The sequence below is a fragment of the Astatotilapia calliptera genome, chromosome 12, assembly GCF_900246225.1.
Source record: "Astatotilapia calliptera chromosome 12, fAstCal1.2, whole genome shotgun sequence".
Taxonomy (NCBI): Eukaryota; Metazoa; Chordata; class Actinopteri; order Cichliformes; family Cichlidae; genus Astatotilapia; species Astatotilapia calliptera.
The window spans coordinates 9,831,011-9,903,099 of record NC_039313.1 but is presented as its reverse complement, the minus strand read 5'-3'; the positions used below and the strand labels follow the sequence as shown (position 1 = coordinate 9,903,099).

General features: G+C 39.0%; 3 protein-coding genes across 16 annotated transcripts; all 3 read right to left on the bottom strand.

Moving 5' to 3' along the window:
* Window positions 1–15,283: 15,283 nt before the first annotated feature.
* cspg4ba (chondroitin sulfate proteoglycan 4ba) lies at window positions 15,284–42,753 on the bottom strand. The gene is made up of 10 exons (XM_026187388.1): window positions 42,413–42,753; window positions 38,704–38,867; window positions 31,434–35,003; window positions 30,682–31,155; window positions 30,016–30,192; window positions 24,209–24,407; window positions 22,869–23,000; window positions 20,224–20,396; window positions 19,624–19,807; window positions 15,284–19,161 (listed from the first exon to the last, which is right to left on the bottom strand). The coding sequence occupies exons 1-10, from the start codon at window positions 42,501–42,503 to the stop codon at window positions 17,120–17,122; spliced, it is 7,206 nt and encodes a 2,401-aa protein (XP_026043173.1). The 5' UTR covers window positions 42,504–42,753; the 3' UTR covers window positions 15,284–17,119.
* A 1,297-nt stretch (window positions 42,754–44,050) lies between these two features.
* On the bottom strand, window positions 44,051–49,616 carry LOC113033517 (probable isoprenylcysteine alpha-carbonyl methylesterase ICME). Of its 11 annotated transcripts, none has more exons than XM_026187390.1 (10): window positions 49,076–49,616; window positions 48,918–48,964; window positions 47,114–47,139; window positions 46,861–47,010; window positions 46,611–46,731; window positions 46,275–46,478; window positions 45,958–46,041; window positions 45,152–45,293; window positions 44,498–44,660; window positions 44,051–44,373 (listed from the first exon to the last, which is right to left on the bottom strand). In XM_026187390.1, coding segments are annotated over exons 3-10 (1,101 nt in total). In that variant the 5' UTR covers window positions 47,116–47,139; window positions 48,918–48,964; window positions 49,076–49,616; the 3' UTR covers window positions 44,051–44,138. The 11 variants fall into 11 exon arrangements, with proteins under 11 accessions (XP_026043175.1, XP_026043174.1, XP_026043179.1 ...); XM_026187389.1 differs by lacking the exon at window positions 48,918–48,964 and adding an exon at window positions 47,763–48,071; XM_026187394.1 differs by lacking the exon at window positions 48,918–48,964 and adding an exon at window positions 47,763–48,074 and having other exon boundaries at window positions 49,503–49,616.
* Window positions 49,617–52,755: 3,139 nt separating this feature from the next.
* Window positions 52,756–65,571, bottom strand: LOC113034281 (probable isoprenylcysteine alpha-carbonyl methylesterase ICME). 4 transcript variants are annotated; one of them, XM_026188706.1, is made up of 10 exons: window positions 59,462–59,888; window positions 59,207–59,288; window positions 57,224–57,253; window positions 56,986–57,135; window positions 56,752–56,872; window positions 56,451–56,663; window positions 56,275–56,358; window positions 54,521–54,662; window positions 54,159–54,321; window positions 52,757–54,029 (listed from the first exon to the last, which is right to left on the bottom strand). In XM_026188706.1, coding segments are annotated over exons 3-10 (1,149 nt in total). In that variant the 5' UTR covers window positions 57,226–57,253; window positions 59,207–59,288; window positions 59,462–59,888; the 3' UTR covers window positions 52,757–53,755. The 4 variants fall into 4 exon arrangements, with proteins under 4 accessions (XP_026044494.1, XP_026044491.1, XP_026044493.1 ...); XM_026188708.1 differs by lacking the exons at window positions 59,207–59,288; window positions 59,462–59,888 and adding an exon at window positions 65,554–65,571; XM_026188707.1 differs by having other exon boundaries at window positions 59,212–59,888.
* Between the last annotated feature and the right edge of the window lie 6,518 nt (window positions 65,572–72,089).

The window sequence follows — 72,089 nt, the reverse complement described above, 5'->3', positions numbered from 1 at the left end:
TAATATTTTCTGTATGACTTTATCAGTCTTTCACATCACTGTGGGGTATTTTTGACCCACTCAGCTTTACACTCTTCCTTCAGTTCATTTAGGTTTGTGATCAATTGTTTATGCACAGCTCTCTTAAGGTCCCACCACAGCATTTCAGTCAGGTTGAGGTCTGGATTCTGACTGGGCCATTTCAACACGTTGGCTGAAATGGAAAAGAATCATCCTGCCGGGCATTCCTCGGAGTGTTTGGGAAAATTGTCCTGTTGGACGACCCAATTTCAGCCAAGATTTAGCTGTCTGACAGATGGCCTCACTTTTGACTCGGGAATATTTTGGTATACAGAGTTCATGATCTACTAAATGGCTGCAAAAAACAAGCCTAAATATCACACGTTCACCGCCGTGTTTGACAGTTGGTTTGAGGTGTTTGTGCTGATATGCTGTGTTTGGTTTTAACTAAACATAGCACTGTCCATTATGGTCAAGCATCTAGACTTTGTTTCAGTCTGTCCAAAGGACATTTTTCCAGAGGTCTTGTGCTTTGTCCAGATGCAACTTTGCAAACCCAACAGTTCTGCCACACTCTTTTTAGAGAGGGTTTCTTCTGATAGCCCTTCTAAGCAAGCCATATGCGTTCAGTCTTTTGCTTTGCATGCTTTTACTGTCAAGGTCCTGGGTCATGTGACCCAGTATTCTGAGTTTCTTGAGGTTTTTGTTATTCTTTTCAGTCTAGTTTCATTTCAGTTTATCTAGTTACATTCTGTCATGCCTAGGTTACACTTTTAGTTCATGATTTATCAAGCTCCCCATTTGTCTCATCCCTGTGTGAAGCTTTCTGTGTCAGATTGTCATGTTAAGTCTTCGTGTGTCTATCTGTCATGTTTCATGTCCAAGTTTTCTTTGTTTGTCAAGTTCGAGTCATTTCTGGGTCTCGTTATGTTTCCCGTTTTATTTTGAAAGAGCCTTGTGTTTTTTGTTTATTGTATTTAGTTTCACGTCCCCTGTCCTGTCATTATGTTAATTGTTGTCAGCTGTTTTCCCCATGTGATTCCTCTTCCCTTGTTCATTCTTATGTGTATTTAGTCTGTGTGTTTCCGCTCAGTCAGTGTCAGATCGTCTGTTATCCTCACCGCAGATTTCATAGGTGTGCCTCATTGTTTCACTGTGTTTCCTAGTTTACTCAGTGTTCATAGTTTTTTCACTGGTTGTCACAGCCCTTTGTTAACACAGTGTTTATAGCAGGGCTGCCCAATCCCAGTCCTCGAGAGCTACTATCCTGCAGCTTTTAGATGCATCCCTACTCCAACACAGCTGAATCAAATGGTTTAATTACCTCTTCAGCATGCCATCATGTTTGGCAAAGGCCTGATAACAAGCCATTCATTTGATTCGGGTGTGTGGGAACAAGGATGCATCTAAAAGCTGCAGGACGGTAGCTCTCGAGGACCGGGATTGGGCACCCCTGGTTTATAGTCTCCTTAGTTTCCCTAGTTTCATGTTTCTTGTGCCATCAGCCACAATAAAGGTTCGCTTTATTTTTAAACTTCGTTTTGTCTCCACCGTGTCTGCATCTGGGTCTACCTCGTTGTCACACCGGCGCACCCTGCCGTGACATTTAGTTGTTGACACAGTTGGATCCTAACTCTTCAAGTTTATCACTACAAACACCTCATCAATAAGCAGTTCTAGCCACTAGCTTATGTGATTTTCCCAAAACGCCAAACTACTTTTCTTAATAGCCAGAGTAGAATTTATGTCATGAAAATGATATAAAAGATATCAATTCTCCAAGTCTGCATAGAGAAAGAAATACACATAGATAGAAAAGATCACTTCTGCACACTTCAGTGTTTCCTCAGGCTTGACTCTATCAGGTGTACTGCAGTCAATTCTACCTGCTTGAAAATGATGATCTCATTTCAGAAATTTCAGCTATGTAAATTTTATTGCTTATAAAATCGCGCGTCTGCATCACCCTGCAGCTTCTTTGCCTGCGTAGCTGAACATCTTTCTTTCTTGTAGAGTTCATGCTTTTGGAATGCGATGTGTTTGCTTGTACTCAGCATATTCTAGCTGGAGGTGGGGGGGATTCGAGCTGGATCTGTTTTCAGTTACTGGTCTTTGATCTGACACAGGGGAGAGATCCTGTCCTGACACAGCCGGCAGATTCAGGTGCAAAGGCGATATCGAGCACCGAATCTCGGGGATAAACCGATTCTCTTTCTCCAGGGAAAAACAGACAACCACTCCTCCCAGCACAGGATTCATATCGCAGTCTCAGTGGAACAATGTCTACATGAAAAAGTGTGAATGAAGATCAAAGAAGCATGTTTCATGTTCGCCTGGGAGTTCTTTTTTCTCTTTTAAACTGAACCCTAAGTGTACAGACTTCAACACCTCTGCTATTTCTCACAAAAATAAAATCAAAACCATCCACATTTGTTATTTTTATTCACTTACTGCATATTCAGTGGCAGTGGAAAATTACAATTACATTCTTTGCTGTCAGTGTCTCGTGAGACGTGGTGACATCACTCGGCTGGAAAGGTTGTTAAGTAGGGTTGTTCCCACAGCTTTAAATATCTGAAGGTAGATGGCAGGATGACGTATAACTTGTTCCCTTTCAACAAACACTACATCTGAATACCGTCCTGTTTTGTTAGCTCATCGTGCAACGTGCCTGGAATATTTACACCCTGTCGTATTTTTGAAAGAAAACGAAAGCACCTAATTTTTATGAAAACAGTTTGAGAGTACAGGATGAGCTATTGGTGTGAATGATTAATGAGGTGTTAATTAAGTCTATCAAGCGCTTGTGTTACTCCCAGGAGTCTGATTGTTTAGCCCACAGGGATACTGCTCACATACTTGAACTCAGAGAACATTGGCGGAATAAACCAAAGGAATTTTCTGATTTTAATTAAAGTCTTTATCTTCTCAACTTCTTCCCAATCAAGCTGACAGTAGAAAACTTTTCTCTTCTTTGTTTATCTATTACGGTTAACTCTACAAGTAGATCTGTTTGTGCTTAGAGATTTTCGTGGTTTAATGTTATTTTGCTCAAATCCAATGCAAGCAGTTCTTATTTGTGCAGGAAGTGTGATTAGACAAACATGCCAACAGCTCCCATGAGATCATCCACTGACCTCAGCAACAAGCAGCACCCTGCCCACTGCTAGGGCGAGGCTAGTCCTCCTGGAAAAGGCTCAGATTTGCTACACCCTGCTTATAAAACATTATTGTAGGCTAAAAATCGCATTTGCTGTTTCTAAATCTTTCACTGTTCCTAATCTGATTTGGAATGAACACAGTATAGTTTCTGTAGGTGGCTATGGTCTGAAATAGCACTAGAAGCACAACAAAATATTTCATTTTTGGGTTTGTTTAGTACTGGTATCATGAAATGAACATCCTGCCAGAGGCACACCCACTGGAAAATGTCCAAATACTACGTGCTAAAAAGACTTAAAGAGACCAGCTTGTGGAATTATTTTCTGAGGTGCTCTTTTTCTCTTTCTTAGGACAGAAAAAAGTTAGAAACTCTTGATATTGTTTGAAGAAACATGTTAAGTCACTCATGTAACACACAGCAGGACATGATGCAGTTTAGATCTGTTCTTGCTACTTAAAATACTGTGTTTGGTTTAAGCAATGGAGGCGCCTGTATAGTGCATGGAGGAGGCAGGAAGAAACCGAGCACCTCTTTGTAAGCCATTGGACAAAAACCTGCACTATCTTCATATGTGGACATCACTCAGATTTGTACTAGAGAGCTTGCAGGGTCGGAACTGTTATCCAAAAACGTTTAGAGCTGCCTTTCATCAGTCAGCAGCTTAATACAGAATCGCATTTTAAATTTCACCCCCATTTTGGCGACCCCTCTGACCTGTCCTCTATTGCTACCATCAGCCCACACAAATACTTGGGGACCTGATGATGAACATTTCCTATTTTGCTTCCTCATAGTTTACCTCTTGCATGAAAGCTTGAGTAAAACCGACACGAAAGACAACGCGTTTTCTGATGGGCTTGTTTAAACCACATGTAGCGCCACAAAAACAGAAAAAGAATCTTTTTCTTCTCTGCTGTGTGCAACATTTTCTTATTGCAGTCTCTAATGACTGTGACAACCTTCATGGACCACCAGCCGAGAGTTTAAGTTAAGCCCTGGATAAAAATATGTAGGGTTTTTTGTTTTTCCTTAGGGGTATACATGTGCGTGTATCCATACAAATGCAACATGGGAATTGTTTTATTTCTCAGCTGATACAAGGGAAGAGTGGAGGACATGCTGTATGTCCTGTACCTGGCAGAAGGTTCAGGAATGTGGGAGCACTCTGCATTCTTTAGCCCCGGTTTTGTTTTTATAGCCCTCACACAGGAAGCTCACTGCAGCAGGGCCTCATTCATGTTGTCTGAAAAACGCTGACTGCCATCCCACCCCCACCTCTCTGGCCGCTCTCCAAGACACACACACACACACACACACACACACGCATGCATGCACACACACACCAGACAACACACAACATGCATTTTTGTAGTTGTGGGCCACAGTGGATTCTCCCCTCCCCCACCCCCATCAGAGAGTTTCATTTATAGCTCTAATTACAATAAACAAGCAAGAAGAACTGGGGAAGAGGCAGCTTAAACAACGATTTTCTCAGTGATAGCAGTTAATCAAATACTAGCTCACAAGTTTTAATATGCATTTTTAATATTTCTTGTCTGCTCTGAATTAGGCGGGGTTTTTTCGGTTATGTTTCCTGTAGCAAACATAGGTTTTCAAGTTGCATTTGCCAGTTTTTACACAAGCTGGATTATAAAAACTAAAAACAAATTACATTTCCCTGCATACTTTTTGATAACGTCACAGGATTCAGGGCGGGGCGTGTCTGTCTTCACTGAGTTTGCACATTTCAAAAACTTCAAATGTAACTTTGAAGTAAAAACTGGAAAATCGTAGGTTATTTTTTTCCTTTCCACCCTCTTACTCTCACACAACAACCCCATCAGTTTGACCATCTTTGTCCACTGCTACCCACAGACCTCAGTTGACAGGAAACTGGCCTACCGAGTGACTACTGGTGGTCTGACTTAGCTTAAATTCAGCACGTACACTCCTCCCATTGTACGTGTTCACTGCTCAGAAATTAACTGATTGACAGTTGACCAAGATCAGCGCCTAAGCATACGTGTTAATGGGAGGAAAAAGTGAATGTGTGTGACCAGTGAATCAGTTTCAAGATGACTACAGATTTATCACATCCTCTCCATACTGTTCAAAAATGATTTAATGTCGAGAACATGCTCCTCGGGGTATTACAGAGAGAGAGAGCATTTGAGGCCAAACATCTGTTGCATGACATGTGATAATATCCCACTGTGGCTGAATCTACTGACAAGATTTGACAGGGAGTCGTCCTGTCAGTGGACAGTCGGACTCGTGGGAATTGTCCGCATGAGCGTGTGTTTGCATAGAGATACTGTTGTTGTTGTTGTTGGAATCCCAAAAAGTTTTAAAAGCTGATGATCCAAATCAGGTCATACTCGCAGGACCAAATCACTAAAATGTAGCCTTAAATTTGACACAGAAAAAAATGTTATTTAGATCATATTAAAAACAAAATGTCCTGCAGCTTAATCATCAACAATTCAAGCAGTTTTTGGTTAAATCTAATAAGTTAAAATCGGTGCTGGCTTATTTGGCAAAGAATGCAGCCATTCAATGACAAGTAAAAAGGAACGAAAATACACACATGCCCCAAAGTGCTCTCATATGCTATTTATTAAGCATAAGTGTTGACAAATTTATAGAAGAGCAACGCATGTATGTCCAAGAAAAATCACTACACATGTAGAGCCATCCTTACAGACACTCAGAGAAAAAAGGAACTTTTAACAGGATTTTATGAGGTGCTATGAAAAAAAGCAGCACACCCCATGAGTCAGTAGACTGCAGAATCACCTTTAGCTGCAATAACTTGTACGGTAGTAATCATTTCCTGAATGATTTATCAAATTTTCTGGATGACCTCTGCAGGTGTTTGTTAATAGACAGCTCTCTTAAGTTCCTGCCACCGCATTTCAATCAGATGAGGCACTCTGACAGGGTCATTGCAACACTTTGATTCTTTCTTTTTCAGCCATTCTGTTATGTTTGCTGTTCAGCTTGCTGGTGAGCTTGTTGCATGGCCCAGTTTTAGCCAGGCTTTATCTGTTGGACCGATAGCCTCACATTTGACTTCAGAATACTTTGGTATGCAGAAGAGTTCATCGATGACTCAGTGACTGCATGGTGCCCAAGTCACAGCCCAAATCATCATCCCCCCACCACCATGCTTAACGGTTGGCTTGAGGTGTTTGTGCTGATATGATGTTTGGTTTTCATGAAAGGTGGCCAAACATATCCATTTTTGTCTCATGCGTCCAAAGGCCATTGTGCTGCCATGTTCTTTTAAGAGAGAAGTGGTTTTCTCCTGGCAGCTGTTTTCTAAACTTTAAAATTTAACATGCTAACTGAGGCCTGAATATGTTGGGGCATTACAAGCCCATTATCATCAATGGAGCTCCAGTGGAGAGGGTGCAGTCCTTCAAGTATCTTGGTGTCCACATCTCCTCAGACCTGACATGGGCTGCCCACATTCAGGTCCAGACCAAAAAGGCTAGGCAGTGCCTGTATCACCTACGACAACTGAGGAAGTTCAGGGTCTCTCCAAAGATCCTCAGGATTTTCTATACAGGCGCTGTGGAGAGCATCCTCACACAGAACATGACATCGTGGTTCGGGAACAGCTGTGTGAAGGACCAAAAAGCTCTCCAGAGAGTGATCCGTACAGCAGAACGCTGCTGCAGGATTGCTCTCCCCCCGCTTCAGGACACCTACACCAGGAGATGCCGGACTAGAGCAGCGCAGATACTGAAGGACCCGTCCCATCCTGGCAACAAACTGTTCCAACTTCTGCAATCTGGTAGAAGGTTCCGCATCTTCCGGGCAAGGACAGAGAGACTCAAGAGGAGCTTCTATCCCCAAGCCATCCGTGCCCTAAACACACACACCCGCCCTCTCACATCATCTATAATTGACTGAGACAGGACTCTCTTCCAGACACTAAACCAAGGCACAATGTACATTTCAAATTCCTTTAATTTTAAATATGTTTATATTGTCTATCCTGTAAAATAGTCAGATGTCTGTTCATATTAATGTACAGAATTCACCTGCTTGCTGCTACTACTGCACATTCACCCAGTGTATATACTATATGTGTATATATATATATATAATGTTCTTCCTCTACACACCCCCCCAATTTTTGCACATGTCGAGGAGCGTGTCAGGCTACATTTCACTGTGTGTTATACTTGTATAACTATGCATGTGACAAATAATAAAGAACCAAGAACCTAGAACCATTTACTCCTGGGAATATTGGCAAGTGTCTTGAATATTTTCCACAATTAAAGACTTCAAATTGTTCATTTCTATGCCAGCAATACGGGTCTGCTAAGTGGTTCACACACACTTTATTTTTGACATCAATGTAAATTACACGATTACACAGTACAGTTTTCCTGGCCAGGGATTTCTTTTAAAGTGTGCATCTATTTGCTTTCAGTGCCACTTCAGATCACATCAGCCATGTGCAGAGAAGGGAGAAAAGCACCACTCAATGCCAAAACATAGGGGGGAAAAAGCCTGTCATGTCTGTGGATCAAGCAGCTAATCTCTTCCCCAGCAGAGGAGAAATGTATAAGCGCCCAGATTAAAAAAAGGGCGCCTGATACTCATCCCACATGGGTAAAGAACTCTGGGAAGGAAAAAATTAGATCACTTGCAGCGAGGCCTTTTTGTTTTACCCCATCATTTGCACAGCAGTGCTTTCTCCTAAAAGAAAACCATCTTGGCTTTCGGCACCAGCATGATAGATTCTGAAAGCTTTTGCAGTATTTTACATGCCTTGATTAGCTTTTACGAATACACTAAATGACACTTTGTGGCTTTTTCAAGGCAGCGACATTGTTACTCTAGAGAGAATATTCAGTCTTTTTCAAAACTGCAACACAGTCTTTGTAAAATCCAACTGTAAAGGGAAGAGACTCAATTAACCATCTGGGTTTGTCTATGTGGAACCTTATTAAGCCAAATGAGCCAAGACACCATTGTCTCTCTTAGTCTTGTCTTACAGGGTGCTATTGTTCTTTAACCTTCAGCCCCATAATTTCCAACCCTTAAATTACAATGATTACTCTGAGATCTAATATCAGAGGGCAAGAACCCATCATCTCAGAGTCTCAATCGCTCCATTTAGTTGCCCATAAGTACAAAGGGACAATATGTTATCGGCATTAGCTCACTTTTACTTCCCAGAGCTGCAATTTTAGTACTGCACTGAACTGTACTGTTGCAACTTTGGCACAGTTAAGAGAGACAGTGTCATGTTTATTCGAGATGCAAACTGATATTCCACTTTTTCTTTTAATTTGCCATAAGGTTCAATAAACAAAAACTATTTATAAAAACATCCATCCATTTTCTTCTGCCTACTTGGGACTGGGTTATGGGGGTAGCAACCTATGCAGAGAAGCTGAGACCTCCACCTCCCCAGCCAACTCCCCCAGCTTGTTCAGGAGAACACCAATGCGTTCCCAAGCCAGGAGAGAGATATAATCTCTCCGGTGTGTTTTGGGTTTGCCACGGGGCCTCCTCCTGGTGCTGGTGTGTTACGGAGGTCCTTGAAGTATTTCTTCCACCTCCCAACAATAGCCTCAGTCGAAGTCAGCAGTGCTCCACCAGCACTATACAGAGCACAGATTTCCTACCGTAACCTGTCAAACCGTTTGCCAGAATCTCTTCAAGGCAGTCTGAAACTCTTTTTCTGTGGCCTCTCCAAACTCCCACACCAAAATTTTTATTGCTTCAGCCGCTGCCTGAGGTGCGCGCTGCTTGGCCTGTCAGTACTTATTGGATGCGTCCAAAATCCCAGAGGCTAACCAAGCCCGATAGGACTCCTTCTTCAGCCTGATAGTTCTTTTCACCTCCGGTGTCGACCATCTGGTTTGGGGGTTACCACCATGACAGGTACCAACCACCTTGTGGCCGCAGCTCAGTGCAGCAGCTTCAGCAACGGAGGTGCTGAATATGGTCCATTCGGACTGAGTGTCTCCAATCTCCCTCGGAATGCTATTGAGGCTCGAATGTCGTGATTCATGGGGGTTTATGAATTACTCTTTGTCTGGTCCCTCACCCAGGATCAATTTGGCATGAGACCCTACCAGGGGGTAAAAGCCCCCTGATAACATATCCTCTGGCATCCCTGGGACACACAAACTCCTCCACCATGATGAGGTGGCAATTCAGGGAGGACAAAACAAGCAACAATGTAATTTTTTGGCAATTATTTCATGGTTCGGGCTTTATAGGGTTAAACTAGCTCAAACTTCTAATAGGTACATCAGTGTTAAAGTTAGTCAAAGGGACTTTAGAACTGATGACACGTGCATGACAAGCAGTCAATAGTGACGTGGCATGTCACACTCATTCTTTTCTCAACCCCATGAGACTTGCTAGAGGCATGACTGGGGTAGCGACGTTACTCCACCATTTTGTTCCCCACTGAAACTTAATAATTAAATAAACTGGGGCAGATTCTTTGTCTCCAACTCACAGTTCCTCAGATAATCCCTTGACCTGATCGATGCATGAATGCTGGAACATATTTTTGTAGACCTTTGTTCCAGGGGAATTTTAGGAACACTGAACTGTGATTTAGTGCCAGTATTAACACTATCATTCTTAACACAACAACACTAGCAGCAAGGATAAAGAAACTCTAAAATACAACCGTACAGAGCCACTGGGAAACTGTAAAAGAAAGCTCCTTGTCCATTATTTTCTCTGACAGTTTACTAGTTTACATATATATGATATCCCTGAGATAAAAGTGGTAAATAGAAAAAACAAAAAACATTTACATGTTTTCATGAAAAATCCTAATTATTCTTTGAGATTATAAAGTGATACATTTGCAAATAAAAACTAATTGTGAGTTTAAAGTCACATGTGTTTTTTCTGTCATGGAACCACCTGGCTTTCATTTGCAAAACTGGATCAATCTCATCACACCACAGAATCCTCTCATAAACTGGGACACACACGTTTGAAAGGATATGCAACAGTAACTGATACACAAAAACCTTTCGCCCAATCAAAATCTGTATGTTGTTCTCTTCTGAATAGCCCCAATTTATTCTGATAACATGTCATCTAAAATACCAAATTACTCCTAATTACAAAGTATAATTTGATTGGATCATCCACTGTACATAATTCAAACAGGCAGCAACAACTCTGGGGCAATGAGGTTATATTTTAAATGATCTCGAGAACTACTCCCCTAAGAAGTGGCAGGTCTAAAAAGCAACAGATGAACAGCATTTGAAAGTCATGCACTTAAGAAATAGGAAAAATAGGAAAAAGTAAAGTAAGTAAAGAACTGACACAGGACCTAAAAGATGAAAAGGAAAGGGAAGCAGGGAGGAAAGGCTGATGCATGCCAAATTACACAACAACTGGACTGAAAATCACTGGCAACAGGTCTGATAAGAGTGATGAATCCAAATTTAAAATTCTTGGTTCAGCATGTATGGAAGACATCAAGAGAAAAGTAGAACAGTGAGTGTCTATGGCCATCTATGAAACACGGTGGAGGCTTGGTCATGGTTTGGGTTTACACTACAGTTAGGCGTGTTGGGGATCTTTTCAAAATGTATGGATTTATGAATGCAGAAAAGTACGATCCGATTTTGATTCACCACAGAGTACTATCTGGAATGTGTCTTATTGGCAATAGCTTGGGCAGCAAGAGCATACCTGGACAAAAAACAGAAAATTGAGGACTATCAATCAAGGATTGGCCTCCCCAGAGCCTGTACCTCAACATTGCTGAAGCTGTGTGCAATCATTTTGAACAGAAAAAAAGCTGGGGAAAAAAAAAAAAAAATCAAAGAAAAGCTTTTAAAGTCCTTCAAGACTTTAAAAGTTTTCCATGAAGCCCAGAGAACTACTACTTAAAGAAACTACAGGAAAGCTGCCTAAGAGAAGAATTAAGGTATTCAGATAAAATATTGACATTTAAGCTCAGTAGCACTTTTTAACTTTCATAATAGATTTGGTTGCATTTTGGAAAGTTTTAATAAAATGCTGAAAATATTTTCCATTTTACTATGAAAATAAAAAGAAAATGAGGGCAGCTCAAGACTTTTGGACACTACTGTAATTTAATAATTTTAATATTTTTTAAAAGTGAGATTAATGGTTAAACACTGACTTTATATCCAACCAACTTCACATGTGTCTCAGTATCCTCTCTTTTTTAACATCCTGCTCGGCTCTGCCAAACAAAAGATTGTAAATCATTTGTGTAAATCACAAAACAAACCATGCAAATTATTCCAGACAATATAGGCAGAGTGGTTTGTTAACAGCTACTTCAGTCCTTCCTATCGTCTGCATTCCTAAACCAAACAGGCAATCTAATCATATATAACACTTGCGGGTGGTCTCACTATGAATATGTGTGTTTATATGATTTATCTTTGGTTTTTGTGATGATGAAAGAATTCAAACAAAGTGGTTTTGGCACAAAAAATGTTGGCTTGACAGTTTGGGACTGAGGTTGGAGGTTTGGATTAAAATACGGGGAAGTACAGGAAAGGACAATGACATGCCTGTGTGTTTATTTGTGTTTGTGTGTGTGTCCGCTGTTTACCCCCGTCTCTACTGAAAAACCATTACGCTAGTATTTTTCAAACTTCCTCAACAACTCCTAGTACTGTGGTCCCAGTTTAATAAGTATCGTGAATGGTGCTTTTATTGTGAAAGCTGCACAGCTAGGGGATTATCCTAATATCGAAATTCAGTTATATAGAAAACCTTTCACATATCAACTTGTTTTGAGCAGCCTACTCTCCCACGACATGATGGGACCTTTGGAAGTTTACCCAAAATTCAAGTTTTCTCTATTGAATTATCAAAACACAAAATAAATGAATAAATAAAAATAAATAGAAAATACAAGGTGCCTGTGCCCGTTTCTGTTACTTTATATTACAGACTATAACCCATGATACTGTTGCTCAGAGCTGGTCCTGGGAAAATGTGAGATTTGTTACATTGTGACACTTGAAACTGGTTCAGTCATTTTTATCAGTATGGTGGACCTACTAAAAAAGTACTGGGCGCTTCTGATGACTCCTAATTGTTGGCACAGTGTGTGGTGAGTTAATAATAATCCTTTAAACATCTTTTAAGCCATTCTGCTTTTTCAATCCAGAGCTGTCCACCCCAGACAGGTCACTCGTCCATTACAGGGTTAACACTGAGTGGCAACCTCACACTCTCTGATTATGTCAGTTTAGATTCACCAATTACCCAAGAGGCTGGAGAGAATCCAAACACTCCCAGGGAGACCATGTAAACTCGACAGCGACAGGCCTCAGCTGACCGAGTGTTTGGACGGCTGCTTTAACCAACACGTCCCTCTGCAAGCAGAATCTAACCCTGCTTTACACCACGAGTGGGGGTGTTACAGTCCCAGCAGGTCCACTGTGGGTTGTTGTGCATCTCTGTGTAGTGTTGCTCTCTCACTTCCTCTTCTGAGTTAGGTACCACCACTCTTCCTGTGGAGCAATGATTTGCACACAGCTGACTCTACTTGGCAAAACACCCTAGGAGTGCAAAGTCTAGGAGTGAGAGGAAGTATCTAGTTCCCCTGTGTCATTATCCTGGCAGCGTTTGGGTAGTGTGTGCCGTTGTTTACTTCTCTGGGTAAAGGAGTGGGTTTGCTTTACCTTTTTAATTTCCACTTAAACCCTTCCTGCCTAGAACACAAGTTTTTCTGTTGTCCTAGTCATTTCTTTCAAATAATATTTGTAATATGTAATATGCAATGTTTGCTCTTTGTCTTCTTTTCCCCTGGAACACTCTTATTGTCACACCTTCTTGGAATTTCTGAAAAATGTTATAAACTATGCATGGAAACAAACGGTCCAAATGAGAGTCCAAGGCAAGGATTCCCAGCATTAATGTACCAATCTGGAGAGGAAAAGGGGATATTTTTGAGTTCTCCTACTATTGCCCCATCCAGATGTTTAATTAATTTAAATAACAAGAATGTGTTCAGGACAGGATTTCACTTGAGCTAATCTGGTAAAGCATTCCGAGAAGCTTATGTATACAGAATCCAACTCCTCAACAGGAGCGCCATCAACACGGTACAAACCATGTTTGACTCTTATTGTTCTTCACGACACGTGTTGGTGTCCTGAAAAAGTTTGGCTTTTGTGCTCCTGCGGTCTAAACTCTGCATGGACCGGATCACAAGTGATATTCAAAGACCACATCTAAGGACGCAATTGTTGTCACATCAATAAAAGAACTGGCTAAATGAAAACAGATTAGGGCTGGGCAGCAAGAAGAAAGGATAAATGTCAATGGAATAATAACACAATAAATGGTCAGTTGAAATAGAAGACTTTAAGAATGTAATAAAACTCAGGTACCTTGGATTAGTGAAATGTAAAACTATTTCACGGTTAAAGCTTACTCTATATGGAAACAAATGCTAGCCTGCAAATCATGCCAATCCTTCGCTCTGACATTATTTGACTAGGTCACAGTATGCTACGGCTCCTAGCTGAAAGCAGTAAGTGGTGAAGGCAGCATTTCTAAATAATACAAGAATACATCTTAGCCAAGAAAGACCATCTTACCTAATCCAAAGATAACATCCAAGGGAGCCAAAATTATTCCTGAAGATCTCCTGGTCAAAAGCGTGTGACACCTTGCTTGTGTCAAAAACAGAGTATAAAATATGGATTTGCCTCCCACTGATTTTGGACTTTTGGGTCACATTATTAGTTTTACAGCTGACTTTAGCTATACTTGGTTACCAAGCTGCATTCATAAGTTATAAATGTGCAACATACAGACACAAACACTGGGTAGTTAGTGGTAACTGAAGGACTAATAAAACAGTAAAAGATCAGTCATCAAAACTGAAGCACAAACTTCTGGGATGGTCAGCAATACAAAGCAAGCCGTAATACAAGACAGATAATACATTAAAGACAGACTGAAGAGCTCCAGTTTAATAACTAAGTGGGGCATGAGGCCTAGCAGACAGTGGCTCCAGCTGCCAGTCAGAACACCTGACAATCAAAGCTATCATACCCCCTTTAATTATCCAGGTATATGAGTTATTATTAAAATAATAATAACAATCATCATCATCAGCCCAAGGACAGTTGCTACGAGGATCTAAACATGCTTTTTAATGTTGTAAAGTTGGACATTTCAATACGAGCCTGTGGGGACTGCTTCCCTTCTGCAGTCCCGACAAACTGCACTTCTTGCAGCTTCCATCTTGTATTCATTTTGCAGTTGCAAAGGCAGCTCCTCTTTGTCGAAAAGCAGTCAAACACCAAGAAAAGATAAAGTGAATTCTTTGTTTTTACAGTGCCTTTGGTCCCGTTTTTTTCCTCCATCGTGTCTAATTTTTTTCTAAATTGCAAAAGCTGTGTAATGCAAAAAAATAAAAATACATTTAAAGTTTCATTTACCTTTTTTAAAGTATTCACTTTGCAGTATAGAACATCGTGCAGCTATGTATCTGTTGGTGAAACGATGCAAGACGTTTTCAATTTACAGCAGAACTTATTTATGCTTAGGCGTACATTCTCTATTTTTCTAAGGACCCTACACACGGCCATGGCAACAATAAACTCAGGTCTTCCTGTGCTTTGTTGCACTTTCACTTTCTGAATGTCATTATTGTGGTTAGCAACAGTATCCCCGTGAAGGGCAGTTGACATCACTGTGTTAATTTTCCAGCTCGCATGTGATGCAGCTGCTCACTGCTTTCTGTAAATGAGCGCCATTAGCTCATTTACAGTCAACAAGACACCCCCAGCTGCCCAGCACTGATTGTGTACGAGTCTTGAGCTGAATGTGTTTCTTGCATACTTCATGAACTCACTGTCATCTTTAATTAACACCTGTAACGTCCCCTGTGTTTGTGTGCTTCGGGTCAAGAAAACAAGTAATTGCTTTCTTCACATGATACCATCAGCCATGTGGACTGACTCACAGCAGGGAAGCTTCAGCTAGAAAAAAAAGACTCACTTGGTTTTGCAAATCACACTACATGGCAACCAGGTTTGCAGCCACTCAGATTCACTGGCATTTGCTGTGAACATATTAGGTATTTGAACAGACATTCTTATGGAGGGGACAAACACATCTTAGTGCAGATAACATCGCATGAACATTCATTAAAGTAATTGCAGGAAACTGTGAGAATTCATGATCACAACACATCTTTATCTAATGGTGTAATTCGTCTTTTTTGTAGCAAGCATAGTGCCACAAAGTGGAGGGTAACAAGCAGCAAGATAGTTTAAATTACAGTGATAGCGGAAACTGCCAAAAACCCATTTAGGAAGGAAAGAAATAAGTGATAATTTGGTTGCTAAACATTTTTTTATGAGGAGAAGTAAACTAATAATTGACCAGAACGACTGCACACGCATATTACACTGCTACTGCAGAAACTAAAATAAAAATAAGCTGTTTACAAACATTAGGTTTATTTAAAATATGGTATAAATAAATATGACACTTCTGTTACATGGCAAGTTACACAACTGAGTCGAGACTAGCATAAAATAAAAGGACAATTCTCTTCAGTATAAAATAATTTCATGCCAATGGTAATTTTATCTGACCGCAGTCTCATCCCCCAGAGCAGTACCATTCATTTACAGCAGTTACATTACAGTGTACACCAGACGTATTCAATAATTTGACCACATAAGTTAGAACTGGTTTATCAGTGATAAATAATAATTATATATCGTTCAAGGACTCATTTCAGTCACAGAAAATCTGCTCTTTTTCTAGGAAAGCCCTGTCAGCAGCTGTAGTACAGTGACGTTTTGTACACAAAAGTCACTCCTCAATAAAAAGCAAACATGCTACACCTCAGGTGAGTTGTAGATCAATGAGCCTATTAATAAATTATAGAATAATCCTTGTGTTTTATATTTAATAACTGAGGTAAAGATGTGACGAGTTAGAGTAGAGTTGTATAATTTAAAAGATTTCTACCTTGATTTTTTTGTATGCACTTCTTTAAATATAAAAATACTGGAAAGAGTAAAATAAAATTACATCATTTAACCAAATGTGTTATCAATGACTTGATCGGGTCTATGAAGAGAGTGGTACAAAGCCATGCTGGGAAACATTTCGGGCAGATTTTCCTTTATGTTATGTCCCATAATTTTAAATGGACCTCAGTTATCAACAACACATGTAACCCTCAATAAAGGTGAATGACAAACTTCCTGAGTTTACAACATTTCTAAACTATAATATCTACACAAAATCTGCACAATCAGTTGAAATGCCAGTGTCAGTCTTAGTAATTCACAGTTATTAGAATCATCTTCCACTCTGCTGTTCATAACTCTTAATGGGAGAAACTGCAACATGCATGAGGACATTGTTGGTTACATATACATGAGGCACAAACATTGTTTATAATTCTCTACAATTACCACTTTGTAAATGCTCTAGTGAACAGATTCTGTCCCACTAACTGAATGTGCAGCAGTGGTTGTGGTGATGGACAATGAGTTAATGAGCTGTCCTGCTTCTGATAAATATATCACAAAGGACGTTTCACATCCAGCAGACACAGAATATTGTTATCACCTTGTTGGGACAGCATTTAAGGGCATGTTTTAACTCTTGTTTAGCTCTTTACAAAAACTCTTGAAATTTTCCTTGCTAAATTATTCTCCTTCTGCCAACCCAAGATGGTTGCTGACTGGTCTCTAGGCCCGTGTGACTGGGACTGTAGCTATTGGATTCAAGGTAACAGCCAGCAACCATTCGACAACCAGCTAGGGAACAAATATTTTTCCTTTGCAGCCTGTGTGACTAGGGCCTTATTCATTTCATCATATTGCGTCATACATCCAAAATGGTGAACAAGTTATTGTCACACCGTCAGTGGTCATGTAACTCTAAAACCTGAATAGTGACAACTTCTGCTATAAAAGATCATACCCAGTATTGATTCTTCTGCAAAGTGGGAGTAGCGGTTCTAATCATTTGACATGATGTAACAGGGGAGCCATTACTCCATGAACTTACAACCATGTTTGAATCTATTGCGTTATAAGTTGTGCCCTGGTTTGGTGTCAATAACCGATCAAGCACTGGGCTGCCTGGGCAGTTATGGTTTAGAGGAGTGACAGTCACAGTGGGAACTGCTGGGCTCCTTTGGGTTTGGCCTTGGTAAGATGAACTGTTTGGAAGACCGGTGGATGTTTGCTCCTGTGCTGTAGCAGTGCTCTGCTTTCTTTGCCTGTGGTGTCGAAGAAAGACAACCAGCACCACAAAGATGATTACAAGCAGCAGCAGAGCAAGCAGTGGTAAGATAATCAGGAGTGGATTAGACGTTTTTTGAGGGTAGGACTCGACACGAACTGGTGTGTTTTTGAAGAGAAACTCCTCTGTTTGAGATGGTTTGCCCAGAGTTGTACCAAAAACGCTAGTTCTGTTGGAGTTTCCCCAGCGGTTGCGTCCTCTGAACTTTTGCTGGTTTATGCTTGGTTGTTGGGAGGAGAGGAAAACTGTAGACAGGACTGGAAAAGCAGTCTTGATTGATGCCTGAGGCACAGATGATGTAGCTGAAACAGGACTCTTTGTGGGTGGAAAAAATGCTGGATCATATGGCACAACTGTAAAATGTAATTCCCCTTTAGCAGGTTGGACGCTATCAGCTTTCAGAACAAATACTACTGAATCGTTTAGCTCTTCAACTCCAGTCATGTTAGCATTCAGCTCTAGGGCTACCTTCGCCTGCATGATCTCTTGAAAGGTGAAGGACTCCACTGGGATAGCTTTTATGGTCATTTTTAATTTTGGTCGAACCACTTTCCCATACCTAGGATGGGATAATACTTCAAAGACGGGGTCACTGTCACTTATATTAGCCAGTTCAGATGCATTGAGAAAGTTTACATTGAATTTGACCGTAATCCCATTGGGAATCCTTAAACCTTTACCAGTCTGGAGTAAAGGTTTCACAGTTATGTTAAGCACTTGGTCAGTCAGATTTGCCTCTGAAGTGAAAGCAGTGAACTCAAAGCTGTCTTCGACAGAAGAAAGGGAGATCATATGGTAGGACAACCTTCCTGTCTGGAGATCTTCCTGGTCAAACAGCGTAACCTCTCGGTTGTCTCTCAAAAGTTTGCCAAATCTCAGAGGCCTTGTAATCTGGTAGTAAACTGTGACATTTTTCCCATTGGTCTCAGCAGCAAGGTTGTCCTCGGTCAGAGATACTAAAGTCCTACCTTGCTGGAGTTCTAATCCAGTATTTTTGACAAGAGTGATGGTAATTTCTGACACTTCTAGGTTAAAGAGTTTGTATATTGGTTTATGATAGCCATCTGTAACACTGAAGTAGAACGCTCCAGAGACAGAACTTCCATCATGGACGAAACAGACACTTCTGTTATTGATTTGAGCTTGGGTAAAGGCCACTATTGACTCATTCAAACTTCCTTTGAGAGCCAAGTAACCATTGCTTGGCTTGCTTATCACGGAGAACTTAATATCATCAGGAGGATTGTCCAAGTCTTCAATTTTGAGATTTTCTGGCCCAAGGGCTATTGTATCTCCTTGTACCACCTTCAGACTTGGAGCTTTGGTTTTTAGCAAAGGTGGCTGGTCATTCACAGGGATGACTGTAATATTAAAATGCTCCACAACAACATCACTGTCATCTTCAGGGCGTTGCGCAGTTTTTCCCTTAGGATTAAGCCAAGCGCTGAATATAAAAGAATCCTGAGTTGTCTCCGAGTTGTCGTGTTTATAGGTGATACCATATTTTTTAATAATGAATTGTGAGAAATTAGGTTTCTCCTTGGTTAGGTTTCTCTCACCAACCACGATGACACCATGTTGAGGCAGAGATGTTACCTGAAACCACACCTCATAGGAGCTACGCTGAGGTGTAGGCAGCTTGGACATCAGGTTAGTGGCATCGAGCTTGGACTCGTCAATGATGACACTCTCCCCTTCTGTCACCTCAGCACCTGTCACCAAGCAAACTTCAATTAGTCAGTCCCAACAATGTGCTAATGTTAGTGCCATCATCTACAGTTTTAAGAGTTTGAGAGGTGGGTCCTAGGAGAAAGCACACCTGCCACTTGACTAATTGTTTTAAAAAAGGAGGGCTTGGTAGCTAATATTCTCTTGCTTCTCCCCAGCAGGCAAGCATGTGGCTTGTCTGGGTGTTTTTCTGGTTTACTTTTCTTTCTTTTAAACACTTAGGCACTGACTTTTTCTCCTCCCACTTTCATTTAATTAAACAAATGTTGGTTCTCTTAAACTCTGTTATCTGTGCTGTCTCCCAATTTCATCTGAATTTTACACCGGTTCAGAACACACATATTGTAAGGATGCTCACATGATGAAGTTAATTTTTTTTTTTTTACCTCAAAGCAGCAGCGTGTCTGACCAGAGCTGCTAACACAGCTGTAGAGTCATATTCATACCTGTGTTTGCAAGCAGGATTGTGTTGTGTTCGGGTCCAGTATTCTCATATGAGATGTCAAATCTGAAGGTCAGACTGTCCACTGAAGCAGGTGGTGATGCTACAGAGAAGGTCATCGAGTCCATGGCTTCCCAGCCAACTGACTCAACAGGAGTTTGAATGTAAAAAACCTCTTTCCTGTCCACCTGTGGTACACACACACTCCAAAGAGTCAGGCAAGCCAAGTTACAAAAGAAATGTACATCTATGAAGTTACTGAAATCAGCCATCCTCAAAATGAACATAATCAACTGTGTAATCTGTGCAGCGGCCTCATTCTTAAAGATGTTTCTGCAGTCTGCATAATATTTATTCATTACTTTAAATCTGCTCTGCTCAGCGGTAAATATAGGACAACCATCACAACTGTGTCTGTGTCACATAATAATCCACCAGTAATAATTGATTACATAAAAGCATTACATGTTTTATTCATACAGAGGAAATCTGGCAGTGTTCCACATCAGCGGAGAAAGCCTATTGTTTAGTCTTTCTCTGTTTCATATTACATAGCACATAAGGGTGATAAGTATGGGCATGACCTCTGGCTCCTCACACTTACCATATCTTGTGTGAAAGTGGAGATGTCTGCTGTTGAATTATTAGGCTGCCTCATCACCAGACGCCCCAGTTTAGGATGCCGTGTCACACTGAATGTTATTACACGGTTTGAGGTGTTGCTCATGTCATTGGTCACTGCTTGTAAATACTCATTTGTGATTGGTCTCGAAGAGCCTGTACAGAAATGAGAAATTAAATAAGAATAGTAGCTTTACTGATAAAGTGGCCTGCTTCAGCATCCGTCAACAAAAAGATTGTTTTATTGAATTGAGTATCAAGTTAGCTGAAACCACGCAGTTAAAACCTTTTTTTCTACATTTTGTAAGTTTTCCCCTTTGAATGCGTTCCACATCTTTTTGACTCCAAATTATGCAAAACAAGGTCTGGAATAGACCGATGAGATTCCTTTGATGTGTCAAATTAAAGCAGCACTGCAGACATCAGAGACATTTTTACAGCACATCCAACTGCAGTGCGGGTGTTACATAAAATCCAAACAAGAATTTAAAAGTAGATCGGCTCCTTGCAGACGTAAATCTTCCGCTCGGGGAAAATGTAAAAAGAAGTGTCCACTGAGAGTAATAGGTGACTTCTAAGGAATTCTTTCTTCTTAAGATGGATTACATAGATTTCCACAGTCCTCCTGTCACTGTGAATATTGTTGGGATCCTAAAAGTCTGGTGATGAATGATGGAAATCAAAGATAGAGAGACAGAGGGGTGAAAGCACAGTGTAACCCATTCATCACTTTTTTTAAGCAGTGCTCCCACCATCCATATCTATCATGGGAAATTTCCTGCCTGGAAGAAGAGAGAGCAACAAGTTTCTTATCTTTTAACGACAAAAAACAAGCTTCTAATAATATCCAGTATTCCCACCATTAAGTAACTGTATCGGCCAATTAGATAATTAGCTTTGTGTACTAAAATAAAAGTGTAAATGTCTTTACTGGCACTACGACTATCCGTAAGAATGCTTTCAGGTAAATGTGGTTTCTAAATTCAGCATTTGCAACCATTTAGCAAGAAGTGTTTGCACAGTTTCCCAGAAAGCACCAAGACATTTAAGGTGTCTGTGAGGAAAGAGGAAAAATAAATAAATCTATCTTCCCTCCACACTGTGAAAGTGTTTCATGTCACCCCTCACCCCATCAAAACCCTTCATTGTCAGTTAAAGCTCCCATCCCGCCCTTTCTGTATCTCACTCTCTCTCTCCGGCTTGCCTGGCACGAAGCACAAACAGGGCTGTCTCAGGCAGACAGTGGCACAGCTTTTCAAGTACCCACTCACCCTGTGGCTGGGAAGCTCAGCAGAGCGTGCCAGTTGGCTGTATTCTATCCTCACCATATCCGTTCCTTCTAATTCACACTGAAAATCTCCACCACTGACAGACTACTGAAAATCTCAGAAAACTAAACATGTTTGCAGACACAGTTAACACCCAGCTGGCCTATTTTTATCTCCAAAATATTAACAGTAAAAAATATCAAAACATTAGGACATGGCAAAAGCTGATTCACTGGTCTGGTATTCGGGGATAAAAGTGCTTGCTGCAGCTGTTGTAGATGTACTGAATTATTTAACTAAAGGAATTCAGTGGTGTTTGGTAGCGGTCAGGCTGAGCATACAAGCAAATTTTGATGCAAAATACAGTTAAGTAGAGACTGATGGTGTCAGAAACAGTTAATGTTTCATAGAAAAAAAATTCCCCACCCCCAAAAAAATCCTAAAATAAAAAGAGGAAACCAATACTGTGCTCATGGTTCTTACTAGTACCACAGAAAACTTGTATGAGTTGATGACTGAGGCGAATAAAAATATGCCGTTTCAGTTCTTTTCAGGAAGCAGCTGTACACTTGATCATGACACAAATACTTTTAAAAAACCTCATATTATTAGAAGGGAAAATAAAACAATGGGAAGCATAGTTAGTAGTTTAGACTCAAGTCTTTTTGTTTCTTGCTGTCAACAAATCATGTGAAAAAAAAGCTATTTGGTTTTAACCACGGCCAGATGAAGCTCATTACTTCTGTCAAGGAGGTGATACAGCTGGTTTTGGTTTGTTTGTTAGGAGGATGACCCAGAAACTTATGGATGGATTTGATCTAAACCTAGATCCAGATCCAAGGATTTCTGGAAGAATTCCTTACTGATGCAAGGAGGGTAAAATTCAACATTTAGCATAAAATTTAATAGAATTGAATATTTTTGTAAAACACATCAAAGTTACATAAGACAACAGCTCAGTTCAAGAAAATATCAAAATAACCTCAATCCAGATTTGCTTCTGGATCAAGGGAGTTGCTTCGTGTAAAGAGTGAAGGGACTTTTCTTGCTTGGTGGAAGTATGCAGTGAGACCACATACTGGTTCACTGTTCCACTGAGCTCCATTATTCTCAAAAATAACACAGCACTGATGTACAAATCTGGTTCTGCTTTTCTTTTAGAATTGCTCTGTTCGTAAGTTTAAGGACATCTTAAAGTCAGATATTTCATACCCTTTGTCTGAGAGCTGAGCACCAAAGAAGAGGGAAGAGGACAAATATTAAAAAATAAACAAATAGGGTTTTTTTTTTAACAGTATTAAAATTTATATAGCCAGTTTTAGACTTTAATAATCACAAGCTTCTCAAAGAACAGGTTTACCTGGAAAGACCTTTAGTGGTTGACTCTTCTCCAAACTGAGAGCTAGGGCTTTAGCAGTAATACTGAAGATTTGTCTGGGAGTGAAGTTCACACCATCATTGGCCTGGAAGTTGAATCCTCCTGACATAGCACCTGGAAACATCATTAAACAAAACACTAATATTAACAGATCAAAGGATAAGTGGCATTTCCTTTACTCAAGAAAAAACAGCCTTCATTTAGTTTTGTATGTACAAGTTTTTACTTTATTCTTGGCACAGACATATAAAAGAGCTCAAGAAAATGTAACAATTCCAAACGTCTAAGTAACCTCTGAGTATAGAACATAAATATTATAATGTACGTGTGGGTACACGCATGTAAAAAGAACACTTTCTTTTAGTCTTGCACGCTGTTATGACAAGCTTTCATGGTGGCACAAAACAAAGAAAAAGGTAGATAAAAATCAAAACAGTAAGCAGAACCCTGATCTGAGTCACCATTAAATGTTGACAAAAGTTATTCACTACGTCACAGCAGTTCCAGACTATCAAGTATTATCACCTCCAATCTGACTTTCAGCCCACTTGGCCGGTCTCATTTATACAATCAAGCCAATGGATAAGAAAGAAGGTTGCACACCGTTCCTACAGATTACTCTAATTCACAGAGAAACTGGAGAGAACATCAAACTGTAGCAATTGCTAACAGCACCTTCTAGTGGGTACAAAAAGGAATGGCAAAAATAAAAGATTTAAAAATATTTGGAATTATTTCATTTAAACCATGCAAGAGAATGAAAAGAATATAATATATCACAGTATATCTGCTGAATACCCTATAGCAACAGAAACTACTCCAGTGTCCATCACAGAACATTAGCTTTTGTTTGGAAATTTCCAGTTTAGAGTATCGACTCTGGGTTGAGTTACTTCTAGAACATGAAGGACCTGAAACTGTACTTGTTTAGACCTTGAGCTTGTATTGCCTATGAGCTAAATATTGTGCTCACTCATTCTTAGTGTATGACCTTTATATTTGTGTGTGAGTTTGTGTTTAAAAACACAATTTTAATACAAAATGTTCCTTTTAACTGATGAAATAGAACCTGATTAAAGACTACACAAATTAATTTGGGCAGCAGACTATAAAAAATTACATACTGAATAATATTATGATGGTAATCTGGCTGAATAATTATTAATTACATTCCTGTTTGGTAGTTAGCATTTATCAAAATTATTTTAATATGAAATTGGCTGGACAAAGTTTGCTATTTCTAGTTAAATATTTAAATAATTCAAATTAAAATATTAAATTCAGTAGTCCTCTCTCTGATATAGCATGGAAAATACATTTACCTTTGTGAACAAACACCAGCTGCCCCTGGTCTATGTGGGCCTGGGTGAAGTTGAGCACTGCCTTCATCGGGGCACTCTTCAAGGCCAGGTGTCCATTGCTGGGTGGAGTCACCATGAAGTGGAGCTCCTCTGGTGGTGTGTCTTGGTCCTGCACACTCAGATCATCCAAAGTGATTTCTGTCACTGAGGACACCCACACCTGGACAGGGGGCAGACAAGGACAGAGCAGAGACCATCTGACCTCAAGGAATCTACAAGATTTTGTTTGACAGGGCTCATAATGCGGAGGCTCACAGTGCATGACAGCTAAACCCAAGTTTGACATTTATTGTGGTATTTGGAATAAAAAGCTGCCACATCTGATCATGAAACTGGGGCACAAAACTTGCTAAAATAAAGCTTATTTACATTTGTAAATGCCAATCTTTTCCCATTTAATCTAGGCAGTGTAGAAGAAGTATGCAGTACAAAGTCTGTAAGGTAGAGCAAAATTATGTGCCATTTTATGAATTAAAAGTATCTGCACCACAGCTAAGCTACACCTACTTTCTGCAAAAATATAATAGCATACAAATGAAATAAAAGCCAGGCACATAAAAGACCACAGAAATAGCTCACGTGTTCCTGTCATTCATTAGCTAATGCAACTGACAAAGATGCTTTGAGTGTGAGTCCAGCTATAAGGCTATTTCACAGGCTTTCTTTCTTCTTCTTCTTTCTTTTGTCTTGCTTCTGTGCAACATAACATCCACAGAAGGACTGCTACAAAAAATGTTCTAACTCAGGCAAATATAGGTGGTAATACAATAAAAACCTCAGGAAAACTGTCACTCAAACCAAGGACATTTCAAGACTAAATATAGCCATGTAAACTTTATACACAGTTAGGTGTTCTGCAGAGTGTTGGTTTGGTACAGTGAAGTATTGCTTCCATGTAAATTCAAAAGCTCAAGGCTAACACGAAGAAACAGAGGATCTCATTCACACACAGAACACGAAACTACTGAACCGTGCAGACACTTGACAACAAAAGATGAGCTTCTACAGTCCAGTCCAGAAGAACGATTGCATAACAAGCAATTGTTGTTAGGACAGGTTGTCATTCCACAGTAATTAATGCAATGTTGTGATCAGAATGATGTGAATGTATGGCCTGTAAAATGCGATGAACTGCACAAACCTTTTCCTTGTAAGACATTTTGAGCTGTCAAAGAACACGTGTCACATATGATATTAACAACACCTCTGCTTTTATAACATGTCAGGTCACCAGCAGCAGCAATAACAGATCCCTGAAACTGAAGCAGCTCAAAGGAATACAGCCATCATTAATTCTATTAACATCTGTGCTTTTTATATTGGCACAAACCTGTCTTCTGTGATGAGAAGATCAATGCCAGCAATATTAAAGATGATAATTGTGTTGTGTGTACTTCCTAGGACAAAAATAAATTTTATTTTTATTTAGTCTTGTGTCAAATGCTACAAAAAGAAAATCATAAAACGATGATTTTATGAAATTAAATGTTATCTTGTTATTCCCTAAACATTCACGACTGTAAAAGTCCGTATAGATTACCTATAAGTAAAAGGTTTAAACATTCCGCTGATACAAACTAGGGTTGGGTGTTTTTTTTATTATTTTCCCACTGGCCACCCTCAGTCTAATAACCAGCAGTGGCTGATACATCTGGGTAGGTGTGTTCAGGGTGCACAGCCTGTATCTTTTGGTAATGGTGGAAAAACTAGTCCCTTGTAAGTAAGCTTGCTTATCCAAAGTTTCAGGATAGCTTGCAAGCTCAGAAATTTGTCAGAGGTTGGTGCTTTGTTCTATACCAGCAGTCCTCAACCCCCGGGCCACAGACCAGTACCGGGCTGCGAGAGTTGAGGCTCGGGTGTTTATCGTTAACTTGGTTTCCCTGGGTCTTTTCCCGTGTTGTAGTTGTGTGTCTTATTTTGAAAGAAATATTTATGCGTTACCATACCGACCAGAGAGCATTAAGGGGTAGAGAGGAGGATGCTACTCTGAAATGTTGTTGGCGCATTTCAGGAGGATGCCGCTAATAAAGTTACACAATTACACAGTGAATTCGCATTTATTATTATATTTACAAAATACCACAGTTTTTGTCTTGGCTGTATCATTTTATTTTGTTGTATTTTTCTGTGACGCCTTAAAGGCCAATCCGTGAAAACATTGTCTGACATTAAACTGGTCTGTGGCGCAAAAAAGGTTGGGGACTGCAGTTCTATAATATCTAGCATCAACCCTAAAATGCCAGATCTCCATAGCAGTGTTTGTGTTCAACCATCTACTTTAGCTCAACACACTGGGGTGCCATGGAGCTATTGGGCAATTGTGTTGAACTTGTTTGTTTACAGAGCTGAATCTTTAATGACAGAGCACAAAAATAGGCCAAACAAAATGTCAAAAATCATCCAATACAACAGTTTCAAAAAGAAAACAGATTATAGCTAAACTGTATATTAACAACAGAATCAGTAAATAGCAGTGCTGACAAACTCACTGCCCACTTTGTTTGGGACACCTCCTCAACTTCTCCCTAACATAAATATTTAATCAACTTATCATACGGCAACAACTCTGCATTTAGGTTTATACATGGTCAAGAAAACCTGATTTAAGCGACTCTAAATGTGTATTTCAAAAACTGTTGAACACTGGGATTTTCTCAGAGAATGGTCATTAAGAAAGGAAATATTCAGTGAGCAACAGTTCTCTGGGTGGAAAGCCCATGTTGATGTCAGAAGATTGGAGTGATGAGTCTTGATTTCTGCAGCAACGTTTAGATAACAGGGCCAGAATTTGGTGTCATTAAAGAATGAATCCATTCTGACTTGTACCAACAAGTATGGTAGGTGATGATGCTGTAATGGTAATGGGGATATTTTCTTAGCACACTTTGGACTCGTTAGGTACAAATGAGCATCATTTAAACACCACATGTCCATCTCTTAATAGCTACAGTGTACCCATTTTCTCATGACTGCTTCCAGCAGGATAACGCACCATGACACAAAGCTCCTATCGCATCAAATGTGAAAATTACTACTAGTACTAGAAAACTGTCAGCGAGTATCTACATAACTCTATACGGACCAAGATTCATACTTTTAGCTTTTGGTATGAATGCTGAGAACCAAACAACCAAAGCTGAGCCAGAAAGTAAAAACATAAATTTTAGGGGCAGTGGATAGTAGTGGATTCATTATTTACCACGTAATTATTAATCAGTAAACAACTTACCGTGAAGACATCACTTCACCTTGCACTACTGTCTGTTCAGCTGAGATGCTAAAAATGCTACACGTGATGCACACTCTTCCAAACTTGAGTTTCTATAAATTGTTTTTTTCAAATCACACAAACTACATGATCACAGCATTTGTAAATGAGTTAAAAAAAAAAAAAAGAAAGAAAGAAAAAAAAGTTAGGTTTCTACTTAATCAACAGATATAACGTTCTAAAAAGAGAACAAGTAAACACTTCCTGTTAAAAAATATTTTTTGTATGTTTTACAGAATTAAGTTTCATCATGTGCTTTTTTGTGTTGAAGGTGTGATCACTGTTGTTTTCACACACTTACCGAGCAGACTCTTGTTTATTGGCAGGTTTGTGCTTGGTGAAAGGTGGGCAAAGTGAACAATTATCACAGTTTGCAGAAGAGAGAATTTTGAACAAGAGTGAAACAAAAAAAGAAAGAAAAACAAAAAGAAAAAAAAATGCATTCCTTACTTTAAAAATATAGAACTAAATATGTCAAGTTGGATCTGAACTTAAATAAAACACTAAACACTGGTGAATGGACCTGAAAAGCTCAAATGATAATTAGCAATGAGCTGGCCTTATACTTTAAATTGTTACATTATTTAAATGGATCATAATGTATACCAATCAAATAGAAGCCTCTGGAATGGGACAACACACACTCCACATCAGCCCTGCAGCAGAACATCTTAAGTGAGTGTGCGTTCTTCTGGTGTGAAATGACTCCACCTCCAATAATCCCCTATTTAACAGGAAGTCACAGCAGGACTGATGAACAGCACACATGAGATATGATAGACCTCATGCTGCTGCTTATCAGGCTACAGCTTTAGTAATAGAGATGACAGATTAGACAAATTTATTTGAGTCATTAGTGCAAAACCTAAACTGCTTGATGCTTCTTTTTAACATGTTTTTAATAAGATGTCTTCTTTTATTTAATCATGTGTCTGTCTTAGCCTTTATTCTCTTGGCAAGTTCAAAAGGTGGAACGCTGCACTATGAGAAAGAGTCCTCACAACTCAGTGCAGCATCGCCATGAACAATACTGGTTTCAGTTACACAAGATATTTTCAAGAAACAATTGTTGGTCTTTATTTCTGTAAATAAAGAGTTGAAATGTGGCAAAAGGAGTAGGGGCTATGACCTGTAGCAAACAGCCAGCAGCTAATGTCACATCGGGTACACATTTACCATGTGGTATGTGCCCTAACCACTCAGCCACCATCTCTCTCTCTCTGGAAATACTGGAGTATTTCCAAGGGCAGGTAACGTGTACTGATAATTCCAGCTTGCAAAAAGAAATATAGCAAGTCTTTTTAAAAAACTGAAACAGAGAATGTAATATTTGCATAAAAAGTGTTTTTTCTAAAATAATTCAAATGCATATACACACATGATTGCAAGAAAAAAGTTCACTCTCTTAAAATCATGTGCAGGGCATTTTTAAGACCAATGATTAGAGGTAAGACAGGGCCACCTTGTGGCCACTGATGAATCAGCTCCCTAGACTTAAAAGCCTTGACCTCCAACTTAACACATATTTAAAAAAGAAAAAAGAAAAGAAAAAATGGCTCATTTGATTTAAATTTAACAGAGCACACATGCAGATCAGTTTGTCAGTCAACATCACCAAAATGTAAAACTTGCCAGCTACTCTTTAGCACAGTAAATGTTAGAAGTTGCTCCTCTCTGTGTCTGCAGGATCCCAGAGGAATTTGAGGCATTTGGGGCACAGACTACAAAGACCTATACTTCAAACTCTCCTTACAGCTGGATCTCCTCCAACTCCAGCCAGAGTTGTATTTGTATTACAGAGTAGCACAAGACAGCACTGCTCAGCAAATATACACAAAAGACAACTTGTTAAATTTATAAGTATAGATATGTATAACATATCTGAGTAGGGATTGCTTTTCACATACAGTATACTAAACATATATTAAATAACCAGAACATTTTCCTTTGGTAAGAAAAGGACAAAAATAAAGGTGAAGTAGAGCAAAAGTGGACCAAAATGAGGCAGCGTGGTCACAATGTTTACCATTTTTAAACACTCAACACTTGAATATTGTTGAACAGATTTTATTTATGGAAATTTATTTTCACCATTGGATCTACTGTTTCTGTAATGCTCGGAAATAATCCTTGACTTAATTAAAAGTTTTTATAATAAGCCTAAGAAATCATTTCCAGCCACTCCAGATCCCCCAAAAATAGCAGCTCATTGTTCAAGTCATTGTGATATATCTCAATACTGGTTAGAGTTGTTTGAAAATTTAACTTTTGAACATCATACCAGACTTTCCTGCAAGTTCTTTTTATGCTTGATTTAAGTTGCTATTCTATGCTACAAACCCCTATGGACCCTCTTCCACATAGCAAACATAGTTTCCCCCATCCACCCTGCCAGCCAGCCATGGCAACTTGTAACACTGCCCACATGACAGTAAGCTCTAGTGCCAGACCTCCTAGTAAAAAAAAAAGTGTCTGAAGTTTAAATATAGAGCAGACTCACCCTGAGGACCCTGTTGGTTATAATAACAGGAGGCTCGTCGTTGGCGGGTATAACCTGGATGTGCACCATCTGAGCTGCACTCTGCTTCCTCAAGCTCGTATCATTGGCCACCAAAGTGAAATTGTCAGCTAAGGTTTCACTGCTGTCGTGGACGTAGTAAATGAACTCATGCTCCACCTGAATAATGATCACAGAAAGGATAGACTGGCATAGCAAAGGGTCTTCCAAAACACAGCAGTGCATAAAACTACCTTATGATGCTTAGGTCACAATCTCTTCTCTTGCATATAATTTCCACATGATAATAATGTGAAACCTCTCAGAAAATACTTAAGGGCATAATGACAAGATTAAAAAAAAAAACTAGGAAAATGATGATATTCCTATTGGGATAGGGTGGGAAAGATTTTTCTTTAAAGCATTTAATGAGAACCAAATCGAAGGTTACGAAGGTTACTTAAAATAATTAGTCCAGTCAATTAATGAGTAATTGATGGATGCATCCTCTAAATTCTAAACACTTGATGCAAACAAAAAAAAACCAAACAAAAAAAATAAAATAAATGTCACTGCGACACTAAATCAAAGCAGTTTTATACCCACCCAACTGCCAGTCTAATGCTATTTTCTGTGGTAACTGTAAGAGAGTTTGTCAGAATATCTCACCTGCCTCCTGGTGAAAGTGGTTATGGCCACACCAGGATGTCGTGAGTGCTCGATGTGACCATGCTGCGGGGGCTGAGTCAAATTATAAAAGAAGTTGATTCCCGAAAAGTGTCGATTGGTGACTTTGAGCACATCCTGCGTCAGTGCTTTGGCTGCACCTTCGTTCAGTGTGATATTGGAGACTTGAAGTGGGATGAGCAGGGGGATGATGTCTACAAACATTTTAATGTTAGTGACATCAGTGACCCCGTTGGTGGCATCAAGGATGAAGGTGTCGTTGACTTTGTTTGGCTCCACCTGCACATACTGAATGTTCCCGCTGTTGATGTCATTTTGGGTAAATGTGTTGACAGGGGACTGTTTGGTTCCGATGTAGCGCTCTTCCGCTTCAACAAAACGCCTGAGAAAGCCATAAGATGGGGCTACCTTTACGGTGAACACAATCTCAGATGGCAGGTTGTCCTCGTGGGTGACCTGCAAGAATCAGAAAACATTTGGTCCTTAAATTTGAAATGTCTCTTGTGTCACTGAGGTTTAGTTGTCGTGTGATTCTCAACAAAAACTGGCAAAATAGTAAAACATAAAAACATAAACTGGTCAAAGATTTGTTTTAAGCCTTTCAGCAGCATACAAGCAGTTGATGTAATATTTCCTTCAATTCAGATTACGGTACTTATTTCACTCATTTATCAAAAAAAAACTTTAATTGAATGCGTCAAAGAAATTAAAGTTCTTTAAATGAAAATACTCACCTCTAGTTTAGTTTCATCAATCTTTGCTGGTTTTCCCTCTTCCACCAATAAAGTATCATGATGCTGTACAATGGGAGGTCTCTGATGACTTTCCAGGTAAACCTTCACATTGACCCTGCTTGTGAGCTGAAGACTTTTAGCTTTCACCGTTATGTTGAAATAGTCTGTCAGATATTTGCTGTCATTGTGCTGATAGCGGATCAGCCCTGCTTTTAAGTCAGCTTGTGTGAATGTCACAACGGTTGTTTCATTGCGGTAAAGACTTCCATGCTTTGGACCATCGTCTAACTTGAAGATAACCTCCTTGTCATCTCGGATGTCCAGATTTGACATTACACTATAATTGCTGGTGGAAAAGACCACTGAATGACCTTTCTGGACCAGCAGGCCGGTGTTATTGTCGACTTTCAAGAAAGGGTCATGTGCACTGATGTGTAAAAGGCCTGACACAAAATGTTTTCCATCGGAGACAAAAAGTACAAATCTGCCAGAGCTCACACCTTTGTGAATGAACAGCACCCGCTTTTCTTCCAAATCCTTCTGTCGAAACTGGAACAGCCGATAAGTGGTGTCATTTACCAGCACGAGGTCTCCCATTGGGATACCACGTCGAGTGTAAACCAATTGACCGTCATCAAAGTCAGAGTCGGCATCTTGATATTGCAGATCTTCTGTAGTGAGTAACTTCTGTCCATCCCTTACTACGTGGAAAACTTTATCAATTACACGTACTGGTTTTTGGTCATTTAGCAGCTGAATGGATATGTTAAAAACACTTTCCTTGGAGCCAGGTTCATCTTCTGCAATAAAAGGTTTGAATCCTTGGGTGGTGGAGGCTATGAAAGTGAATTCATCTTGAGTCGTTTCACTGTCATCATGGACATATATTATACGTTCCTCTAAAATATCTTTATTACTAAAGGTTAAGATGTTGTCATAGCTAGCATTGGAATTTGACTGACTTATACGGACTAGCTTTCCATGTTTTGGGCTGTTTATAACTGTATAAAACATATCCTTCGTGCTCAGAGTCTCTGCAAAGAGCTCATCTTTGGTGATAAGCTTACTTTCTCCCTCCTGAAGTGAGAGTCCTGCATTTCTAATAAACACGCTGTTAACATCAGCCTTAATAGAAAACTGAAAATCATAGTTCTGTGACTGAGCATGTTTAGAAACCAGATGAAATTTGAATCTGTCAGTTGTATCTTGGTAAGGTCTGTCAACTAGCTCGTAATGCACTTTTAGATCTGTTACATCTCTTTGGCTAAAGGTGGAGTTCTTCTTTAAGACTATGGTGTTGAGAAGTAATTTCCCTTTCTTTGGTGTAGTGAGAACCCGAAAATATAGGTCATCCTCTGAGAGAGTCACACCTTCAGTTGTGGCAAAAAGACACTCTGAGTTTAGTGTCACTTTCCTCACTTTATCCAAATCTATCATAGTGTTTCTCACCAGGTGGTACTTTACCCACTTCACAGTGATTGGGAACAAGATTTCAGTGGTTTCCCTTGCAGCCACATTAACTTTACACTTGAAGTAATCAGTGGGATTAGATGTCTGGATGTCTTGGAAAGTACTAACATATCTCAAGCGCTCCTTTTCTAAAAGCCTTTGTGAAAATGAATCAGTATGCCTCCATTCACCACTTGAGTGAAGTCTCTGGAGTTCTCCATACTGAGGTGGTTCAATGACATCGTATCGAATGTCTACAACCTGGTTCACAGCATTTGTTTGCAGAGCCAGCTGCTTTGAGCCAATAATAGCAGTTTCTCCTTGAATGATATCAAGGCCTGTGTTGTTAGCAATCTTATACTCGAGTGCTACAGCCATAATTCGTAAAACTACAGTGTTGCTGACCTTTTCCCCATCACTAACTCTCAGAACTATCCTTGAATTTCGAACCCCTGTGTGAACGTAGTATACCCTCAGTTCGTCTAAGTCTATATATGAAAATGAGGTCACTGCCTTGCCTGGGTTGCTTTCAACTTCCAAGTATCCTGCATCAGCATTCAAGTTCCCAAGTACAGAAAAGAAAAGGTCTGTGTAATTGCTGTCAATGTCTGTTGCCATCAAAACATCAGTGGTGAGGCGTTTCTTTGAGTTCTCCAGCAGAACAAAGAGATTTCCTTGAGGTAGACTCAACTCAGGTGCATCATTAGTGGATGTCACTGAAATATTGTAGCGGTACAGTTTGGTGCCCTTTAAATAATCAGGAACTTGCTTTCGACTACTAGAAAAAATTGAAAACATGAAGAAATCATCCGGTTCCTCTGAGCCTCCGTGGATGTACATTACTCGCTCATGCCAAAGGTCCAACATGCTGAAAGTATTCTCCTCTTGGTCCTGATCGACATCAAGCCTTATCTGACCTCGAAGTGGTTGCTCCTCTATCCGAAACATAATTTGAGACTGTCGAATGCCAAGTTTTCTAAAGTCCAAGAGAACCTTGATGTGTTTGGCTTCAAGAGATGCTCGACCACCCTCTTGGACTATAAGGTTCTTAAGCTGCACAAAATTGAAACCATACCTTCTGTCCAAGCCCCATGCAAGTGTGGACATATCAATCGATGGTGTTGGTGTTATCAAGTGAAAAAGAGATCCTGGAGTATTTGTTGGATTCAAAGCAGTTGGTGGATCTGATTCTTTCTCTGGCTCACAACCAACTGATATATCTTTGGTGACTACAGCATTAGAGAGACCCATCTTAACTCTGTTAACTGCAATGTTCTTTAGACATCCTTTGAAGGAACCTCCCCTGGCACGCTTTCCAGATATAGAGACAAGCCCCATCTTTTTGACTTCAGATCTTGTGCCATCATCGATGCCTCCAACAAAAAGATAACCTTTAAGCTGGAGCGCTTTTGGGTGAGGGATAATGCCAGATTTCACCATCTCTCCATCAATAGTTAGTTCAAGGCTTTTGGAACTGAAATATAACTTGATGGAATGCCATTTTCTGTCATTGATGAGCGTGAGTGAACGAAGCTCAGTTTTGGTTTCACCTGTTCCAACAACAGCCACAAGCAAACCGTCCTGAATCTCCAGAGCCACAAACTTCTCCTCTCTGGCTGCATTGTACAGAATAATTCCCTCTTTAGCTGAAGTGTGCATAACACACTCAAATGCAGCCTCCTGCTCAGTAATCCAGGTTGGAAGAGAAATGTAAGCCCTCGAGCTGAAGAAACTGATAGGGTCCTCTTCAGTGGCAAAGAACTGGGGACTGCAGCCTAAAGACACTTCATGAACATTCTTGTATCCGGTATATGGTCTCAGTGATGACAGCAAGTCACGTTCATTGAAAAGTACATCATCCATGCAGCCTCGGAAGCAAACTGGGTCTCTGGGCAGGTAAGGTCTATCCAAGCCCCCTGAGCCTCCAACATAGAGACCATCTGTGTTGAGACTGTAATGGGGACCTGGCACCTTTACACTGCTGTGAGAGTTTGAGTCAACAGTAAGAGTGATGTTGAGCTGCACATGATGGACTTCCACATGGTGCCAGGCCAGATCGTTGAGATGGGTTCCCCGGTCTGATTCTAACATCTGCTCCCCCGATCCAAGATCCAATTTCAGCTGGGAGAAAGAACAAAAACAACTGGATTACAAAATATGACATTTTACGAAATATTATGCAAATGCACAGAGCAACTTAAGGAGGAAATTAAGTAAATTTAGGCTTATTATTACATAACAATAAAAAAGTATTTGCTCCCACCCTGATTTCTTTTTTAAATATTTGCTATACTTTAATGTTCCTGATCAAACAGTATTTTCTATTAGATAAATAGAATGCAGTTTTTAAATGAAAATCTTGATAATTTAAGGGGAAAAAATATTCAAACTTACATGGGCCTATGTTAAAAAATAATTGCATAATATAGCAGGACAATGATTGGAAGCATATTACCTCAGAAATAGCTAAAGAAAACAAAACTAAATTAAAAAAAAACCCCTCTTCAATGTGGCTGAATTAACACAATTCGGCAAAGAAGAGTGGGCAAAAATTCCCCCAGAATGATGTGACTCATTGCCAGTTACTGCAAATGCTTGATTGTACTTTTTGCTGGCAAGGGTGGCACAACCAGTTATTAGGTTTAGGGGGCGATTACTTTATCACATATGGCTTGGATAGCTTTTTAAATAAAACCATTAATTAAAGACAGCATTATGCATTTACTCAGGCTATCTTTATCTAATATTAGATGACATCAAACATCTAAGTGTGACAAATATGCAAAAAAAAAAAGTTGGATGGGTATAAAATACTTTTTCTAACTTTTCACTTTTTCCAATACCCTTTAAAAAAAATATATCCCACATTAAATATGACTCATTGCTAGGAATGCTAGTAGTAGTATGCAGGTCCAGCATGTGGCTCCAGACCGATTACCTCAGGAAATACTGAATGCACTGCCATGAAAATTTGGTTTATGGTCCCCGAAGGTTGACACTACGGACTTCAGCGACTGTGAAGACCTATCAACTTTTCTCTAAGGACTTTATTTTATGTTTGTTTAGTTTAACACAGTTTGACATCACTGTGACACAAACACTTACAGCATATAAAGTCTTAACTTTAATGACCCAACAACAGATTGACAGAACAGAACCAACATTGTTGGTTCTTAAAACAAGGATCTTGATATATTTAGTGATATCCAGAATACTTTGGTAAATTGAACACCATCAGGAGTTTAACATAAATTAAACAGACATTCATGGATGAACTTTGATAACTTTAGTGACTCCTTAATTTTTTATCCAGTAATGCAAAACCACTTTTGTGCTCAAGTACATGTTATTTGGTATGATCATACAGAAAATATAATTTTAATACAATCTAAAATTGTTTATACAGTGGTACACATGTAAAATAATAATTCTTGAAATATTTTCATTGTACAAGCAAAAGTAGAGAACCCCGAAGGAGAAGCAAGATTTAAATTGCTTATTTTCCATGATGTCACCTGTGATTATAACAGTGAGCTTTGTCTGTCGTTTAAAGCAGGAAGAGCACTATTATCTTTTTGCCTTCAGCTATGTCCTCAGAGAATCACATCACCTTCTCAAACTAATGCACCATTTAGATGATGTGCTTGTCAAGGCTTGCTGTTCAGTCGCCACTATTCATGGACTGGTTTCCGGGAAGCGACGCTCATGCCTGACTCACACGAAATGAGACCCCAAGCCAGAGGAAAACTTGTGTGACGGAAGAAATAAAACAAAACAAAACCCTAAAATGGTAACCAGTGCCAGTTTATGAACACGGAGTTCACTCCTCGTGCTTACTAAGGTACAACTCTGCAACACAGTTGTCAGTGTGATTCATTCCCAGCAGCGAAAGTCTAACACAAATAGATGCTTAGTCACAGGGATTTCTCTAGTCTGAAGCAGAAAAGCTCTAATGCATATCTGATGACTTCCTATGTTTCCTATGAATGTGTCTACTTACAAAAAAGTCTTCTGGCAGTATATCTGTGCATTCTGTGTGCTGATTTAGCCTGGCAGGGCTGCTTACAAGATGCTTTAGAACAGGGGTGTCAAACTCAAATACACAGTGGGCCAAAATTCAAAATGAAACAAAGTCGCAGGCTAACATTAATATTTATTGAAAAAAAATTCTTCCTCCAGATATAAGAATGAATCTTTTCTTATGGACTCAAACAAGTTTAGCTGAAAAACTGAATATGGAACAAGCAAAGTTTAATACTAAACATTATATATATTAGCTGTATAATACCAGTAGGCCAGCTCTAATAGTAATTTGGTATGGCTTCGCGGGCCAAATGTAATTAGACTGCGGGCCAAATTTGGCCCGCGGGCCAGAGTTTGACACCTATGCTTTAGAAGCTATCTTCAATGGACATTTTGATTTACCTTTAAATTCTCCATGCAAAGCTTCTGTTACAGGACTTTAATGCTTGTGGCACAAGCTTATCTTTAATTACTAAATTCCTGTGTAAACCTACTGTACACCTACATTTTGATAAATACAAAATAAATCTCAAAAGGTGGCAGTGAATGCTATATTTAACCACATACAGCTTCCTTTTAATATAAAACTGTTGCTGAAACATGATATTTCATTGTTTTCCACTCCATTAATTAAGGCTCATTCTAGTATGAAATTCAGAACCCAGATAAACAGGAACCAATAAACTTTGTGAAATAATCATTATTACAATAACAGATCAGTGAAAAAAAATCTGTATGATACATGTTTGAATACATTTGACTTTCATTCACAGTTTACACAAATTTATTTATAAAAGCGTTTAATTTTGAACAGACTGAGCTTTGTAGGCTGAGTTTAAGAGGACAGCTCATGATTGAACAGAACAAAAGCCACTGGAGTGTAGATATATAAGTTTAAGATTAGACTGATGACAATATTTGAACAACAATGTTTAGGTCATTTAACTGTGCATACCTTCTATATTACATTACATTAGTTATTATACTGTAGAACATCAGGTAAAGAACAATACACTACTTAGAGATGGGATGACTAACTCATTCAATAGTTGCAATGACAAACAATTTTGTGATATTTCATGTTTTATTCTTGGACTCTACTATAGGTCTGCATGATTGATGGTTTAAAATAATCCATATTTATTACATATTGGGCTTTGGTGCCTTTGGTCCTTTGTTACATGGAAGCAGTTGGAAGTAGATTTTTGGGGGTATATCATGAAGAGCTATAAGAAGAGGGAATAAAACTGTCTGAAATGGGGAATTTAAAGGAGTCTGAAGTCTGAACTTTTGGCTCACAGAGATTACTTGCACATATATTGGCCTCATTACTTTGGCCATGTTTAATATGAGCATCCACAATTGTAACAGACGTGTGTTTCACTGTCATCCAGCCTCTCAATCATGTGGTTTGAGTGACTAATCTGTCCATGATCTCAAAAATCTTTCATCATCTCGTTGTGTTCACTGTGACAAGAAGTGACTGGTATGGCATTAAGACTCAGCTCACACCACACAGGCTTGTCAGCTTGTGTCAACGTGTTCAGAGACTGACACTGTCAACAGAGACAGAGCCACAGCTAATGGTGACGAATGTTTGTTTGTCCAAAATGCACATACATGTAGTCAGACACAAAAAGTAAAAACTGGATGTTGTGCATATAGCATACTGTGTGTGTGTGTGTGTGTGTGTGTGTGTGTGTGTGTGTGTGTGTGTGTGTGTGTGTGTGTGCGTGAACGTGTGAAATTATATGCCTGAACACATATGCTCATGTCCTGGAGCCATGGATGTACCCACCTGCAGGCGACCTGTGTGGAGCTCTAGTAAAAAGTAGTGGGTCTGTCCAGCGGCGAGAAACAGCAGGCCATTTGTGCTCGAGGTTCTGAAGCGAATGCGGAGCACGTTACGGTCGGACGACTGTCTCGCCTTGAGCTGTACAAAGCCGTCACCATAGAAGGAAGCTGCGAGAGGAAAAGGGATTGGAAAAAAAAACCTAGAGACTTAGAGGAAGAGTACATGTCCTCAATTTTGGTGTCTTTTTTCAGGCTAACTCACAATTATTTAAACTGAGACGAGTACAAGAGAGAACTGGGACAGGAAGTAGAGTAGCAGTGACTACAACAAACAGAGCAAGTCAAGTCAAGCATTGTGGTCTCAATATAGTCGACATGTGACATTTAGATATAAAAGCCAGCATAATTATCATCAAAGCTGTTCTTTACAAGTGAGCAGACTGTGTATAAGTGGGAAGGGCACACACAGAGCTTTACACCACACGCTGCGCACAAATTATACCTCACCTGATTTCAAAGACTTGTCAGATTCTCTGGATCTACTGAGTTTAGCCTTCGCGGTGGGCTAGTTACACTTAAAAGGCTCCATGCATTCAATTACAACAAGAATACAATTATTGTAGCTTTAAAGCTTTACCTATAGAATAATAACCACCTTTAAGACGAAACTAAACTCAAGCCTGCAGAACTGCAGGTTTATCTCTTGTTAGTAACTGTAGGAGAAAGTTGTTCATGGTTTCTCTTAAATGTATAGCAGTTACATATGTTGACTTTAATGCCATAACAGCAGTGTACCAACTGAGGCAGTGGATGTGGAGGAGGCTTGCGGGAAGTCCGTCATGTTCGGGCATGCCCTGCCCTGACAGGAACCTTCAACCTGAACATGAAAGGCTCTGACGTCCCCACATTGTCTGTGGCCCCATGTTCCAGAAACAGCGTGGCGGACGGACCCAGCTGTTTCTTCTACATCACCTCCCTGCCATTTCACATCACCCTGTAATCTGGGCTAACATGCTCTGAAGCGTTTTTGTCTGAGCCTCCATGCCCGGGCACCACCAGTTCAGTTTTTAATGAGCTCCAGAGTCCCCAGCATATTGAATGGTTAACAAACTGAAGAAATGTCCCCATTCTACATTTGATTTCCCCCCCCCCCCCCCCCCCTGCTGCTAATGAGCTAAAAGTGCTCAGTGGGGGAAGCTAGATAAAGTTAATGTCTGCTCATGCATTACTCCGCCTCCTAAAAGGGTTAATGCACTAATGTGCAGTTTGCTTAAACTGATCCACTCTGTGTGGACCGTGCAATATTTTCTTTTTAAGCAATTCGATCAGTTAAGCATGTTAATAAGCCCTTGAGGCACATTAAGATACAATAATCAATGAGAATGAATTTAAAATATAAACAACTAGAGAAAGGAAAACAAAATAAAACTTAGTTTGTATAACTGAGATGGAGCTTTAACACATCTAGGCCATACGTGCTGTTGCTTCATTTAGAAATTCTATACATAGATATATTTAAAATCATACACATTCTTATTTTGTTAACCTAAATTTATACAATTTTGGCTTGCTTCACATGTTAACAGCCAACTCTTATTTACTCCCCGCAAACAAAAGTCCAGACTTTAAGTGTCAACTAATGCTATTTTGTCAACCATGAGCTAAATCATCTGGTTAATATAATGTCTAGTAATTAAAAAAACACTTTTTCGTTTAACCAAAACAAACAACCACGATATACTTACTTATTATTTAATAGCTCAAAAGAAACTAAAATGATTGTCCCTATTGTGAAGCCAGAACTACGGTGGCCCCTAGAGACAAAGCACGTACAAGTTCCAAATAGCACGTACAAACTCCAAAACACTTACAAATTCCAAAGCACGCAGAAATTCCAAAGCATGTACAAACTCCAAAACACGTACAAAACTCCAAAACACATGCAAACTCCAAAACACATACAAAATCCAAAACACCTACAAATTCCAAAGCACGAACAAATTCCAAAGCTGAAATGAAATTAACTGACCAGTAACCAACCTAAGTTTGAAACCCTGTTTAGATGGAACTGTTAAATGTAGCTGGAAGTAAACAAAAACTGATATCCACAAAGGCATCCAGCCTTACTTATCTCTATTTATTTGTCCCGTGCCATTCATCTTCATGGTTCTGTGTACATAAGAAGGAATAAGCACTTCCCAAAACTGTTCAAGAGGAATGCACGAACATTTTTCTCTTAAATTCACAAGGATGGACATGCATGCTCAATTGTATTTTAGCGTCATCAAGATGACGTTTAAGTCATATGACTGAAAGTCATGTTTGGTTAAAACAAAAGGGTCAGAACCTCCCCATCGCTGCATCTCCCAGTTTGCTTGTGAGGAAGTGGATTCTGGATCAGATGAAGAATGATGCCCCCCCCCCAAAAAAAGTAAACAAGCATTCTGACATGACCAAAAGTTTGAATTTTTGAGGGAATGTTAATTAAAGAGCACTGCAGACTAACCAGAAAACAATTCCCATGTTTTGAATGTTGCTCTATAATCTAGATTTCAGCAGGGTTAGTTTCTGTGCATTAAGGACATTTTCTAAGAGATTTCACAAACTGCTTTTTCAACAACAAAGCCAGAGAACACCTAACAGTTAATTTTAGGGGCGACAGCAGTGCTTGTCACTGCCTGTGTGCTCAGTTTATACAACAAATCAGAAATGCAACTTGACTGAAGTGCCTGTTTGGGTTTTTTGTGGACTCTCTGTTGCCCTTGCTTGTTTCATAATGCAAAGACAGTAGAGATGAAAAAAAAAAAAGAAAACATCCAGAAATCCACTGAAGTAAGGCAAATATCTATACAGTAGTCATGTGCAAAGAAGGATATAGTAAGTGAGAGTCACTCTGAAATAATTCCTGAGGCCAAAGCCTGGATGAACTCTGAATTTAGATGACACATGTCTGGGATCAAATTATTCAAATGGGCTAAGGAATGCTCACATGAATGCAAATAATGTACAGCTAAACTGAAAATCACATCTCCCTCCCTTTAGGTCTCCTAAGGCAGCAACAACTGTCCATTTCTTTGAATTTAATTGAGTGTGCTACTGTCACAGTCTGATAGTTCTTCCACTGCAGTGGGCATCACAGTCCTATTTCTGCTGCTGTCTCTGATCATATCAGACTACTGTGGGCGTCCATACAGAAACAGATTATAAGAATGGGTGGGGGTTACTTAAATGAGAGGTATACTGATATTTTCAGCTGAGTTAATATAAAAGTAATCACAGGGTTGTGCTGTTTAAAGACTAAACGAGCTGCTATTGTTGCTGGGAGTAATCGTGACACTGCAGCCAAAAGACCCTGCAGCCTACCCTCTATCACATCGTGTTTAATCCTGTTAAACTCAGGTCAACATTTTAGGACCTGTGATGCAGAGTAACGCAATATTATGTACCGAAATCCGTCAACAAACTATTGTTAAGTGATAATAAGCATTAGTGCTGTAGTTTATCACCGCCAACAAATATGGTGAACTGCACGCACAAGTACGAGGTATTTATAAACTGTTAATCACAGCCAGAGACTACAAACTAAAAACAGCGAAACAACTCTTCAAATTTAACAAGGGATAGATTAAAACACCCTGCCACTGAACGCATCATTAAATAAATGTATCGCTGTCGTTTTCATTTGATAAAGTCAGATAAGTTGCAGTTGTTACCTCCTGACGCCAAATGGACAAGAAGCGACCACCAAAGCAGACCACAGAGCCACAACTTCTTCTTCTGGGTGTTTTTCCCAACAGAGTCCATCTTCCTCGTCTCGGTAGAAACGCTAATGTTTAGCCGGCAGTGGAGTCACATATTTACAGACTGGTTTTCACTTCTTCGCGCTTCGCTAACGCGACATAAAGCGACTAGAAGCTGGTCGTCCGACCAGTCAGAGAATGTGTGCACTGCCCGGACAGTCAGCAGGAGATCCCGAACTGAAGCTCCAACTGACCCTCGCCAAACTCCGCCTCGTGCGCGTGCGTGCACGGGGAATTTCAAAATAAAAGCCAGGAGCGAGGGTAAACGCTGCAGGGTTATTCAAGCAAACGGCGGCAAGTGGAAACAAAGATTGAAAATGTAAACAGACATTTGGTGAGCACACAGTGAAGCTGAATTAGAGTCATTCGCCGTTATTAAAATGCAGTCACGTTTGACCCAATATCTGGGAATCTATTTTAACCAAAGCCTAATTTAAACTAATTATTGGGGAAAATGCTGCTGATAAGAGAACTAAAGAATTAAATGACCATTGCCAAAAGGGGGAAAGCATTTGCAAAGCGCTTGGAATCAGTTTGTTTGTTTGTTTTAAACATTTGTGCCCAAGCCACCTTAAAGGGCTAAAAGTTTCAAGGCACAACTGTTTTAATATCTAAAGAAAATTGGCTTAATATGGCCAAGTGTTTTCTGTTGACAGTTTTCAGGTGTTTTACTTGTGCTTGTGTGCGTGTTTACAGACAGGAGGAGGTGATCAGTTTTACCTCCTGGTTATATGTCAGGGAATCTGGTGTACTAATATAGTGTGTTTAAATGCCAGTTATTACTTTTTCCCCCATGTATAATAATATTTGGTTGACAGAAGAATCCCAGAGAACACCTGGACTTCCCTTATGGCACAGTATTTGGGAACAGCTAGTCTAAATCATTTCTTTGTTTGACTAGCTCACAAGACTCAGCTTAACATAACACTAGGCAGACACACTTAAACATCATAAACTATTGAGGGAAATTATGGCTATTTGGTATTCCAAGCATGAGTCCATAGAAAAAAAAAACTTTGAATGTTGTAAAATGTGCAGTTTAGCACACATCATCTCTGTGTTTTCTTTCCCGGTTTTTACTCAGTGAGATTCAAATGTTTGTAAGGCTGTTAAGCATGAATGTAACAAGTGCTTGTTACTGTCCTTACATGTAAATACACACATAATATACATCTAGCATTCAATCTTTGTAAATAAGATTTAGAACTTTTACATTTTAAGGCAATCAAGTTTGGGTTTTTTAGTCTGCATTGAAGATCTTAAAACATTTATGATGTTTTTGGTTGCAAGTGAAGCAATAATAATAAGTAATGACATGTTAACACAAGATAACATTTGAATGTAATATTTAATTCAATAATAGGTATTTTGTAACTGGATTTGAATATTGTGTGTAGCTTCCTAATAAACCCTACTGTTCTATAATTGATTTCACTTTGTGATTACTTATTTGACAGCACTATAAAGAGCATCTCTCCAAAATAATTAAAGTACTGTTAAAAATATCATATTAGTTTTATAAAATCAGAGCTTCAGAGAATCAAGTCAAACTCATAATTAAATGGTTGATTTTAATTTACAGTACAGTACAATTCAGCACATACTGGAGCTGTGTGAATACTTTTCTAATCACATGCAGTCAGCAGGTACCCAGAAATTTTCTAAACTCTTCTTTGATGTATCTGTAGATTGGACGGTAGAGGCGTCTGTTTAACACCATGAGATCAACAGCAGTCTCAGTGTGGGCGACTCCATGAAGAACATTCAATGACATCTTAACAGAGCGCAAAGTGAGAAGCTCAGAGAATCTTATGGTAGATTCAGCAGGAACCATAATGTCATTGGTCCCATGGAGCAAAGCGAATGGAGGCAATCTGTCAGAATAAAAAGGACTGTAGTAAATAAATGTCTGTAGTGTGTTTGTGTTTCCAATAAAGAATTGATGTATTAGATTTCAGAACTGGTGTTAAACCCATTTTTTTATCCTTTTCCACTTACCTGTTGACTTTGTCCTGGCTGAGCTTCTTTAGTAAGTGTGTTGGTGAGTAGTATGGAAGGTTTTCCACACCATTCATCGCTTTGTGCATGGGGGACACTCGTTCAACTCCTCGTTTCTGTTCATGCTCATAATGGTCCACGATGTTGTAGACGCCGCTCAGACCTGTCCGGTGGATATAAAACAATTAGTCTACCTTATTAAGAATAACAGGAAAGAAAAAGGTCATTTTTTGATTAAGTTGTTAATTTTCATATTTTTTAAAAGTGAAAATATGAAGTACTTATAATAAAATAGTAATATGAGTAAATGTGTCTGTAGCTTAGGAGACAGAACAGGTCATCTGCTAATCAGATAGTTGGTGGTTTGATCCCTGGTTGGCTCAGTCTGCACAAATATCTCTGATGCGTTCATCACAGTGTGAATATTAGATAAAAAAGCACTTAGACATAGAAAAATAATGTTTGTGGGAGTGCTTGAATGAGGCAAGTTACACAAAGTCTTTGAGTGCTCAGGTAGACTATAATACAATCTGGTAATATACAAAGAGTGAGACAAACATCACAATATTGAAATGTGTATATATTGAATCACTGTAGGGGAAGACCATTATGGAAAACAAATACTAATATTAAATGATGAACTTCATTTCTTACCAATAATTCCTCTTATCGAGAGCAAGACTTCCTGCTGCTTGCCTGGCTCTATGGAAAGCTCCTCTCTTGTATCAACAAGAAACAGTGTGGTGAGTGTACACAAATGTGCACCTGCTGAATGCCCAATTAATACAATGTTATCCTATAAAAAAAAAAATACAACACAGAACAGCATGCTGTACGTGATTATACATTTTTACCTACTGAAGATTAAGTTAATGCACAGATACACAATGATTTTATTTTTAAAAAGGCTCTGACGAAGATAAAGTACAAGCATGATTAGTCTGTATACAGGGGCTCAAAACTTAGCACTGCTTTAATTCTAGACCGACACAGCTGAGCAGCAGTGTTTTAGAGTTTTTCCCTGGGCAGTGAGGAAGTTGGTAAATATCAGAATATCAGGAGTCCTTGCATGCCTAGCTCTGTGCCTAGCACAGAGGTAACTGGTTCATTATTAATTTTTATAAAGAATCCTTAACCTCCTAAGACCCGAACTCTTCCACGACATGCATTTTTAATTTTTCTTTGATATTTGGGCATATTGGGGCCCAATGAATGTAAAAACAAAGAATTACCAGATTTTTTTTTTTTACCTTATTTTTGTTTTTAAGAAAAATAAGAGCCGCATATGAGGATATTCATTTAAAATCTTGATAGAACAGTAGCAGTATAATGTCCTCGTAAGTGGATATCAGGCGCTTGTAGAGCAAAATTAAGTATTTTGGTCTAAATAACCCAAAATGTGATGTCCACATATGTGGACGCCAGGTCCTAGGAGGTTAAATAATACTAAGCTGTCTTACTTTGTCAAAGTTGAATTTCTCTCCATTCTGGTGGGCCCAAATCAAGCAGTCAGTGATATCTTGGACCATCCCTAAAACATTCCCCTGACAATCACAGTCAACCAAGAGTCAGTTTAGAAACAACTTTATTATTTAAAATGAAAGTTGATCTTTGTCCTGTAAATTTACATTTTTGGTTTACCTAATTTAAATTCAATATGTATTTTATCAACTAACACACATATGCGATAAAATATTATCATTCATAAGTTGTGATTCAAGGATGTTATGACTCATAACATCCTTGTGATTACTGTGTGTTGTTTAAAATCTCTCACCTTTGGATATGTGCAGTAATCAGGACAAATTACAGTTGCTTTCAGTTCTTCAGCCATCCGACTCCCCAGTAAACAGTAAGTGGACCTTTCTCCTGTGCCCCATGCACCTCCGTAGACAAATACTACCGCCGGTGATGGCAGCTTCCTTACATTTGGAGGGTGGTATAAGTCCAGCTTGTTGCCTCTGCGGCCAAACGTGATGCCCTGTCAAGCGTCCACACAAACAAACTGATTATTCACACGTTCTTCAGCACTAACTCAACTGATAACGTCATTGATTGTAAATAATAATCAAGAAAACAGGTAGATTTTCTCAGTGAGTTATCCTTAACCTACCTTTTCATAATACTTTAGATTCCTCTCATCGTTATACCATGACTTCAGCTGAAAGTAAACTTTCCAATACTGCAGGTATTTGAGAAGATCCAGTGTAGTGAGGGTCAGACGATATATTCGCCTGATGAAGAGGCCAAAAGCGTAAATGAAAATTACAAACATACTGCTCAATGAGTGGGCCAATAAAACAAAAACATCAAACAAAACAAAAGACAATAAAGGAACATGTCTAAAGTATTTTAAAAGTTACCTTGGATTAAGAGCTTCTATGTACTTCTTATACCCAGGCTTGTCAGGCCAACCATAAATCCACTGACAGGCTAAACAGATGGAGTAGAGCAGGCCCACCAACATGACACCCACAGTCACAGACAGTGACATGTAATATTTTATATCAGACCTTTAAAAGCAACATATATTATGTTAAGATTCATTAAAAGTACACTTAGTTTGTGATCTTCAAGAGGATATACTTAACTTTTGCATTATACTTAGGATCTTACATTCTTTATGGCTTTATCTTTCCTACCTGCAAACATAAAAAATATAAATTATAAGTAACAAAACATAAGTAATAGAAAACAGTATAAATTGTTTTCAGAGAAATGATGGCACAAAGTTACGATTGCAGTTTTCAGAAGTGTGTCATATTAAAGCTCATTTTGTAAAGACTTTTAGTTGTAACTACTTAATTTAATAATGTTTTACTTAAGCCGTAATTATTAACAATATTAGGTCTTTTTCTGTTAACCCAGGCTTTCTGCTTTAGTCTCATTTCACATGCACATAAAAACGAGTTATTTGATGCTTCATTCACCCTCCTTCTGTGCACAAAGGATCAAACTAAGCATCAGAGGCAAAAAGGCTTGAGTGCATGATGAGTGGAGTGGACATTCAAAGAAAAATCCACATAAATGACAGGACCAAAATTTTGACACCAGAAAACTGCATCGTGATGTGATGATGATGATGACATTTTTCACTACATCTTTCACAGGGTTTTAATTAATGTTGTGGCTCATGAAGTGAGCCACAACATTAAAACTGGGCATCAGAATGAAGAAGAAAAGTGATTTAAGTGACTTTGAATGCGGCTTGGTTATTGGTGCCAGAAGGACTGGTCTGAGAAGTTCAAAAACTCCGGGGACTCACTGGGATTTACTGGGATTTTTCCACACAACAATCTCTCGGGTTTCTCTGGAGTTTGCAGAGAATATTTTTCCATCTGTTCGTCCATCCATCCTCTTCTGCTTAGTCAGGGTCAAGTTGTGGGGACAGTAGCCTAAGCAGAGAGCACAAACTTCCCCCTCCCCAGCCACCTTCTTCAGCTTATCCGGAGAAACGCTGAGTTGTTCCCAGGCCAGCCGAGAGATGTGTCTCAACCATGTTCTGGGTATACTATACACCCTTGGAATGCTTCAAGGCAGACTGAAAGTCTTGAGTTTCTCTGGGTGAAAATGTCTACTTGATGTCAGAGGTCAAAGAAGAATGGACAGACTGCTTTGAGTTGATAGGAAGACAACAGTAATTCAAATAGCCACTCATTATAGCCAAGGTATGCAGAAGAGCACAGCAGGTTGAAACTTGAAGCAGATGAGCTACAGCAGCAGCAGACCACATAAGTTAAGAACAGGAAACTGAAGCTACATTTCACATAGGCCCACCGAAATACCCCAAAACAAAATCTGATGCTAAAAGAAGGTTTATTCAGTTACTAAATAGGTCAGTTTGTTGAGTTATGATATTTTTTGAGTAGAAGTCTGTTTAGTTTACCTCTTTTATAGGCCTACATAGTTCTTAAAATAGCTTATTTCTATTATTGTGTATTTTTGAAATAACCTCTTATCTTTTCTGGGATATAATAAAAAAAAAACATAATTTAAAGATTATATCTGTGCTTGGACGTTCTTGGCTGCTTGGTCCATTTGAAGGCAAATTTGAAGGCACTTATTAAAGTTGGCTGATGTGTATATTTGTATTTAATGGCTTAGGACTTTCAGAACATTAGTACATGGCTTTTTACATAATTCACAAACACAAAACCATTTACTTATGAATAGCTTTCATAAAGAATTGGAATAGCTTAGTGATGGTTGTCCTTAAAATTGTACCACAGCACTCTCTAGTGGGGTTTTATAGGACGTACCATTATTCAGAAAGGCGCTTTCACTCGAGAATAATTTTAAAAATCATATGAGCACTTAATAACTCTTGATAATAAACTGATAAACGCGATCTGTATATCAAATAGTTCTGGTATGGAATTTAATATAAGTTTTCTGTCACGTATTTTCGCAGTTCTCCTACCGTTGGACGTTTTGTTGCCAAAGTACGTTTGTCTTCTCTGTCACGACCTCGTTGGGCGAATGAGTAGAGGTGGAGGACAAATGCAAACAAAAACTAAATATATATCTCTCTCTCTATATATATATAAAAAAAGAAGAAGAGCAGTGACGAGAACCCACCTGCACTTAATAATGTCACTGCGGATGACTGAAGCACATGTCAACGTTCATACTGTGTTGTTTCATGCAGGTCAAGTAAACGAGAACCACAGAAGAAAAACAAACAACTTCAATGCAAAAGTTGAAATTCCATTTCTTGTCCCAGCTTACCCGAAGTGTAAATCAATTCACGACAATTCAAAAGGCTCGCAACACGGCAACAGATTTTAGAAAGGGTAATGTAAGCGAACCTTAAACGCACTTCGACCCATTAGACCTGACATGAGTTTGATTTATGGCGCTTATCTGTGGTCTTCATGCAAGACAACTCGATAGTACAACACCATAATGTTCGTAGTTCCCCTGTAGGTTTAACAGCCCAATCATATCATATCAGCAGATTATGGAAATGGGAAAAGTGTTACAATTCATATTTACATTTACAGACCTGCCCCACGTTTCTGCCCCGTTTTCACGCAGGGTGTTCCACGTTAACTGGTTTTTGGTGGTTAGATTTATTTACAGACTCCACTCCCCGTGCTCCAGATGTTGCATCCGCAGATTCGTCATTTTCACTGAGCGGTCAGCTCTGTCTGTCTGCCAGTGCGTCATTCAGTTTGACAAGATTAAAGACTTAGGCATTAAATAAAAATAAAAAAGGTCCCCATCTCCTGCCCAAATGGATCAATATTATCTTCAGACAACAATTAAATTATTTTAATATAAAAAACAAAAGGCATTATAGTTTTTGCATGTTCCTACCATTATTTTAATCTTATTTTGACTTTTTGTTTCTTTACTTAGTTTTAGTCTTTATTACTTATTATTTTATTTCTAACAAATACCAGAGGCAAGATAAATGAGCATAGATATTACAGTTTAAGCAGAATTTTAGAAAGCAGTTGGCTCACAGGCGTTTAGACACCCAAAGCCTCACTTGAAATATCAATAAAACCCTAATCTTGCAGTTTGTGAAAACAAATTTTTCCAAATGAACAAATATCAAAACTGAGGATACGCCATCTTTATTTTAATTTACTTTATTTTAGTTAGTTTCTTAAGTTCTCAAAATGATTTCAGTTATATTTTTTCCGAAGGTCTATTTTTTAATTTTTACTTTAGGTCACTAAAATGTTGTTGTTTTTTCACATCACACATCATAACATTGAAATGTATTCATTTCCAGTGCTGTTTGGGGTGTGAGAACAGCCACTTTTAAATGGTTGGTTCCTCCCTAAAAGGCTGTTGGAAATTCATTAAGGGTGTTTCATTTCAAATTTTAATGTATTTTCTTCCATCTGCAGCTCCAACCATTCCAAACTGCTGGAGCTGGCTTTGGTTTGGTAATGTTTGGCTAATTTATCCAGTTTTTTATTCATTCATCAACTTTCATTCTTCATTTCTGTGTGAATCAATGCTGATTCACGTAAACGACTGGCAAATGTTTACTATGAAGAGTATATGTATACTTTATAAATAAAATTAAATTGAAATTAAATTGAATGAATATATTTGACAATTAGAAAAAAAAAATCTGTGGTCTTTCTTCAAAACTGATACAGCTTTTAATGATCCTAAATGTGTCCTTTGTTTGTTGGACAAAATACTAAATCCCAAAATAAAGTAGTGAGAGCAGAAGTATAATTATCTTGCAGGTGCCATTTAATAACCATACAATAACTCATAATAAAGATCAGAGGTATTTGTGGTAACTTTCCTACATTAATCGGCCACTGTCCATAAGTAATTTATCAGTACATAAAATATGAGCACTGGCAGTGTATGGCCACTAGAGGGGGGTAGAATTATGTCACTTGCAACAAAACATTTTCAGTCAAATCTGTTCAGAGACTGAAGCTAGAAGACGATAGTGAGTTAAGATGGAAAGATAAAAGGAAGTATCATCATTAGTGGTTTAAAGCTTTAAGGACTACACAAATCAGGGATATTCTAGCCAAAGTACCGGGCAAAACACTGAACCCTGCCGTACTCTCTGATCCGTTAGAGAGGAAGTAATTAGACGTGGGGGGGGAGTACTTGTATAAAAGTGCTTTGTCAGAAATGTTCGGTGCTAATGTAATATGTTTGTGGTAAATTATCCCTACAAATGCAACTATTTATTACACCTCTGTGTTGTATTAATGTCCATCTAGCATCAGAGACATTCTCTATAAATTAAGGGGTTTTGCTGGCCCTGACCATGGAAAACCTTCGCTTCAGCACTGCCAATTCAAGGAAAGCAGAGCTACTGTCCAACCTGAGGGTTATTGTTATAGTTGGCCACACAGAGCGGAGCCTCAAGCCTTGAGTTGGTGTGTGGTTCTTCCTCCGTCTGCCACAATGTGGGGAGTCCCAGGTGCTTTTTGTAAAGCTGCAGTGGAAATGAAGCCACTTAGTGAATGAGAGCCATTCAGCTGCACTGAGCGCACAGTCAGCCCATTCTGAATGCTGTGGTAACTATTCACAGCATTTGTCACTTACAGTTTAACACTATCATCAATTGAATTATGTCATGTAGAGTGATATAAACATATTAACACCTGACATTCATTCCTGATTCTGTGTGGGTGTAAGCTGAATACATTAGCTTTTGTTTTGTCATTAAGTCCATTAAAATTATTGGTCTTTTATTATTAGTAGAATGACATACCAGGTAGCCAAATACAGGAACCCGGGGGGATCTATTTGAACTAAAATAGGATTTACAATTATTATTCTGGAAAATGCTCATGATAGTAGAACTATATATAGTCCATTACCACAACTGATTTAGAATTCAGGCCCCTCTTCTATGGAACCACCTTCCAGTTTGGATTCAGGAGACAGACACTCTAGAGACTCTACTTTTAAGATTAGGCTTAAAACGTTCCTTTTTGCTAAAGCATATAGTTAGAGCTGGATCAGGTGACCCTGAATCCTCCCTTAGTTATGCTGCAATAGGTGTAGATTGGTGGGGGATTTCCACGCTGCATCAAGTAGTTCCTTTTCAGTCACCTTTCTCACTCAACATTAATAGACCTCTCTGCATTAAGTCACACTTGTTGTTAATTTCTGGCTCTTGTCCACAGCATGTCGCAGCAGATGGCCCCTCCTCGCTGAGCCTGGTTCTGCTGGAGGTTTCTTCCTGTTGAAAGGGAGTTTTTCCTTCCCACTGTCGCCAAAGTGCTTGCTCATAGGGGGTCATTTGATTGTTGGGTTTTTCTCTGTATCTATTATTGTAGGGTCTACCTTACCTTACAATGCACCTTGAGGCAAGAAATTTGATATGTTACAGTTTTATTCATATCTACCAGGAATATACTATGTAACCTGGAAAGTTTTTTTTTTTTCAGATTACACTTCAGATGAAGCCATCTTTGTGAGCTACGCTCTACTAGCCCAAAACTTACCTCCATTCACACAATCTGAAAACAGTCTTGCTGCCTCTGGTGGTTCAGATCCAGCAATTATTATTATTATTATTTTGAAGAAGGCAAAGTCTTTCTCAAAAGGTGCTTTTTGTTTTTTAATTGCCCTTTTAGCTTGCTTGGCACAGTACTGGCATTACCTAACTCCCTCCAACAAGGGATTAATCAAGCCAGCTCCTGAGGTCATCTGATATTCCCAGACCAGCTGAAACTATAGGACATTGATATTTGGCAGGAGTTTCTCACAACAGCTTTTATTTCTTTAGGTGTTTTTTCATGTAGTTTTTTTGCAAACACAAGAACGTGATCAGTTTATCTCGTCAAAGGCCAGACAGTGAATATGATGTGTAGAGATTTCATACCTCAGGTGAATCAAGTCCCACACCTCCACCCCACCCACCCACCAATCTGAGCTATGGTCTGATTCATGATCTGAGTGGCCTCATCCCTCAGGTCACTCACACACAGACTCCATACACCAACCAACTCCTTCCCCTTGTTTTGTACATATTCCTCTTGTTGGTTATTTATTCCCCTTGTCTTACTATTTTGATTTCCTGCACAGTTGATACAGACCAAAGTTTTATTCTATTCTACTTGCAGTACAAACATTTGACACACATTTTTTGTAAATAATGCTCAAAATTCAAACATTTTAAAGCAATTAAGTTTTACAGAACATGGTTACTATTGTTCTGCAGTGAAAATCTGATGGTATTTATGTACTGTTTCAAAGTTATACTGGCTCAAAAATTGCTAATCATTCAAGACTTCCCAAAATATTTTGCTCTCTGTAAATACATGTATATCAAAAAGAGTGACGGGTTAGATTTTAACACTATCACAAGATGTAACAACATTGAATTTTGGAATATTAGGCATAATAATTTCAAGTAGGTGTAAAAATGATGACTGTACTTCATTTGTCAATAAAACTTGGGTTATTAATGTGCTGTTACAATATATTATACACGTACTTTTAGAGTATCAAATAAAACACTTGAAAATTCTCAAATTTGATAATTAAACAACAGCTACAGATTTGTTAACTGTATTCAACTTTTAATACTGTGTATCAGTGCAATTCTTACTAGCGCACATTTCTCCACAACTTATTTTACTTTGTGATTATTTATTTGAAAGCATCGTAGAGAACAACTCTCCCACACAATCACAGTATTGTTAAAATATAATGACAGTGTTATTAACTCAGAAAGTGTTAAATCAAACTCAAAGTTAAATGGTTCATTTGAGGTATAAGAACAAGTATCTAAAACATAAATGTATGGATCATTCAGTATGTATTACAGATTTTTGAATGTTTTTCTAATGATGTGCAAGTACCCAGAAGTTTTCTGAACTCTTCGTTGATGTATCCGTAGATTGGATGGTAGAGGCGTCTGTTTGACACCATGAGGTCAACGGGGATATCAGTGTGGCTCGCTCTGGGAAGCAGATTCAATGACAACTTAACAGAGCGCGAAGTGAGAAGCTCAGAGAATCTCATGGTAGATTCAGCAGGAACGACAATGTCATTGGTCCCATGGAGCAAGGCGAATGGAGGCAATCTGTCAGAATAAAAAGGACTGTAGTAAATAAATGTCTGTAGTGTGTTTGCATTTCAAATAAATAACTGATGCACTAGATTTTAGAATTATAATTGGTTTTAAACCCATTTTTTATCCTTTTCTCTTCACCTGCTGACTTTGTCCTGGCTGAGCTTCTTCAGTAAGTGTGTTGGTGAGTAGAATGGAAGGTTTTCCACACCAGTCATTGCTCTGTGCATGTCAGAGAGGTATTCGATTCCTCGTTTCTGTTCATGTTCATAATGTTCCACAGTGTTGTAGACGCCACTCAGACCTGTCCAGAATATAAAACAGTTAACCTAACTTATAAAGTATAAATAAAGGAAGAGGAACCACAGATTAGCTAAAAATGCTCAAAATGTGTTTTACAATCTCCATCAATAATTTAGCTATGTATGTGGCAAATATTACATCATGAAAGTTTAGTATAAAATTAAAAAACATTTCTTTAGATGATGAACTTCATTTCTTACCAATAATTCCTCTTATTAACAGGAAGACTTCCTGCTGCTTGTCTGGCTCTATGGAAAGCTCCTCTCTTGTATCAACAAGAAACAGTGTGGTGAGTGTACACAAATGTGCACCTGCTGAATGCCCAATTAATACAATGTTATCCTATAAAAAACAGAACAGCATGCTGTATGTGATTAGATATATGTATTTTTTAACGTTTATAACAAACAATTTGTGAATGAGTATAAAAGCATTCATATATGCACTTAGTCCCAGGACATCCTAGGTCGCGCTGCGATTTATTTTGTAATCGTATCATCAGATCTGTGGCAGCATGCCGTATAGGTGAGGAGGGAAACTGAGCTATTAGCTGATCACCTGGTGATGACTAGGATCAGGTGATGCAGGAGCATGCTGCACACGCTTTGTGTAGTGAAGGTACGTTGGGGGTAACTTCAGAACTTCGACAACATTCTGAGAGATGCTAAGGACACTGAGTCCAAGTGAACCACGCTCTGCAAAACCATTGCTGAAGCTGCTGTAAAGGGTTTCAGCTGTAAGGTGGCTGATACCTGTCACAGGAATAACCCTTAATCCAGTCAAGCTGAAGAAGCAGTCCGAAGCTTGGTTGACTTGTGGGACCTCCTCAATCCCACTGACTGCTTCGGTGCTGAAAGCAGAGTTTGGGAATGAAGAGGAGGACTCAGACATTAATGAGGGCAAGGTCACTGATGTAGTTAAAAAAAACTCATTGGTGGTAGAGATTCACCCATGATTCCCTAAGGCTTTGCAGGTTATGCAATTGTCTTGCTGGATCACACCCGTCAGGCTTCTTGGAAGGACTGTCCCAGGGTATTAGAGAGGAGAGCCAGTTAGGTGGACCTTGGTTACAGGAACAATGTGGTTTTGATCCTGATTGTGAAGACTAGAAGAGCTCTTTATTCTCTTGAGGACTGAAAGTAATGTGGGAGTTTGCCCAACTAGCCTAGAAGTGTTTTATGAACTTTGAGATTTCACCATGTTCAACCACATTCCTCATGGTGTCTTTCTTGGGTTTGTTTTGGGAGTATGGTGTATCTGGCCCAGGTTATCCAAACCCTTTACAACCATATCGAGAGTTTGGTTTGGTTTGCTGGCAATAAATCATTACCAGTAGGTATTGGACACAGCCAAGGGGTGGACGGTGTCAGATTAATTTGGTTCTGTTAACTTTATCAAACCACAGTCTCCAGCTTGTACTGGGGCCGTTTGCATGGAGAGAAAGGTCTGAGTGTCCCTCCTGAGATTTTGCTGAATCCTCCTCACACGGCTCAGTTTCTAGGGTCGGGAAATCATTCAAACTACTTCTGTATGATGATGTGGTTTTTAATCAACATGTGGAAACGACACCAAAAAGAAGATTTTTACTGCTCAGAGGGTTAAACAAGACCTAAAAATCTGTTTCCAGTTTATGTTGAATAAATAATGATAAATAAGTTACATTACTTCACTTCAACCACCAGTCACAATCCAAAACAGTGTCAAAAATTTAAAAATAGGAAAAGACATGATGCAGAAGCTGTCAGAATTATTCTACAAAATAAATAAAACATTTACTTAATCTGTAAAAGCGCATGTATATGAATATGTAACATTTGTAAAAGTCAGTATTTTGGGTCATGGTAGCTATTGTTATTGATTAATTATATTTCAGGAGGTTTGTTTGATTGTACAGATATAGGCAGCTTATTATTCATGTTCCAAAGAATACTTAAATAATACTAAGCTGTCTTACTTTGTCAAAGTTGAATTTCTCTCCATTCTCGTGGACCCAAATCAAGCAGTCAGCGATATCTTGGACCATCCCTAAAACATTCCCCTGTTGATGAGAGTCAGCCAAGAGTAGTTTAGAAGTTTAATATTTGAATAACCCCCCCCCCCGCTTTTACTGTGTTGTTCAGAAGCTCTCACCTTTGGATATGTGCAGTAATCAGGACAAATTACAGTTGCTTTCAGTTCTTCAGCCATCTGCCTGCTCAGTAAACAGTAAGTGGACCTTTCTCCTGAACTCCAAGCACCTCCATAGATAAATATTACAACTGGTGATGGCATATCTTCTAACTTGTCTACATTTGGAGGGTGGTACAAGTCCAGCTTGTTGCCTCTGCGACCAAATGTGATGCCCTATTAAGTGTCCACACAAACAAACTGATTACTGACAAATTTTTCAACAAAACAGGTAGATTTTCTCAGCAAGTTATCCTTAAAATACCTTTTCGTAATACTTAAGGTTCCTCTCATCGTTATACCATGACTTCAGTTGAAAGTAAAGTCTGGCATACCGCAGGTATTTGAGAAGATCCAGCGTAACAAAGCTGAGACGATATATTCGCCTGATTAAGAACACAAACACATAAACAAACCTTAAAAACAGACTCTGCTCAATGAGTGGAACAAAAATGCAAAATAAAAACAGAGAACACATCTAAATTATTTTAAAAGTTACCTTGGATTAAGAGCTTCTATGTACTTCTTATACCCAGGCTTGTCAGGCCAACCATAAATCCACTGGGAGGCTAAACAGATTGTGTACGACAGGCCCACCAACATGACACCCACAGTCACAGACAGTGACATGTAGTATTTTAGATCAGACCTTCAACATGAACATATATCAGGTTAGAATTCATTAAAAGTAATGTCAGATAGTGTTCTTCAAGAGGATATACTGGACAGACTCTTACATTATTTTAGTCTCAGTCTGTCTGTCTTACCTGCAAGCATAGAAAGATTATAAGTAACATAATATAAGCAACAGGAAACAGCATAAATTGTTTTCAGTTACACAACAGGACAAAGATATGATTATGTCGTTTTCAGAAGCATTTCATATAAAGGCTCATTTTGTAAAGCCCTTTCAGTTGTAACCACTGGCCTAATTTAATTAATGCTTAATACTGTTTTAGAACTTGTATAAGTGAGTAATAATTGACAATGTTAAGTCGGAAGGCTGCCTTCATCCTGCTCCAGCTTTAGAGAAAAAACATGGTGCAGAACATCTGGATAAAACAAGTTTCTCGCTAACATTGCACTTACACCCATCACCCACAAAATCAAAGTCATCTGTGTGTCTCAGAACAAGGTTTAAGTGAGTGATACGTGCCAAAATAACGTCCACATGAGTGCCAGGACCCATATTTTGACAGCAGAAAATCACGTGGTAATGAGACGATTAATGTTCCTCACCTATGTAATAAACTACATTAGAATTTATAAATGCCTTATTGAAAGTCAGTTAGAAACTACGACATTTCTGGACAAGACTGGCCATTTAGAACGATAGCTTATGACTTATACATAGAACATTAGCACATGGTCGTGACTCGTGTAGGTCACTAATAAATACATTAAAAAAAAACTTCGACGTCATGCCTGAGTATCAAGAATTTCTACCAAAGCGCCCTCTAATGGCATGTTTATGCAATAGCGCCACCATTCAGAAAGGCGTGTTTAAAATCTTTTTTTTAGCCATTTAATAAGTCAGTATATCAAATATATTGAGTGTCACCCACACTGGAACATTAAAATCATATGACCATGTATAAACATTAGATCATAGGTTGAAATGCATTGAGAAATACTTCATTTATCAAATGATTTTTACATATAAACGGCTTAAAAGATTTATTAGACCACCACCCAATCCAAAATTAACAGTGTTGGTAATTATGTTTCTGTAATGGTTTATCCACCAGCATGTGCAAGCTATTTAAGTAAAATTATACTTTAATGTTAAAATGTAATTATCAATGTTATCGATGAATTTACAAATTTGCTGTTTACTATTAAATAGTATTATTTGTTTTTATTATGATTCCAAATTATAGTTATTTACTTACATACCTGAACAGAAGATAAGTGTATTATTATTATTTTTATATAAGTAAAAATATCAGCACTTTGGTTGACCAGATCCCGCCAAACTGGTTGTTGGGCAGACATGGGGTTTGTTGTGTGGGACAAAGTGGGACATGTCAGCTTTGTAGCTTGAAATGTTCATATCTAAATTTAAAATGATAATAATAAAAAACAAACAAATGGAAAAAACAATTTTACAACACTGGCATTTATCATGTATATGCTAAATATATTATAGTTTCAACTCTCTTGATAAAAGATGAAGATAAAAGGATGCTTAATGTCGTATTCTTTTCAATTTCACCATCGTTGCAGCTGCTAATTGTTTTTTGGTTTTCAGTTCATATGTACTGGTGGATTGGCATACCTGTTTTCCTGATTGTCAGATACCTGTTGTATCTGACAATTTTAACTTTTTTGTTACCACCATATTTCCCTCTCTGTGCAAAATTAAAAAATAACTAGCAAAAAAAGAGAAAACCTCTGTTTCTTAGAATATACTGGCTGCTTCAATTTCTATGTGGTTGTTTCCACTGTATTCAAGACAATGTCTTCTTGGTTCTGACTAGAATTACAATAAATACAAAAAAGCCTTTCCTTCTGAGTAAAAAATAGACTTTACAAAGTGCTTGTCCTGCAGATACAGTCAAAATGTGTGACACTGTCTTTAGATGTGAGACGGGCAGGAGGACAAGGAATAAAAAAATGTTGTGCAGACATCTAATCACCCTAGACAGCTAAGCAAAATTGTGCCCCCTTTTTCTTTCTTTCTTAGAGAGCTTTGACGTAAAGTTAGCAGTACCACTTACTCAACTTGAATCGTGAAGATAATGAAGACAGCGGTGTGTCTGTGAAGGTTCTCAGTCATCCAGGTCATCGTAGTCAAAGGAGCTTGCAAAGAAAAGCGTCTGGACTTCTTTAAGTTGCTAGAAGACAACAGTTCTGACAACGGTTTCCTACCGTTTGACTCTTTGTAGCAATAGTATGTTGGTCGCTAATAAGCTAGCATATATCTTTATTTAAAAAAGAATAATAATAATAAACGACTATCAAAACAAACATACCAAATAAAAGGGTACTTTCTGTAAAAGGCCGGGCTGTATGTACATCATGTAACTGCAGTGTAGCCGCTTATGAAGCGAGCTTCCAAAGGACCGGTGTTCTGCCCTCTTGTCCTGGGGCTTGTCCTGACAACCAAACACACAAAGATAAATACGGCGAAGTGGAAATAGTCTGCTATTAACTTCCGGTTTTGCGATGATAACCAAAGAGCGTCCGTTGATGTTTGAAAGTACCATTTTATAGTTAATTTGTGACATTGATAACGTTATATGTCAGCAAAATAGAGATAGCAGGTCATTTGTTACTCTAACGTTTTAATTATTTATTTATTTTCTTACACGTGAAGCTTCTTGCATGCATACATTTTTTGACGTACCGATGGCGGACATGGAGGATTTCTATCTCTTCATTGTCAACATCTCTGCAGTGATACTCCGGAAACACATGCTAAAATAGTTTGGTGATAAAATACAATACAATACAATAAAATGTATTTTCTCGAAGCTTTCAACCGTGATTCAGCGGAAGGGCTTTGTTGATCTTTCATAGATTTATTTTATTTTATCTTTTCATAATCCATTTGTTGAGAAGGTCGCTGAGCTGTGATCGAGCGGTGCTACTGTGATTGATTAATGTCAGACCAATACAGTATGTCAACAGTATGCTACCTAAAGGGAAAACGGCGAGGGCGTTTACGCATGCGTGTGGCAGAGTAACGGGATTTTATTAGACTCATGATCTGACGGTAAATACGGATTTTATTCTACAGATGGTTCCGGTCAGCTGTTTCACCAGATTTCAGGGTTATATGTTGAAATAGTTTGTATTAATGTAACTCGTGGATACCCCCCCCCCCCCCCCCCCGCGCGCGCGCGCTTCAACCCATAACACCACACACACTAATTATATTGTTTTTTCTCTCCATTTCAGATACGGGATACGGTGACAGTGATAAAATCTGCCCATATCATTTTAGTGCATTACTTACTCCCCTTAGGCGGTTTTTTGAACTGATAATTTGCGACGATTTTGATAGGATGATTATGGGGCGCCTGGCATTAAAATCTTGACTTGGAGACTTTTTCACAATGAAAATGAAGCTTACAAAGGTATTTCTTTGCTCAAAACTGATATGCCCCTGGTTCCAGTTCCAGTTTGTGTGTTATGGCCAAAATACCAAATCCCACAGCAATCCCACAGCTCTCAGATTACTAAAGAACGTCCATTATAAACATTTATTTTTAAACAGTGTTTTATAACTTCAGTATTTATTGGACGCTATCCAACTCGATGCAGTGCTTTTGACTATACATTATTCCGGAGCCATCACTTCATAATCACATTGCTCTCATTACAACAATTAGAGACCAGTCCATGAGTAACTTTATAGTGTATAAAATAGTAGCACTGGCAGTGTATGGCCACCAGGGGGAGGAAGAATTCTGTCACTTCCATCCTGAACTGTTTCATTGATTTTTAACATATTGCTGCTAATTATCGCCCAGACATTATCAAATCTGTTCAAGGACTCTAAAGCTATGAGACAGCAGTGAGTTAAGATGCAAAGATAAAATGCTTTTAGGATCAATATTAGTGGTTTGAACTTTTAAGTACTTCACAAATCTCGGATAGTGATATAATTTATCTGTTCTTGCAGCATTCAATGTATAAAATCAATGAAACCAACTGAAGCCCCAAATGCATTTAAATGATCATGCTATGCTTTGTCAGAAATGCTCTGCGCTAATGTAATATGTCTGTAGTAAATGGTTTGAAAACATGCAGTCCAGCAGTATAATTATCCCTACAAATGCAACCAATTGTTACACCTCTGTGTTGTATTAATGTCCATCTAGCATATCTAAACCAACATAAATTCTATAAATTCAGGGGTTTTGCTGGCCCTGACCATGGAAAACCTTGGCTTCAGCACTGCCAATTCGTGGAAAGCAGAGCTACATACGAGTACTGTCCAGCCTGAGGGTTATTGTTATAGTTGGCCACACAGAGCGGAGTCTCAAGCCTTGAGTTGACGTGTGGTTCTTCCTCCGTCTGCCACGATGTGGGGAGTCCCAGGTGCTTTTTGTAAAGCCGCAGTGGAAATGAAGCCACTTAGTGAATGTGAGCCATTCAGCTGCACTGAGAGCACAGTCAGCCCATTCTGAATGCTGTGGTAACTATTCACAACATTTTCCTTTTACTGGTTAACAATTGCATTATCCTCAAGAAAGTAATTATTTCATGCAGAGCGATATTAAGATAATAACACCTGACATTCATTCCTGATTCTGTGGGGGAAAGCTGGATTTGATATATTTTAATTTTTGTAAATTTTTGCTGACCTGAATTCAAGGGGAATGTAAAAATGGTGAAACCAGTTGCAAAATGCCAGAGTCATCACTTTTTTTTTCAGATCAAACCAGCTCTGTGATTTCTATGATGGCGCGGGGAGGCACAATGCACCATCTCACTGCATTCCTTCCACAAGAAATTAATACCTCACACCTGTCATGCCACAGAATTACAATTCAGTGCAAAATGCTGAATCTCTACCATCCGCATGGAAACTGCTCTGTAGCAGGAATGTGTAGTCTGCCTCTTTTCCTTTAAATTATATCAGTGCTTTTATTTTCATAAATATTTCTATTGCTGTTTTTGAAATACATAATTGGCGCATTTTTGTTTATCTGTAAATGAAATCTCCAAAGGGAATGAGGAGACAGCTGCTTCGTGACCAGTGTTGGTCAAGTTACTTGAAAAAAGTAATCAGTAACTAATTACTGATTACCTCCCCCAAAAAGTAATCCCGTTACTTTACTGATTACTTATTTTCAAAAGTAATTAATTACTTAGTTACTTAGTTACTTTTTAAAAACACGATTTACAACCTGAAGAGGTGATAAAGCGATAGATCTTTCAGCCCAATTCTACTTTTTCTGCATAATCCATCATACAAAATGTAATCAAATGGAAAAGTCTCTTTTTAACTTGTTTTATTAGTTTTAACCTTTTAACTTTATGCATCAAGCAAAAATTTAATTATATGCAACATTCTCTGACTGGAAGAAATTAGTTTAACATTTAAACCTATTTTCTGCACATTCCACCACATAAAATAAAATATTTTGTGTGTTTACACTCAGTCTTTCAAATAGATGCAAGTAAAACACAGCAGAAAATAAATAAAGTCAAAGACTCAGCGGTCCTGTTGCTCTATTTTCACCTGTAAAGCAGGAGTTGGGTAGGCGGAGGTTTACCCTGGTGCAGGTGTGCTGCGGTCAGTGGAAGGATATGGCAGCTCTGTGAGTTTCCCATTACGTCGTAGCTACTCGGTGCTTCCTTGGAAGTTTAGGGTTTTTTTCGCTGTAAAAAGAAGTTTTCTTCCCACGCACAGCGGACACTAATGTTTTTGTCACTTTTTATGGAATCAAACTCAAAGTAAGGTCAGTACTTCCACACTTTAAACGCTGCACGCTCATACTCTCTCCTGCACTCGATATGTGATCCACTGTTGATCTGCACACAGCTGTTGTCACCAACGGCGCACTCGCTTACGTCACTGTCGTGAGACATTCTCGCAAAAGATTCACGGTTTTAGTAACGCAGTAACGCAGCGTTCCTACGGGAAAGTAAAGGTAATCTAATTACCGTTTTTGCAATAGTAATCCCTTACTTTACTCGTTACTTGAAAAAAGTAATCGGATTACAGTAACGCGTTACAAATAACGCGTTACTGCCCATCTCTGTTCGTGACCATGCTGGAGAAGAAGACCTGCTGTTTCCAGGTAACTCAGGTACAGCAACGAGACAGGATGCCAAAATAAAAAATGTGATCATCAGATATTTCCACTGCAACTGTCACTGTCTCAGGCACTATTTCACTGCAGGGCAACCTGCACGTGGCGAATAAAGCCTTGATTAATTAATTGATTGATTGATTGATTGATTTGTCAGCAGCCCGAGGATTTATGACGTTATGCTTTTGAGTGCCTGTCCAGAGTGTCGCAAAAGCATCGCAAAAATCTCAAGCAGTTTTTAAACGTGTTGTAAAAGCAGGATAGATAAATCTCTAACATTTCAGATGTATAGAGAAAATAATAACCCCATGCATTTTAAAAGACGTGATCAGCTCATTACTGTGACAAGTGCTACCGGTGCTGAGTCATAGTCAGAAGGGTTTGTCCACATTATAACTGGAAAGGCTTGTAGTACTGGATGTACCTTTGAAATCCCATCTGTCCTTTTCACACATGTTCTCACAGTCTATTCACTTCAAATCTAAAAATACATCCAATCACTCTTCTGTATTTGTAGCACATACATTGCTAACACTGATGTTCATTACTGATGACTGACTTTGTGTTTCGATGGAAGGCTACAGCTAATTACTTTTTCTCACAGTGTCACAGCAGTGAAGTTCAGTTTACCGGTTACATTTGAACTAATTTCATATTTTCATGGCAAAACCAGTATTGTGTTTGTCATTGTTGGTGTTCCTCAATAAACAGAAGTTTCTTTGTGTATATGATTGTTTGCACAGGGAGTGTTGGGAGGATTTTCAAAAGATGAGTCACGTGTAAACTAAGTGTCTGAAACATGTAAACTAAACAGGCCATTTTCAAATTTCTTAGCTTATGTCTAAAATATGAAAATAAGAACATTCAATGTGTGCAAATCACCTTAGGGTGAGTTCTAATAATGAAAACAGGACGTTGTTTGTGAAATTCAGTAAAAAAAAAAAAAAAAAAAAGGAGACTAGGGATAACATTTAGTTTTCCTCATTAAATGTTTGTATGTGCGTGTCTCTCTGTGTATATCTTTAGCTGAACTTGTGTTTACTGCTGTAAATTTGGATAAACCAGTATGTTTATATCCCGCCAGTGAACCCTTGCTCTGACCCAGTCCCTTGAGCTCCTAACCGATGTGCGGCACTGAGCCGGGACCCAAACGTGCCACTTCTGTGTTTCTCTCGCTTGCTTTTCCTTCCGAAACGTGCTCTCAGTGGGCTCAGGACCTCCAGACTCACAGCCATCTTTTCACTGGGATTTCACAAACATGCCAGGGCCCCAAAAGAACATCCCTTTCACAGTGGGAACCATGGAAACTGGCACTGACCATAAGGTCCAGTTTCTAGGTATCCCAGAACCTGGAAATACACCCGGAATCCCACAGACGCCAGACAAGCACTGAAGACAGAGGTGCTGGCATTCATGCACATTTTCAGTGGGCCCTCTGACTGACTGGAGAGAAACAGAGTGACCATTCTTGTCAGATGCATCGGATGAATGTTAACAAGTTTGTGAGGATGCTCAAGACAGCATTCTTCCCAAAGTGTGGGGCCCGCCCCCATTGCAGGGTTAGGCGCGGTATGAAAAGGGGGGAAAAAAACCCAAAAACGCTCGGACACTGCTAGCACGGGGCGGCCACAGAAACGCAAAGCAGAAGATGAAGCATAGCTGAATATGTTTCCAAACCAACTTCATTCTAAGCCAAACACTAGAAAATATGGTCTTCCCTTTGGCTTCACCTATACAAGATCCAAGGTAGGTCTCCCCTGCATAATTAGAGTCCCCTGTCAGGAGCAGCGCTGGGCTCTCCACATCACGGACAAACAGTATCCCACATTCTTGATTTTTAGTTCACAAACACTTGTTGTAATGACTAACTACTCCTGACATTTTGGAGATGTTAGCTCTTTACACAGTAAAGTTACAGCAGGATACAAATAATATCAGGTTGATCCTGCCAGGATTTGTTCCCCTTGTCTAAATCAGGGACAAACAGTATCCCACAGTTGTTTATGTTTTTAAACCCATTTTGCACAGAGAGGCATTTTTTGGCAAAAATGTATTGATAGCAATGTTGAATATTATTACACAGGAAAAAAAACCCAACTACACGTAAAATAATCACACCGTGACGCCTCTGCCTTTGTAAATGGAGGGACAGTAACTGCGTGCATATATGTAAGCGTGTAAAACCTGAAGATAGTCAGATTAACAGTAACAGTATTTCGTCTCTATCAGCCATTCTGCTATTCATCTCACGGAAACAATAACGTGGCGCATAGCGTGATGTGAAAAAAGGCACATACCTTTGACGTTGGGTGACAAACTCTGTATTCCTCCCACACGTAAACGCAAAAAAGGAGTTTTAAAAAATCTCCGTTTTCGGTGATTCAAAGCGCCGTTTACGTGTGGACGAAACAGCTGTCAAAAATACCAGGTGCGGACATAGCATAAAAGAGTTAGGAGTTTACTTTCTTACTACCCGTAATTTATTGCAGATTACTTGTATTTGCTTAATTGTTTACTAAATGTCTGAGGTGTGAAATAAACCGCAATGGAGCAAAAGAAGGGTGTGTGTGGTTGGAGGATGTGTTTGTGCGTGTGCGTGCACGCGCGCAGGGGGCGGGGGCGCGAACATTTTTCTTGTAAAACAAAGGGGGGCCTAGCAAAAAAAAGTTTGGGAACCACTGCTTTAGAAAAAGAATGCCGAGGGTTGCCAGAAAGAAAGAAAAGTATTTGATGGGGAAACTGGCAAAGAAAATAAACGATGTGTGGCCATGCACGTGTCTGTGTGCACAGCCTCGGGGAACTTCAGTTGGTCCTTACGCCTGTACAGTTTGGTCTTTATATAGTCCCAGATCGGCGTAGAGACCGAAGAGTCGAGTGTCAGTGCGTCATGCCTCTTTCCTTCACCGACTGAGCTAACAGGAGGTTAAAAAAAACCTTAGAAACTGCTTGTAAAGCAGTGCATCTCAACCATGGAAGTATCTGTTGCATAACAAGCTAGATGGATGTCAAGTCATTACATGAAAAAAATGAAAACAAAAAAGATAATTTTGTACAAGCTGGGCTGACAAAGTCCTGACTCAAGCGCTGAGGGGAACCTTTATTAGTGTGTAATGTGATGGTCCACTTGCATTCACACCTGTTTTCCTCACTTACTGTAAACTCTCACAGTCTTCACGAAAAAGTTAAGCTGCTGCAAATAAAAACAGTGACTGCGCGCCATAAATAAGCCACTACAGTCAGTTGGGTTGTTTATAGGTTTAAGATCACAGGTCTGCTCTGTGCTCAAACTGAAACATGTCTCGCTGGTGCTATTGCATTTGTCTTGACCCCCTGTGAGAAATGTTAGTCAGCTCAGCATGTGGTTTCTCTCTGGATGACATAACCACATAAAACTGAGAAAACCCCCAAAACAGCTATGTGTATTTTCACAAGATCAAAAGCCTGTAAACTAGAAAATGAAAGGCAGATATAACAGCTCATATAAGAACTTCTGAATTACGTGTGGCAAAAGCATCGCACTGCAGAAGACAGCCTCCGCCCATCCGTGATGATATGGTCACGCTAGTCAAAGCGTAACTTGATGTAGACATTTACGCATCCCCTCTTGACTGAGCTGTGAGGATATCAACCTGTATGTTTACTTTGGATGTAGACAGCAGGAAGAATACTGTTCCTGCACGAAACTCACATCAAGGTTTCTGGATATTTTTAAGCATCTGGGTCACAGTTTCTAATAAGAGACTGCTGGGTTTTGTTTTTTCTAGTTTGCTGGCATTTTGAGCATCATATGATGAGATGTAGCTCCAATATTTTAATGAGAAGGCAGATTTCTCTATAGCTGAGGTATTGAACACAGAGGAACTCACGCCATAATGATTCTGATGGATAAACAGAAAAACAAACCAGAGTTTATACACTAGATTTAAGGACTACTGCCCATTTAAGAGCTCACTTACTGGTGTAAAGCTTTATTATAGCTGCAATATGAAATATGATAGTTCATCATCGAGCTGTTTATGAAGTAAAACACCTTTCTGTGTGACAGGAATATGGCCATTAACTCTAGCCTCACATGGAAGCAGCAGCATGTTACTGCATACAGCCAAGTATTTGGAGACTGAACTGGTTGCCCAGGGTAAAAATAAAAAAAATGATGACCCCGCTGCTTGCTTCATTATACTGGGAATAAATCCAGCCCCTTTCCTCACCCCACCAAGACACTGCCAGCATTTCTGAGAGATTTAGTTTTACACACTCACACTGGGTTTAATAATAATTTGAGAAAATCAAAAGGATAACTTGGCTTGTTTACAATTCAGAACCTTTTGTTTCTCTCCATGCAGTGTGAAGCTATGATAATCCTTTCCACAACCTGTACCAGTATCAGATCCTACTGGACTGGAATACAGGTATATAAACATTGGTTCTCACTCTTGGCTAAGCTAATGTATTTAAGAGTTTTTTTGTGAATATAATTTTTCTTTGAATACCGGTTTTACGTCCAGAAAAAACAGTTTGGGCTTGGCTAGCAAATGGCCTCAAATCCAGTAATTTATTTCAAACCATACTGACTGCTTCTCTGGGGTAGTGACTAATTACTTAGACCTCCTTGTCAGCAATATCAAATCATCTGCAATTATTTTCAACCACCATTTGAATTTTGAATCTCTCTTCTCTAGGCTCATCCAGCTTTGTTTCTTTCATCTAAGTAACAATAAAGTTAGACCTTTTCTCCTGTCTCAATTACTTTAAACAATTCTTCGTGTGCACCTCTCTGTCCTCGTTAGCCTGTCTTCATTTGGTTCAGAATGCAGCAGCTAAGATGAATTTGAAAGTTGTATTATTATGTGTAAAACCCTACATGGTAGCAGACCTGCTGAGGCTTCACTTCAATCGAGCCTTTGAGGTCGTGGCTCTTAAACTTGGGAACATCCTCTGTCAGCCCATTGGGTTGGCTGAATCAGTGGTTTATTTTAAATAGCTGCCGGCTTTTCCTTATTTCTGGATATAGTTCATAGCAAATGTGCATATGGAAGTGTGTCTCAATAAAAGAATGCAGTACCATATGCCTGACTGTGTGTTTGTATGTTCAGATATGAACACTTATTTTTAATGTGTTTTATCCAGACTGTCCAGCACTTTGTGACCGTTTTAAAGTGCTAAATAAATAAAGTTATTATTACTAAATGTTGATCAGTCAAGTAGATTCCTTGTTGAACCACAAAGGAACAGAAACCTTAGGGAGGTGCACAGAAGGAGCAAGTTAATGACTCCAGCACGGTACTCGTTAATCAACTGTACATCACTATGGCAAAGGCAGGTCAACAATGAGAGGCAGCGCTAGCAATTCACTGACTGTGTACTGCCTCAGGTGTGCCGACATTTAGATACATGAAATCCCTTCAGAGTAGAGAAGAAACTCAGCGACTCATTAAAAATGAACAACTCTGATTAAAAGATACAGCTTTTAATCAAAGTTTCAAGTGATAAAAAAATGTAAACAGCCTCAACCACAAGTATGAATGTTTGTAATTGCACTGCACTGGAAGAAAACGATAGCACAACGGGGAAACGAGAAGTGGCTCTTGCAAGCAGGTTTGTATAGTCGGTTGGTGAGCGACAGGCTGGCGTTTGTGGCAATTAGAAGGTGTGGAAGTGGATGTGAAGAACCTTTGGTGATATTTACAAAATGGGAGGAACTGCATTGTTGATCGTCAGCTGAGGGTTCAATCTCGATATAATAGGAAACCAATTTGCAGGATAAATTATGCTCCACAAGCTGACCGTATCTGATATGACTGTTAGGCAACACATCAGACCGGCTCGTGTTGTGCATACATTGCTAATATGAACACCATCAGAAGCGTTCATAAAATTGCTGTAACCTAAAGGGCCAGCGTGACCCAACCTCTCACCCTTATGGACCTGATATGTCAGTGGTGAATGTGCCACTGTGCATATATGACGAGCCAAGTTGGCCAAACACTGAGATACATTAGAAATAAATGATATTAAATAACCAATACTACCTCAGACCAACATGTCTGGGTGCATTTTATGCCAGAACAGACTCATCATGTGCACAACTTTCCTGATGTGGATGATCATCTATGAAAGGGCCAGGGCTCAGTTTACCCATTAGTTATAGTTCTATAACTCCTGCCTGTTTAGGAAAACCTGCATGTTTATAAACCTACTTGTGAAACAGTTCCTGCTACTGTAGGTGTCCCAAGGCTTCAGTGACGCACACATGCACAGACTTGCGATCTTAAAGCAATACCAGGTAAGCTGCAACTTCTAGTAATACTGCACTAATGATTACTGCACTAGTGTACTTATAGGTCAGAAAATACACATTGATCCAATTCACAAGAGGGATAATAGATTATAGATGCTTCATTTTCCTATGGAGGTCCAGTTCTCTAGATCAGTAGGTAAAACAAATCTACACCATTTATTTAACAGAAAGACAATGTGTAGCAGATCAAAGGGCAAATGCTTCAATATCAGTATAATGCAAAACATCAGCCACTGGATCATTTCATCTTTGTGTTAATATTTTGAGTTCTATTAACAAAGATAAAACTAAACAATTAAGACTATTTTCTGACTCACTAAATGTTTCTGTTTTTAATTAATCCAGCAAGTTTCACTACAGCACCATCTGTGAACTGCTCTGATATTCTCACTGCAGGCACTGCCCATACTGTAGAGAATGACATAACCCGATTCATGTTAACACCATTGTACACTTGTTGTGTTATTAACTATGTGAAACACATAAAGGTACTTAGAAGCAGCTCTGTAACATTCTCACTCCTAATTAACTAGAACATTACCAAGCACATGCAGGACTCAATAACGCTCCCTTTAATGTGTGGCCTTGAGTAATTGTGTAAAATTCCAAAGCTCTGAGAAACCTCTGGAAATGTCACAGCGAGTTCACTTCCCAGATTAAATAGTTACCTGCATGTTTTTTAAATGTTTTGCAACATTCTTATCTAAGATTACAAGGCATGTTAATCTGGAGGCTGCGGGTAAGTATCACTACTTTCCTTGTAGTTCTTTGGGATGTTTTTAAATGTTTACAGACAGGTTTTTATAAAAATAACAAAATCACAAATGTACAAAAAAACAAAAAAAAAGTGGTGAAGAAAAAAAATGAAGAGATCAAAGATGGGTGTAACCTGTGTTTTTGTAAAGACAGGAAGGTAGAAAGAGGCCCGTGTGGCTTCTTTCTACATTTTTTTCTCCTCGTGAATCCATCTGGGGTGTAAACACAATGTTTATGTGTTGTGCATATCTGTGTGCGTCACTGAAACAAAATATTTATTGGAGATGCTTGCTGTACGAACAACTGAGGCACATTTGAGTACTTTGACGTGTGTCTATGCGGTATGTCACAATTGTCAATCAAAACGGAGTTGCAGTCAAAAAAACGTAATCGCATGTGATTAAGATGAGATTTAAGGATGAGTTTGACGATGGATGCTGAAGAGACTGGTTCTTGCCTGGTTCAGCTTGCAGGTGAAACATGCTCTCGACCCTCTTCAGTTTGTTTACAAGCCTCTTGTGGGGATAGATGATGCTGTTAGCTGTCTTCTGCAGCAAACTCACTCACTATCAGAGAGGCCACCTGCAGAAGTTCTCTGATGACACATCTATCTATCTATCTATCTATCTATCTATCTATCTATCTATCTATCTATCTATCTATCTATCTATCTATCTATCTATCTATCTATCTATCTATCTATCTATCTATCTATCTATCTATCTATCTGTTTGATTTGTATAAACATGTTTGACTCATAATAGCTCACAGGTTAAACTTTACATTCTTTGCCACAAAGAATGTAGTATGAAAGGACCAAGACGTCCTTATGGATAAATAAACAAATGAATGACTCACTAGTTGTTTAGTCTACTGAATTACGAGACTCAGTTCCTGTCTGGGGGCAGTTATTCTTCTTATAAGGGAATGATGTGGATAAAGAATAAAGAAAAAGGAAAACAAAACAGAAATTAGCTTGGGAAGATACAGTTTTTCTCAGTCGCTTTGGTGCGTTTCTCAGATCAGAATTGAAATTCTCATAACTATTAGTTCAACCTCCACAACACTCAGTCATTTGTGCACATCATAGTAGCAATTTCTCCTCTCTCTGAACAAACTGCAAATGATTTTGGACATGAATCAGTTGCTTCCATACATTTCCCTGCTGCTTTCTGACATTTCCATTTGCTTATGTCATGTCAGTCAAAAGTAATCATACCTATGGATGCTGAATAGTCGTTCCCAATAAAACTAATAGTCATACATCCATTGCTTGAGTCATCACACACAAAATTGTTGAACTAGTTATCACATGCCAAATATTGGCCATCTGTCAAGCAAATCCTATACCTTTCTGTATCATTGTTCCTGGAAATGTCTCCGAAATTGAAAAATTGATCTCAGGTGAATTACAGCTGTCACTCATGAGGAGGCGTGTGAAAGTTTAGTTGTAACCAATGACAAACAACTTGTTCACTGTCAATTATGGATGAATCCTGTGAATCCCCAATTGGCATGCATATATAAACTGCGCAGGAGCTAGTGTGTACCATTTCTACACTTCTGTGACACAAAATGGAAGGTCAGCACCGTGGAAGAGGGGTGAGGATGAGGGGAGGAAGGGGGAGGGGAAGAGGGAGAAGAGGCAGATATAGGCGGATTCCTAATGAAATAAGGGCTACAATTGTGGACCATGTTGTCAATCACGGCCTCACCATGGAGGAGGCTGGTCGAAGGGTGCAACCCAATATTGGAAGAACTACTGTCAGTTCAATCATT

Coding starts and splice junctions, on each gene's coding strand:
- cspg4ba (XM_026187388.1), bottom strand. CDS start 42,503: ATGGACTCTGTTGGGAAAAACACCCAGAAGAAGAAGTTGTGGCTCTGT. Junction 24,408..30,015: donor TAACCAACAGGGTCCTCAGG/GTGAGTCTGCTC, acceptor CCCCCTGTCCAG/GTGTGGGTGTCCTCAGTGAC. Junction 20,397..22,868: donor ACCACTAAAGGTCTTTCCAG/GTAAACCTGTTC, acceptor ATTTCTGTACAG/GCTCTTCGAGACCAATCACA.
- LOC113033517 (XM_026187390.1), bottom strand. Junction 46,732..46,860: donor ATAGAAGCTCTTAATCCAAG/GTAACTTTTAAA, acceptor CCTCTTCATCAG/GCGAATATATCGTCTGACCC. Junction 44,374..44,497: donor AGCCAGGACAAAGTCAACAG/GTAAGTGGAAAA, acceptor TTATTCTGACAG/ATTGCCTCCATTCGCTTTGC.
- LOC113034281 (XM_026188708.1), bottom strand. Junction 56,664..56,751: donor ACCTTAAGTATTACGAAAAG/GTATTTTAAGGA, acceptor GACACTTAATAG/GGCATCACATTTGGTCGCAG. Junction 54,663..56,274: donor AGAAATTCAACTTTGACAAA/GTAAGACAGCTT, acceptor TGTTTTTTATAG/GATAACATTGTATTAATTGG.